At 39.0% G+C, this 60,948-nt stretch overlaps 3 protein-coding genes and 1 long non-coding RNA gene across 4 annotated transcripts in view; 2 read left to right on the forward strand and 2 right to left on the reverse strand.

The window, feature by feature from the left end:
• The window catches only part of LOC139728504 (spermine synthase-like), a 12,755-nt gene extending 11,764 nt beyond the window's left edge, over positions 1-991 (forward strand). The window contains exons 7-8 of the mRNA XM_071639441.1: positions 191-306; positions 892-991. Of these exons, the coding sequence (XP_071495542.1) occupies positions 191-306; positions 892-937 (162 nt within the window). The 3' untranslated portion in view covers positions 938-991. The remainder of the gene's footprint in view (positions 1-190; positions 307-891) is intronic.
• Positions 992-23,564: 22,573 nt separating this feature from the next.
• On the reverse strand, positions 23,565-26,581 carry LOC139728466 (dual specificity protein phosphatase 14-like). The gene is made up of 2 exons (XM_071639406.1): positions 26,555-26,581; positions 23,565-24,408 (listed from the first exon to the last, which is right to left on the reverse strand). Exon 2 carries the CDS (start codon positions 24,198-24,200, stop codon positions 23,646-23,648), a length of 555 nt encoding a protein of 184 aa, XP_071495507.1. The 5' UTR covers positions 24,201-24,408; positions 26,555-26,581; the 3' UTR covers positions 23,565-23,645.
• Positions 26,582-40,301: 13,720 nt separating this feature from the next.
• Positions 40,302-40,829, forward strand: LOC139728505 (uncharacterized). Its single transcript, XM_071639442.1, has one exon. The coding sequence runs from the start codon at positions 40,302-40,304 to the stop codon at positions 40,827-40,829; it is 528 nt and encodes a 175-aa protein (XP_071495543.1).
• A 5,367-nt stretch (positions 40,830-46,196) lies between these two features.
• Positions 46,197-48,425, reverse strand: LOC139728467 (uncharacterized). The gene is made up of 3 exons (XR_011710810.1): positions 48,262-48,425; positions 47,424-47,495; positions 46,197-46,297 (listed from the first exon to the last, which is right to left on the reverse strand). It is a non-coding gene; the product is annotated as an uncharacterized lncRNA (long non-coding RNA).
• Between the last annotated feature and the right edge of the window lie 12,523 nt (positions 48,426-60,948).

The following is a 60,948-nucleotide window of genomic DNA, read 5'->3' on the forward strand; positions in this document are numbered from 1 at the left end:
ATGCTCTTTCGTATTTCATAAGAGGTTTCTCATTATCTCACCAGATAATGTCAGAAACCTGAAATTTAGGTCTCAACCAAAATTATACGATCCCTTTAAAGTGACAAGCAGCCAGTTAGATTGATCTCATGTTTTGATTCTGTCGTCGTCGTAAACTGGACGCTCCTTCCCCATCCTGTCCTCTTCCCAGGGAAATGCAGCCAACAACAAGTCAGCTCTACAGATGTACGAAGAGCAGCTACGCACACTCAAATGCCCGGTGTCTTTCAGGAAGGAAAGCATATGTGTGCCGTCCTACCTGGAGATGTATCCTTTTTAGCCGACCACTAGGGTTCGGAGTGCGTATTCTGCATTCCGTACCCCATTCACTTCACCTTGATCAGTGTTTTACATGAATTCATGCCTTTTGTTTTGAGGGCATTAAAAAAAATAATATTGTATTTGCACACCTACAAATGGTAAGGATGCATAGTTTTGCAGAGTTTCTGTTGGATTGATTCTCAAATTTCCCAGACTGTGTAACATTATTCAGTATCACTGTCTTGTGTCCATTGATAACAGTACTGATTACTTACATACTTTTCATATGTTGTTTAATGCAATTTTATGTCATTGTCCAACTGTGACATCAAAAAATTTTAGTCTTCTTACCCTGCAACAGTGATACAAAAGCTTTGAAATTTCATAACTTTTGAACAGATTGTCCAATTTTCCCTCAAACTTCACTGATGTTTTCTATTGATACTTGTATTTCTGCAGTTGCTTTTGGAAATCCCTATTGTACTTGGGTTGCACCCTTTAATGTTGCTTAGAACTTGCACCTTTTACTTGTGATAGCAAGTTAAAAGCTTTCCTTCACTCTTACCAATGTTTTCCCCCATGGGACTACAGGTGGATATTCTATGAAGTCTGGAAGAACAATGGAAGCCCAAGTTGAGGCCAGCGTTGACCTGACAAGCGCAGTCGCATTATAATATGTTCTTTGTATCAGAGATTGCAGGGTATGATTACCTTCATTCCAACCATACTATTGGTTTGAGCGGGTACAGTCAAACCTGCCTTATATAGCAGCCACCTGTCTATAGTGGCCACCTGCTATTAACTGCCACTAAAAATAGCTCCCCCCCCCCCCTTTTCAAGAGGAAAAGCCATCTTTATGACCCTGTCTGCAGCGGCCACCTGTCAATAACGGTCACTTTATTTCTTTCCCTAGGATGGCTGCTATTGACAGGTTTGACAGTATTTTACTAGATTAACCTCATTGGAATTAGTACTATGTGACCCGTTACCATCAAATCCCAGACAGTGGAGGTGAGGAACCTGCAATGTTATACAAATATATCAGGCCTGAGAGGTTCTGGTTGAAACTATGTGCATGAGGTGACTTCAGTAGCACTATTTTCTGAGGGGCACAGCCCTTAGGAAAATAGTGCTACTGAAGTCACATGGTTTAACCAGAACCTCAAAAAATGGCCTGGTATATTTGTTTTGTATCCCTCTCAATGAATTTTAGGAGTAACAGCAAAGTAAACTGGGTGATTTGCTGATCTGAAGTCGTCTCTATTTTTGTTTTTCACTCACAAAATTACAATGTGAAATTGTATGCATCGACTGGGCGATGCCCTTTATCTCGCGAAGTGTAGACGTCGCGCGTTAAGGTGGAAAACCGTACTGTGAGTTAAAGGTACCGTTTACCATTGGGTGCAGTGTCTTAAAAATGTTTAAGTTATCACATTTGATGCATATTTGTAGGTCAGTTGTGCCACAAAACATCCTACCATTTAAGAATTTTGAGATAAAGCCTAAAATATAAAGAGATATCACATTTTTCTCAATAAACTGCACCTGTTGATGGTTTATTCTAGAAAAAATTTTATTAAAATTATTGTTCACATTTTGTATATTTTAACAATACTTAACATTAATTATACTGACTAACATTCTTACAGTGGTCATTTCTATCTCTAACTCACATTGTAGAACAATTTTGAAGAATTAAAGCTGAGTTTTTGTTTCATCTGCTAATGGTAAATAATGCCTTTGATATTGGTTAACAAGTCAACTCCAGTTGAGCTTCTGGCTGTGTGTATTTACATAGAGATCAGTGAGAAAGCTGTACACAATTCGATATGGGGATTTTCAAAAAATTGAGCAGGGACAGCCTTCCCACCCGGTTACAGCTTGTTATTCCGAAGCTTCGTTATTCTGAAGGTTCTTTGGCCCGAAGGTTCGTTATTCCGAAGGTTCGTTATTCCGAAGATTCGTTATTCCACAGGTTCGTTAATCAGAAAATGTGATGAGGTTTGTTATTCCGAAGGTTCATTAATCCGAAAATGAAATAAGGTTTGTCAGTCCGAAAATGAAACTAAGCTCATTATTCCTTCGTTACAGACCCTATATCATTTCGGATCAACGAACCTTCCGAATAACGAACCCCATTTCGTTTTCGGATCAATGAACCTTCGGAATAACAAACCTTATTTCATTTTCGCATAAACGAGCCTTCGGAATAGCGAACCCTATTTCATTTTCGGATTAACAAACCTTCGGAATAATGAACCTTCGAAATAACGCCACAGATGTTCGGATTAACGAACCCTTTTTCATTTTCGGATTAACAAACCTCTAGGTATAGGGAATTTGTGTGTTTCGGATTAACGAACCTTCGGAATAACAAACCCTCGGAATAATAAACAGCACCCTCCCACCTCATGATAATCCCATACTACTGGGTCTTTTTCATAAATTGGGTCTTCTCAACGATTTCATGAGTGATTAAATGAGCAATCATGGAGTACTGTACTGAAGGGAGAAATGTATACGCTTGTGTCACATTCATAACGGGATCAGGGTTGTTATTTTGGTGAGTCTTAAATTTCGCAAATAGCACCCGACTCGCGAAATTTGCAAAGATAAAGACTTAGCGAAATATTCGGCGTATACAGTAAGTCATTGCTCTTTCATGTGCTGGAAAAAATGAAGATACAAGTACAATGCATATTGAATCCTATTTACATGTTGTATATTTTTGATATTGTTGCTGTACTTTGATATCATAAATAGTAATATTCTTCTTTCCCAGTGATGAGGGCACATACGTTTTACCGGAATTTCATAAATTTATAACTTTTGAAGAGATTGTCTGATTTTCTCAAACTTCTTTGATGTGTGCTGCTAATATTTGTGCATTCACAGAAGCCACATGTACAGTTGGGCAAATCCCCCTTCAACAGGAAGGCTAGTACTCAAACTAGTGGCTCCCAAAACTGAGCTCCATGGCAACAATAATCAACAGCCAATCAAAATCAAGAATTCCATGGAAGTTACCATTGGATGGCAAAGTTACCATAATTGTAACTTTTATGCAACGGGCCCCTGAATTGACGAATGTTACTGTTATATGTGAATTGTTTTCTTTTTTTTTTATCATTGGATATGAAGGCACTCTAATGTGTGTAGGCAACCTAACACAAGCACAAGATGCTTTCAAGGCTGCCTGGCTCTCATTGGAAACGCCATTATTACATGTTATTGTGTTTTATTTTGCCGAATAAATGGCCTAAATTGGCCTCAATCAATCAATCAATCAATCACTCTCTAGTCTTTAGAAAATCAAAGCACAAATTTTTTTGTGTCATTTTTTTCTTTTAAGTGAGTATGAGTATTGCATTGTTAGCAAATTAAATTTGTACTACATATACATGGTATTGTTGCTATGGGGTAGTGGTTGAAGACTTCCTGAAATTTCTTTTTATATTTTTCTATGTATGAAATGTATTACCAGGGAACTCTTTATTGAGGGAGCCTTTAATAAGGACCTGGAAATTTTGTCCTTCATATCTGATATGCTGTTGTGCTAAGCAAAAACAAAGAAAGGACAGTCAATACAATAAAGCAATGTTTTTCATTATGACTGAAGAATAGCGAGTGTTATTTCTGGTACTCTTCATTGTCTCAGATCTCGTACTGCCGAGTTCCCACAATGGTAAATAAAGCAAGCTAAAAGCTGGAGGTTCAAATATGATTTAATGCAAGCTTCAGAGCTTTATCTATGCACAGGACACGTACAAGTAATATTTGTGTCTGTGGTAGCATGTCGCACCATACAGTTTAGGATTTTCAAACGTGGCACCTTGTATTTGTCTTGATTGAAATGGGTGTGATCAACGAAGTTGTGGAAAAGATGTGATTTCTGTGTGGAGATATAAAAAAAAAATCACTTAATGCATTTTTTGTTTCTTCCTTCAAACATTGAGTGCATCGTTATCATACAGCAGACTGTCTTTCAGCCTTCATGAATTCCATTTTTAGCTAACTGACAATGTAGTCCGGGAGCCAGCGGGGGTCAGCCTAGCTGAAAAGGTTACCAATTTTTATGTGTATAGCAATTTAGTACATATGCCCCTGAGTATGGAAATGCACGTCTGGCTGGTCATCGGTGGTGGGTGTGGCCAGGAGAGCCACAAAAAGGACCCCCCAAAATTAGGCTAGCCTAGCTGGAAAAGTAACCCCATGAAAACAACTGGAACTTGTTCGTTACACTTACAGGATAAATGAATGACCATTGCCAGACGTTTTAAGTGGTGGGGGGTAGCCGCCAGACGCTCTTAAAGGCCCAACTCCAGCTAGGCTAGCCTAGCTGAAAAAGTAACCTCATGAAAACCACTGGAACTTGTTCGTTACACTTACAGGATAAATGAATGACCATTGCCAGACGTTTTAAGTGGTGGGGGGTAGCCGCCAGACGCCCTTAAAGACCCAAATTTTTCCAGCTAGGCTAGCCTAGCTGAAAAAGTAACCTCATGAAACCCACTGGAACTTGCTCGTTACACTTACAGGATAAATGAATGACCATTGCCAGACGTTTTAAGTGGTGGGGGGTAGCCGCCAGACGCCTTTAAAGACCCAAATTTTTCCAGCTAGGCTAGCCTAGCTGAAAAAGTAACCTAATGAAACCCACTGGAACTTGTTCGTTACACTTACAGGATAAATGAATGACCATTGCCAGACGTTTTAAGTGGTGGGGGGTAGCCGCCAGACGCCCTTATAGACCAAACTTTTTCCAGCTAGGCTTGCCTAGCTGAACAAGTAACCTTGTGAAACCCACTGGAACTTGTTCTTTACACTTACAGGATATATGCATGACCGTTGCCAGACGTTTTAAATGGTGGTGGTGGGGGGGGGGGGGGGGGGGGGGTAGCCGCCAGACGCCCTCGAAGACCCAATTTTACCAGCTAGACTAGCCTATATATAGCTGGAAAAATAACCTCCTGAAACCCACTGGAACTTGTTCATGTGATACACTCAAAGGATAATTGAATGATTGTTGCCAGACAATAGCCGCCAGACGCCCCAAAGACCAAACTCTTACCAGCTAGGCTATAGCCTAGCTGAAAATTAGGAAAGTAACCCCATGAAACCCACTGGAACTTGTTCTTACACTTACAGAATAAATGCATGACCGTTGCCAGACGCTTTAAGTGGTGGGGCGTAGCCTCCAGACGCTCTCAAAGACCCAATTTTACCAGCTATAAGGTTCACATATTTCAGAAATGATAGCAGTGTAATTCCATAACAATACCGCTTGCTTGCAAGTTCACCTGTCTATAATCTATGCATGCCTTATTCTTTTGTTCTGCTTCCTTGAGCCCCAACTCATGCATTCTTATGGCGACTCTCCCATGTCATCATCCTTGTTCATTGCAATTTGTTCTATTTTTTGAACATATTCTTATTCTTCATCCCAATCATCACAAATTCTGAAACTCTGTCCTCAGTATAACTAATTCATAGTTGTACAAATGTAAAAATCTGAGAATCACCCGGAGGTCTCCTTTAATGGGGGAGTTTCTTGAGCGCAAAGGGAAACATGCTTTGAAATATCAATAGGGCAAGTGTTGAGACGAAATACTGTAGAAATATGAGAATATACAGTGCTGTGGTTTTTGTAGAAGAAATAGGGTGTCTGTATTTGTCCTCAGTGATAACCAAAAAACTTATTTGGGAAGGATAATAGACATCAAAAAAAGAATTGCCCAATCAAACATGTCAGGATTTTTCTCAAACATCAGTGTTCTCATTTTCTTTGCAGTGTAAAACAAAAATAAAAAACAAAAAACAAAAAAATCAGGGCCGGGTACAGTATCCGGATGGAAATTGGTGGGATGGGCATAAACCCGCGGGTATTATAACATACTGACGTGAAAAAAAAAAGACCAAAAACTACTTTCTTTCTGTGCCCTGGGGAGAAATATTCATCAATTGCATTTTGGAAATGTTGAAAATCACAACTTTTGATAAAATTGTGTCCTACAGTATCTCTTCTTATATGAAGGCTTTTTTTTTAAATTAAAGTTTCTTTCCTCTATGACCATGATAAAACAAACATCTGATGATTAAAACAAAAGACAATCAAAATTGGCAAATGAACTCTTTGGACATTAGCAAAACCCATTAACAGTTTTTGCAAACACTTTATACAATTGTCTAATACTCCATCAAGCTCATAAAAAATACAATTCTACTGCAACAAGAAATCCATTCAGTAAGACTCGTCCTCGGTGTACAAAGCTTAAAATGCCAACTTTTTTTAAAACAATGCCCCAGCTCTTAAATTTACTTTAAAAAGGGGAAGTAAAGCTCAACACCTTTGGCCTATGACTTTTTAGGTACCGTATCACCTTACGGTTGAGGAGATGGGTAAAGAAAAATTATTAACAAAATAAAACTTATAGGAACATGCTTCACATGACCTCATCGTTTTCTTCTCTTAAGAAAGAAACGAAATCTGAAAATTGTTCAAGAGTGTTTTTGAACATAGTACATTGCAAAAGCAGAAAAAATCAGTGTTTTTAAGAAACATAACTCACAACAACAAGGAATTCCTGTCGTGTCTAGTATTGCACGCTTGGTTTGGAGGGTTTTGGATGCTAATATTTCAAGACAAGTTTATGCTCCGGCACTTCAATGAACTTAAATGTAAAGTAATGATCAACCTCTCTTGCCAATAAACTCAACATTTGCTGTTCTTCAGTAAAGCATATGACAGAAACATATGAGAAACATGTCTAAAATTCATATGAATAAGCTCACAGCAACAACAAAAATATTATGTTATCTAAAAACTAATACTGCATGTACTTAGTTTCGAGGGATTAAGATGCAAAATGTTATGACAAAAGCCCCTACGTGGCTACCAGCAATTAAACATCCTTCAAATTCTTTAGCAAATGAGCTCATGTGTACCATCTTCTTGTTGAGAAGACGAAGATGGGTAATGATAAAATAACCAAACTATCAACTTTCCTTAACATGTTTTACCTGAAATCATTATTGCCTTCTCGTAACGAAATTGAAAAAACCAGAACATCTGAAATTGTTCAAAATCGCTTCGTGATAACGATGAAAGCAAAGGAAACTTAGTATTTGTAACCACTATGACACGTGTCTACAGATCTGTCATGCTCATAAGAAACGTAACTCACAGGAATATAATTTTATACAGTGAGTACTTGGTTTGGAGGACATTTAGATGCCAACTTTTCAAGAATAATACACCAGCACTGACATTAACTGGTGAAAAAAAAGGAATGCTCAGCTTCTTTATCCAATTAGCTCATAGGTAATTCCTTGTAGTTGAAAAAAAAAAAAACGAGTACACATAAAGATATAGACTTCCCGTAACATGTATCACAGGTCATGATCTCCACATTTGCTCCTCTTAACTTAAAAGAAATAAATATATATTTAAATTTGTTTTAAATGACCTTTAAACAATCTGAAGAAAAAAATTATGTGTCTGCAAAGGCTTGACACGTGTCTAATACTGGGTCACGCTCATATTAAACGTAGCTCACAGGAACGAGGAATTCACGTGTGTATAAAATAATACTGCAGAGAGGGTGCAAAGTTGAACCCTTTATTGAGGGTGCGAAAATGTTCCCTTGGGGACATCTTTCCACCCACACTAAGTGGTGCTAGATTGCACCTCTTCTTGAGGGTGCATCTTTCCACCCACACTAAGTGGTGCTAAGTTGCACCTTTCTTGAGGGTGCGATCTTGCACCCTTTACCTTTCGGCGCACCTTTGCACCCCGTGTAGCCTTTACATCTTGGTGCAACTTTACATCCTTTCGTGAGGGTGCAAAGAAACACCCAAAGTTCCAAGATTGTGCCTTGTTTTGAGGCTGCAATCTTGGAACTTTGGGTGGTACTTTGTACCCGCAAGAAAGGATGAAAGTTACACCCTCGGGAGCAACTTTGCCCCCTTGAAAAAGGCGCAACCTCGTACCTTTAGGTGCAACTTTATGCCCGAAGGATGCAAGAATGTACCCTCTCTTGAGGGTGCAATCTTGTGCCTTATTGGTATGATGTTGCACCTATGTGGTGCTTATTTGCTCCATGACTGCTGCAAAATTGCTCCTTTAAAGGAGCAAGTCAGTGTCACTGCCCGCTCCTTTATAGGGGCAATATTGCCCATCATCTCAAGGTGCAACTTAGCATCACATAATCGGGTACGATTTAGTTCCTTAACTACTCTAAACCTTGAATAGTGCGAACTGATGTAAGCCTATTTGCTCAGTATATAACTTATGTTGTTGTTGCACTCTGCAAAGTAAATAGGATTAGTGTTACTTGGATCTTGTGAATCATGAAATGTGTGTGCGTGTGGAATTTGTGAGTTGTGAAAATGTTAATGTAAAAGTTAACTTAGTTGTGTTTGAATAATATACTGAAACCAAAAATTTACCCAATTACCTTTTCAATAAGGTGAGCACTATATCTATCAAACAGTTAACCTTCTCGGCAAGAGTATACATCTGCATGAATTAAAAGGAAGAGGTGAAAATATGATATGCAGTTGTCTGGATACGTTTTATTCAAATCGTCCTTGAATGCGTACTTATTCACATAATCTATAAGAATAACATATGCTTCTTACCAGTACTCAAAGCCTCTAAAACAAGAGCATGCTTCTTACACTTCTAAAGTATACACCATATCTTAAAAACAAAATGTAAGAGGATTTAAGAAGCTGTTTGTATGCATTCAAACGAATCCATATTTCTATCTGAAATCTAAAACGTGTCTTGTAAAAGGGGAATTCGTTTTATAATGACGATGCCAATTGTCTTAAAGTCCTTATCACGACATGTCTTGGAGTTCACGCTTATTGAAAACATGAGATTCTTGGCACGTATCACTATGATTTAAAGAGTTAACTGAGATACGCATACCGTATACGGGCATTTCGATGAAAACATTTAAATGCAAGGTACTGTAAATAATATGAAAATCAAACTTGATACCAGCCCTTATCGGCAACCAATAGAGACTATGGAGGACTGCAGTTATAATTGTGTTCAGTTATTGTTTTGGGTGATACACGCATGCCGACTGATTTGGGATCAATCCGAGTCCCTCGAGCTTTAGATTCCGGAACTGCAATGAGCAAACCATCATTATGCATAACAAAGTGACTGAGAATAATGTTTGCACCAGTTTCTGTTTCGTTGTCCTATACACAGAAAGTTGTTTCGTTTTCCAATCCTGTGCAGGCACACAGATTTACAGAATTCAATCATATTTGGCTATAACGCCATGGTCGCGTGCAAAATTAATGCAGCTTATCTAACTTAACCTGTAGTTACTGAATAGGGGACTACTGTATATTCAATTTATACATTATTAATCGGATGATAGAACCTGTCAAAGAGTAAATTGCGGATATCATATATATACCATTGTCAAATTCACTTTCTGTTCTATACATAGTATCAATGGAATGTTATGAACCACTTCAGCATTACCAATCATTATAATTATTTCCCTGAAACGGCTGCATTAATTGTATGAGCGGGAAGAGTTTTGCATCATACATAGCAAGAGTCGTGACTACAAAACTAAATACATGTATTATACAAGGTTTTAGGACACTTTGAATCATGCCCCCCCCCCCAAAAAAAAAAAAACAACAACAACAACAACAACCAACAACTTAGTGAAATGTTGTACAATGTATGCCCTACTTCCATTAACCTATGATCTTTGACCTTTGAATACATGGCCCGCATTTTTTGAACGAATAGGCATTTGGATGCAACGTAGGTATTATATAAAAGAAAAAATGTTTTAGGAAAATACATTTAACCACTTCAGAATTAATTATGGAACAAATAGCAAAATATTGACACGTTCACTTCTTCCGTAATGACATCACAGAAAACTTTCCTCACCGAATCGTTCTGCCGTAATTCACGAGCAAGTCATGGATATATTAGTTCGATTAAAAGTATACATTGAGTCATTGCAAAAGCATCTAATGAAAAGTATGCTTCAGAACTACATCATTGTCATTTATTCTATAGCACTAATAATATAGAGCTATTGGTCCGCCATATTGCCTAACAGGTCGTTGTCCTCCTATCACTATACCACGTTTGTTTAGCAAATAAGGCACAGAATTTAATTTTGCACTTGTTGCCAAAGACTCTAATCTTCTTTACCGCTATTCTCAGACATGTATGCTGGTGCTGTATGAATTAGAAACGGAAGCTTACAAATATTCACCATCTAACAAGGCAAAAGCGAAGTGATGTCTCGTCCACGTATCGACTTTGTGATTACAGAGATTTTCAAATGGCATATGCCTAGTTCATTGACTTTTTGACTGTTGACGTAGTCAGACTTCACCAATATTAACACTTGACAGCAATCATTAGATGATCTGAGGAGTGAATTTGGTGGTCATAAGGATAGCTCAAAAGTGTGGAAAGTTATTGAAAGAACACCAGAATACTATGTCGACAGTGTTTATCAGGTGAGATACAAACATAGAACAAGTTCCAGTGGGTTTCAGGAGGTTACTTTTCCAGCCAGGGCTATAGTCTAGCTGGTAAAATTGGGTCTTTGAGGGCATCTGGCGGCTACCCCCCCCCCCCCCCCCCCCACTTCTTAACGTCTGGCAACGCGGCCATGCATATATCCTGTAAGTGTAAATAACAAGTTCCAGTGGGTTTCATTAGGTTACTTTTTCAGCTAGGCTAGCCTAGCTGGAAAAAGTTGGGTCTTTGAGGGCGTCTGGCGGCTACCCCCCACCACTTAAAACGTCTGGCAATGGTCATTCATTTATCCTGTAAGTGTAACGAACAAGTTCCAGTGGGTTTCATTAGGTTACTTTTTCAGCTAGGCTAGCCTAGCTGGAAAAAGTTGGGTCTTTAAGGGCGTCTGGCGGCTACCCCCCACCACTTAAAACGTCTGGCAATGGTCATTCATTTATCCTGTGAGTGTAACGAACAAGTTCCAGTGGGTTTCATGAGGTTACTTTTTCAGCTAGGCTAGCCTAGCTGGAAAAATTTGGGTCTTTAAGGGCGTCTGGCGGCTACCCCCCACCACTTAAAACGTCTGGCAATGGTCATTCATTTATCCTGTAAGTGTAACGAACAAGTTCCAGTGGTTTTCATGAGGTTACTTTTTCAGCTAGGCTAGCCTAGCTGGAGTTGGACCTTTAAGAGCGTCTGGCGGCTACCCCCCACCACTTAAAACGTCTGGCAATGGTCATTCATCTATCCTGTAAGTGTAACGAACAAGTTCCAGTTGTTTTCATGGGGTTACTTTTCCAGCTAGGCTAGCCTAATTTTGAGGGGTCCTTTTTTTGGCCCTCCTGGCCACACCCACCACCGATGACCAGCCAGACGTGCATTTCCATACTTAGGGGCATATGTACTAAATTGCTATATACATAAAAATTGGTAACCTTTTCAGCTAGGCTGACCCCCGCTGGCTCCCGGACTAATGGTTATGATGCTACATGTACTTGTAATTAATTTACTCAGTTTCAGTAAACTTTGGTTGTACATCACATGTCCTCTCTCAGTCCTAATTCAGGTATTGATGTATGAGATCAATAGTGTAGCGTATGTGTGGGTGTGTGTGTGTGTGTGTGTGTGTGTGTGTGTTTGTGTGTGTGTGTGTGTGTGTGTGTGTGTGTGTGTGTGTGTGTGTGTGTGTGTGTGTGTGTGTGTGTGTGTGTGTGTGTGTGTGTGTGTGTGTGTGTAATTGTCTCTATGGTATGGTGCAGTGGCTGAAGTCATGAATGTGAAAAAGTCAATGACATACAATACATGTAATACATATTCAACACTGCAGACCCAATTCAAAGTCAAAATATTTTGTCTTGATAGCCATTAGTACAATGGTGCACCTGAACTCAAATTAGGTATGGGTTGGGGATCCATTCAAACAAAGATAGCAACGTACATGAATACATATGCATTCCAAAATTTGCAATGCAATCATGTACTACTTCATGTAAAGGAGTCGAGCTACATGCTTTAAAAAAAAAAAAAGGCACTGCAAAAGGTAATGTGTATGCTGGAGTCATAAAATGCATGATTAGTCTCATTATTCCATGATCACTTCACCACACTTGGCAATAATCTTTGAGGATGAACTTCCTGCAGAATGACCTCGGTCTGCTTCTTGGAGAATATCCCTTGTGTGCCACTACAGTATTAGAATATGATGTTCATGTACTGTATACCCAGAAGCTAGAGTAGACAGAATGTTATAAAGATTTAGGTGTGTGTTCATGAGCTGTAGACAGAGGCCACTACCCTCATCAGGCATTTTGCCATATGATGATGGTCCCCTGCATTTCTGTTATATGTACAGTTGCTTAATTTATCCTCTGAACACCATGTATATGTTATTGTTAAGTTTGAATATGTATGAAATAGGACCAGCTCATCTTGAAAATTTTGTATTACAAATATCATGGAATAATGTACATTTTATTCAATCGCTTGTAATACCTGTTTCAACCGTGAGATCCAAACAAACTTTGGTCAAATTGACTCATTACATTGAAATCGTGTATGAAAAAGAAACCCAGAAATAAAATCAGTCAATAGGTAAGGGTTAAAAAAAACAACAAACAGAATGGTGCACTTCAAGCACAGTTTACATAATTTCAGGAATTTAAAAAAATGTTGAGCATTGTCTGATGCACTTGACAGGCTTCAGTTAACTTTCACATCTTTAATAGTTCAAAACAAATATGCCCTTAATTAATCATAAACATATTTTGTGGAAAATTATATTCAGATTTTTTTTTTTTTAAATCCGCAAAATAAAAAAAAGTGCAAATTTTCTAGGCTTCAATGTCTGTACTTTTGTGGAGTAAAGTGATGATGGAGTGGGTTTTGAGCAGGTGAGCTTGTCTGTATATGTGTGCTCAACAGGAATAATGGGCAAACAACAAAGCATTGGATTTTAAGATATTACCTCATAATATAAACCTCATAATATTACCTCATAATATTACCTTTTGATATATACCTCATAATATTACCTCATTATATATACTGTACCTCAAAATATTACCTCATTATATATACTGTACCTCATAATATTACCTCATAATACCTCATAAAATTACCATATGATATATACCTCATAACATATACCTCATAATATTACATCATAATAAATACTCCTGATATATACCTCATATACCTCATAATATATACCTCATAATATAAACCGCATAATATTCCCTCATAACATTACCTCATTAATATATACCTCATATTGTATACTGTACTTCCTATGATGGGCAAACTATTATTTATTCATACATATTTATTTCTGTATTCATATTTATATACATTTAAGTAGATACAACGTACATGTACATAGACTGGCAGATACGTACATACATAGTAGATATGACCATGGAGATGGGAGTTAGTCTCACCTCCCTGATATGACTAAACAGATATATAAATGTATATGACAGGAGTTGAATTACACCATTTTTTTTTTCTTTTTACCATCAAATTTTAGTCTTAACTTTGTTCAGCAATGCACTGCTTTCTTTTCTCAGGAAGTGTTCACCATGACTGATATACAATGTTACTTTACAACTGTGTGACATCAGCAGAGAAACATCCAATTTGCAAAAGCAAACAATTGCATTTTATGATGGCATAGCACTTTGTGATTCAATATTCTTGAAATTATATGATGTGGAAATAAAGGGAGGATATACACTCTGTAGTTGCTATGATCAAAAGTCAATAAACAAATGGTCAAAGTCAAATAAACAAATCACATATTTGGTGTGATTTTACCTATAAACCAAGAATTTCATCTGATTCTTTTGTCTCAGATATCAGACTATCTTATCTTCATATTGTTCATGGCATGCAGTGAATTGACCCTGTACCACATCCATGAGAGGACTGCATAGTTTCTCAGATTAATCTCACTTGAGTTTCAACCATGATTTGAAATTGAGAGAGAGAGAAAGAGAGAGAGAAAAAAAAAGATCTTGCGTATGATATACTTAATCAGGAAATGCCTGTGGTATTTAGTGAATTAAGCCTGACGTAAAGTCAGTACATGTAAGATTTAAATAGTGCAGCTGTGCGGGTGATCAAACCCAATTCTGGGCATCAATGCCAAGAGTGAGATACATGGAGAGCTTTGGGGGGGGGGGGGGAGGAGGGAGTATTGGCTATACGAGAAATATTATATGCAAGCAGAAAAAAAAAATGTTTCCTGCGCTCACTGAAAAATGTCATGGACTGGTATACCACCAGTGATTAGTTTGAGAACATGCAATACATGAATACCGAGTGTATGAAGCGTTTGAATGCATATCATGTCAAAAACGACATCAAAAAGATATGTAAAGTAAGGTCATAATTCAACAGAGAAAAATGAAATCTTTGTAACGACACTGCACACATTAAATAAAAAAGAAATATTTTTGAAGATATTAGAATCATTGCATATTTCCTTGCTTTTCAGCAGCTTCAATCTCAAATGCATCAAATTAATGATAATGGATTTATCAGTGCTGACACATAAACACTCCCTATGTGTGTATATTATATACAGTGCATACACACACACACACACACACATATCTATATCTATATATTATATATATATACATGTATATACAGTTGAACCTCTTGTATCCGGACAAGTCGGGACCGAGGCTCATCCGGATAAGGGATTTGGCCGGATACGGGAGACTCAATGCTTTATACATGTACATATACATACACATGTACTGATGTAGCCCATTGTAGTACCACATGCAGTAATGTGTATACTGCAACCTTTTTATTGTTAAACTCAGTAACAGACCCCAAAATAGAGGTTCGTGTTTGCAAGAATTAAATCATTTTCTTTTATAAATTCTTGGGATGATTTACCTAAATAATCATTAAGAAATGTATCAAGTATATGTAATCCATGTGTGTTTGTGTGGGAGTTCTCAAGGAGTTGGGAATCCCCCTTTCCTTCAGTAATTATTTAAAAAAAAAATCACCGCGAGATTGCGTCCGTATCATAGAGAGATCCGGATAAAGGGAGGCCGGATAAGAGAGGTTCAACTGTATATATATACATACTCTTGCACTATTCCGAAAAGGAGGAACGGTGAGAGGAATTGATTATGATGTCAAAGCTACGTACAGATTTTTACTTCCTTTCTCATCTCACTATAGATATATAGAGGTATACAATACATATAAATGTGTGTGTGTGGGTGTGTGTGTAAATATTATATCATGGTCTGAGTACAAGAGACAGAATGCATGGTATGTGAACAATCTCGCTGGGAAATCCTCCTACACAGTAAAACACTACGACGCGACGTGCTGCAGCTATATGGCGGTCACATGTTATCGCACATTATGACCGACTGACGGGGTCGCTTGAATGCCAGTGGACATCATCCAAGAGGCAATGGCGTATCAAGTCCGTCCCAGTCGCTGTGCCGAGTGGTGACCGAGCTTTACCAACAGCTGCTGTCTCAATACACATCTTGCCTTTTTTTGGCAAGGCCTCGTGGCTGAGGAATGAGACTAACTCGCCACACCGAGCACCGGGACCGAGTGGCTGCTGCACCACTCGACCTCGCGTTCTCTCATTCCCAGGCAGTTAGTCTGATTTTCAGCCTGGAGGCCTTAATTGTCAAAAGGCTACTGCACATCCGATGAAGTGTTGTCATTTGCCGCCTTGCCGAGCCCCCCTCCCAATCAACCTTCCCTTCAAAGGTCACCACAGCCAAATTGGATACGAGCACTGCATATATACACGTAGATCACATCACCTTGCTCAACTCGTGTTCACAGTAAAGACCTGGCACTCATTCAGTGTCAAATGTTCAATGCTGTTATCACAACTGCGATGACAAAGGCACCCATTTCATATTATAAATCAAGCAAATACAATCAATGTACTTCTCCTAAAAATTGGCACCCGTTTCATCTGGCATGAATTCCACATTCAATCTGCTTGTCTCTTTTCCCACGCTTGCAATATCTTCCTTGAATACAATCATGGAATTCCACCTCCCTGATACAATTTTGCCCCAAGCCACATCATGTATTTCATCATGTATTTCAACCCCTTATCCAAATAAATTCAAAGCAAGTATATGCCAAACCTCTGTGAAGCTATTGCTTACATCTGAACATGCACTGCATGTGCAATACCATAGAGAATGGATGAGAACTGGTGTGAAAGGGCATTAAAACCCCATAAAACTTTACATTCTTTAATAGTTGTTAGAAAGAAATCATATCTACAAATGAAGATAGAAACAACTTAGAACTGTACAGGTATCAGACAAGAGCACAACAAAGCACCACAGGAATACTCAACCACAACATAGCATAAAAGTTTGCAAAATTTTATTAGAGTAAACTTGTTTCTGAAAGGATGTCAGCATGCAGATCTGTAAATATCTTCACAAGACATACAAAATATGAAATGAAACCAAGTACATTATGTATTTGTTATGTTTCTTCTCAGTGGCTCAGGTACAAAATCATGTTGGTACACATGCATAATTTGTCTTTCCATTTCACTTGTTCGTAGCCACTCGCAGCATTGATGCATAGCTTATTTTATCATTAGTCCACTATTAAATAAAGAGACAATAGTTTTTTGTTTGTTTTTCAGAGAGGAAAATCATTGCAAAGAAAAATGTGAAACACAAACACAACATATTATGCCATGATTATTTTACTATAACGGGTACTTATACAACACCATCTATGCATCCTAATGGATGCACACTACAATGTATGCCTATGACACTTTTGTTATTGTATTTTTCCATAGATCCACAAAAGCTCACAAACAAAGTCTTTTTCTTCACCAGTCTGCTTCGTTTGATACGGAAGAGACACAAACGGCTTTTCAGCTTTCGGTTGAACTATGGGTACACAAATTGCACAATGCAATTATAACGCTTGATTTACCAATAAATGAATAAAATTTTCATTCATAAAATTTCTACAATACATTTGTATTGCATTCCTTTCCACTTGGTTTAAATAGAAGATTGGTACTGGAGCAGACTGCAAACTGCAGATACCGTAGAATTGCCATACTTTTTGTGCATTTTATTTGATACACAGCTTGTTCAAGTAGAATATATAACTATTTAAGTAATTTTCATGCATACAAAGGCAGTTGCTGTTTTATTTCATAGAATGTTAGAATTACCTTATTTGATTATTTGCATATTTATACACATAATGTATATATGAAGAAGAAAAAAAAACCAAAACCTGCAAACACACAGTATAGGGAGAAAAGTAATGTGCATGAGATTTATCACACTGTACTACCCAGACTGTACTTTTACTTGTTACTTGTGTCATCCAACACTGAACTCAAATATTGTGCATTGACTACGTACAAAAGTTGTGGCCTCTTTATTGGTCCATGCCCCATATGACTTTAGAGTGCCATTAAAGTGCATTTGTGGTGGCACATCAAATCTATCATTTTCTTCACATTGTCCCCCTTTCTTTTAAGATGCATAAATTTAAAAGTAAACTACAGCACAATAAAAATGAAAGCACACTGCAGATGGTGACAGGTAAAAAGCACTTGCACACTTTCATCTTGAAATGAGCACGCATGAATACGGTTAAAAACAGGTGTGGCAAGATATTTAGCTGAGACGCCAAGCTGAAACTCACTCTACTATGCACTGCCCTTTGGTTTGATAAAGCATGGCATAAGTATCTGGGCAATGGATGTATTATATCTCCTGAAGCCAATTCCACCCAACTGTGTGAATCACTTTGCGGTCATAGACGACCATATTATGCACATATTCCTTCTTTCAATGACCAATTCATAAGGCTGTCGAGATTGTACATTCACAATACATGCAGGCTTATGGTGAAGAATTTTATCGCGACTTGAATTTGCACTGAACGGTTGAGCACAATTTCCATATAAAGATGATGACACGTTCAGGGGAAATGCCAACAGCAGCAAACAGAAAAGATTATTACAGTAAAGCTGTAACTTAACATGACAAGAAATTCTCAGCACAAATATGAACTGAGTACAATAATCATGGCAGTGGTCTAGACTTTATTCAAGCCTTTCAGAAAAGTAAAACTGGATTTGTGACCATGCAGTGTGCACACACTGGAATACCCAAAGCCCAGCATAGAGGCATCCAGAGCTTAGTATTACGGTATACATAGAACTGTATTTTGTGTTTCATAACCTCCCTTAACTTCTTCTGTGCTATGGACTTTGGACAGTGTGTACAAAGCTATGGGGATTTTGTGCCAATTTGCACTCAGAGCATACACAGGGTTAACAGATTTCCAGATAGATACTGCATGAAATGTTTTCTATCGACCAAACCTTGAGAGCACATAAAAGACAGTGCAGGTGCACTGCATCACAAAAGAGCACACGATTGAATTCATCCCTAAAATAACTCCATCGCACTATTCAAGTTGGTCCATTTCCTGGCTGTTCAAATATTTCCGAAAAGACGCCATACACTGACACTACACAGCATCTTGCATGTACTTGTGCTCGGCAATTTCACATGGCAGGTTAACACAGCAATTATAGACACTGCTCTACAAGAATACTCAAATGTCATGCATGCACACATTCAAACTAAAGTGTTGTTCTCGACATGCAGACCGTTGCCATAGCAAATTCTGACAAAGCCACTTAACTGATGCATGCAAACTGGAGTCATAATTATTAAAATATGACATACAATGTAAATAGGACCATGGTCACTGAATGAATAGCTTGCCAATCTACTGATGGTAAAATTCATAAAAGGAATAGACGTGATACAGGTACCACATATCGGCACACCTTTCTCATTGGCAGAGTCACAAACTGATCACGGTAATGTTTTTCTTCTGTATTCACTCTGCTGAAAGCAACACTATGTACTGCTTCACTATGACTGGGCTGGCTTGCTGGCATGATATGCCACTATCAATTCTGAAATTGAATTCATGCAGTTTGTTTTTCAGGCATTAAAATAAAGTACCTTGTAAAAGTGGAAATTTTCGCGGTGTTCAAATTTTCGCGCATTTCACGCAACCAGAAACTAGCGCGAAAATAAAAGCTTGCGAATATTTTTGCTTGCCATATGTGCCTGTGCGTGATGTCTTGATTCCGCGGAATTAAAAACACGTGAAACTCTTCCGACCCGGCCAAGCGCGAAAAATTAGTCACGCGAAAATATCCACTTTTACAGTAATGCACACCTTTAGTGTCAAAGGAGGCAAAACTTACGACACACAATGTCCACTTTCATTTCAACCCTCCAAGCTTGGTGTTTCTCAACAAACAGCACATGATACCTGACTATGCTTATGTTGCATTTGCAATGTGTCTCTGTGTGAGCGTGCCTGCAAAATTAAAAGTGCAAAGTATAGTATACATAGATCAAGATATTAGAGAGATAAACCTCTGGTTTCACTGGTAATCTCAATCAAGTTAAGAAAAATAAAACAATAGTAATAATGATAATAAAATAACATTTCTATGGGGAAATCCTTGCTATTGTCCCCTTGACTTATCAAGCACTACTAGACACTCTATGAAATAAGCAATGCACAGCAAAAATTGCACTCACATCTAGTAGATCGAGCCAAACTAGACGATGATTCAGATGTTATCAATGAAGCATCACTCTATACTTGCAAGCTTAAACAGTTGCAACATAATCTTTCAACCCTCTACAAATTATACATCCTTCCTGTGTGAAAAAAAAAGAATAAATCAGCATGTCTTGAAGATGAAAAAAAAAAACTACTTTAAGGAATAAAACACTGTGTGTCAATCACTATACCACAGAATGAAGTAAGAACTAAGTGAAAAAATGAAGCTAGAAAATAATGTTATATGCACGACACCATATCAATGTACATAAGGTGCAGCTAAAACAGAAAAATTATATATTTCACACCAATGTTATATAGAAACTCAGAAAGGATGGCAGGTTTACATAACCGCTAATGGCAGATTTCACACTGACAAGTATTGCACATAAAGGCTTAAATACATTTCAAATTATGGTTTGCGTCACATGATAAAATATTATATTAATAGCGTAGATCTTGTGATCAACATCTTTTTCAAGAGCAAAAAAATTAAATATGAATATATCTCACTAAAATGTCTCTGTTTCACTCCTTTCACATCACAATGAAAGTTATGTACATGTAAGCTCTTACTGCAGAAATTCATACAATTAGACTCATGAATCATTGCAATGCACATTGGACACCAAACAAAAAGTAAACCCTCTTAATATACTTCCTACTCAGTATCCTCTGAAATTATACTGTGATCTATAGGTTTGTTGGTTCTTTCTTTCTTTCTTTTTCTATAACAATAATATCCTTTTCTTGAACAATTTTCAACACCAACAAACCTGGAAAATATGTGCTCTCTTGAGAATGAAACAAAGCAAAAAACCCATTCAGCTGAGCAAATGATAGATTGAATGACTAAAGATAGCATTCACACAAACACAAGAAAACCAAAAAAAAAACCCCCAAAAAACAAACAAAACAAAACACACACACACACCAGAAATGATTTTTTTTCTTTCTTTTGCTATGAGCTTCCTAAAAATAGTTGAAGTGAAGCAACATGCTGGCTGCAGTGAATTACAATTTTGTATGCATAGTGTGCAAATGGTGCTTGTTGTCATCCATGCACCTGAAGAAGAAATAGAAGTTTCAGTACATTGTTTCTAACATAGTAACCAGCTTAACAGGCAATAGAACACTGTTTGATTCATTGTTTCACACATACATACTAAAAAAAAAGAAAAAAAAAGACCTTTACTTTAATTTCATTCTAGATAAACATGAAAGAGAAGGCTGAATGGAAAAGTACAATACATGCTTTCTTGAATAAGCATAGATGACTGTATTTAAACAGTATCTGGTTTAAAATGGAGCGGTTAACTACTTCATGCAATTTTCAGATCTATGTAAATTTGAATCATGCATATTACACATACAGTAGGCCTACAGGTGTATACATGCAGATCAGGTACACATCAATGAAGTCTATGACTCCAGTATACAGTAGTGGGCTACAGTATTTGTTTGTATGTGACGTCAGTGGAATCATGAACCCACTCCACACTGGACTAAAAAAAAACCTGTACAGCCACTTCAGATTTCCACAGGCATGTGTTAAATTGGCACATCCCAAAGTGTTTGGGGGCCACTGCTCTCTTGCATGTCGTCCCTTCCCTCCATTTAAGTTATCAAGTTTGGTCCAGTGCAAATTGTTAGGCAGTGGGTAGCATCAAATTGCAATTTTGTGAGTTACTGGCTGACAACAATTAACATTTTGATTTTCAATGGTACACATCACATTGATTAGCAAAAATACAATGAAACAAATCCAATTTATCAAATATCTTGAATTTCTCTTTTTTTTCTCTCCCCTTTTTGGCCGATCAAAGAAATGCCAATAGAAGAAACAATGTAACTCATTTTTCTTCTTCTTGTTTTTTTTTTTTTTTTAAAACAGACAGAGTAAAGTGTGGCATAATACTGAATTACAGCTGCAAGTTTTCAGACTAAACACAAACTTTAAGATGACTTGCAGGGATTTGGAAAATTTCCATAGTTTTAAATAATGGAAGTTTCGTGAGAAGATTTTCAACAGGTTTTCAGGATGTTTGCGGCCACAGTGACAAACCTTGGAGAATTTTAACTCTGTGAGCTTAATCTTTGCAAGGTTTTGCCAGTGTCATAGTGGCCATTACACACCAAAACCTCGAACACCCATAACAACACATGCGGACTAAAGTTTCCATTGTGACAAATTTCATGGCAAGTGCAGTCAGGTATTGCAAAAAATTATTAAACCGTTGAGGACGAGTCCCGAGTATATTCGGGCAAGTGTCTAAGGTAAGAAATGCGTGTTGTAGCAGAATCGGCCTGTCCTCAACGGGTTACTGTAAAAGTGGTTTCTTTCACGTACAGATACTTTCGCTGTTTCCATCGGTGCCGACTTTTTCGCGTGTGTTTAGATTCGCGGTCGGCAAAGACTGTTTTATTTTGCACATGAAAACCCAAACTATAATCCAGTTATTCTTTTGCCCGAAATGTAGTGCGCCACGGGTAGGAGAGATCATCCCAGCGCGTTGCCTCATATCCTTTCCGTTTTGTCCACATGGCCTGAAACGTGACTGCTTTGGCCGCCGGAAACATGGTGTAAATTATGCAGCATTATCTATTACAACTGTGGCATAGCCCTGCAAAAATTAAATGTAACCTGACACCATAGCAGCTTAATGGCACTGGCAGAACATAAGCTGTCCAATATTAGACTCTTCCAGTTTACACTTGAAATTATACAAATTTATCTGAGAAGCCTGTCATGAAACTGGTGAGAAAGCTGGCCAGATATCTGCTTTTACAATCAGCTTTTACACTGGGTCAAATGTGCATGAAATTATCTATTAAAAAATGAGGTCAGTGTCAAATGCCACAGTGACATGATTTGTAAAGAGAAAGAAAAGAAATATCATTTTGTATTGCAATTTATCATACACTGACCTTAAAATTCAGCACAAGGTAGTTTTTTTTTTAATATTAAGATATCAAACTCCTTACTTTTTAAGACAAAAAGGAAATATTTATTCTTATCTCCTACCTTAATTACAATTTTTTTTTTCATTAATGGCTGGCTTATTTTTGTATCAGTATAGTGATGGGTCACAAGGATACATGTGTGCACATTACTGCAATCCCATTGAAGACTAGTCAAAGGTTCATTTGGGCAGGTGTCTATAGATGGGAAATGCATACTAGCATAATTAGCCCATCCTCAAATCCAGAAGAATCTTTGTTCCGTAATACAAATTTTGTAGCTTGTACATTGTATGTCTTTAATCAATGACCACTTCATTCTTCTGATACAATTGCACACAAACCGGTGTCTTAAATAGTTGAGCAGGAAGTCAGATGAAACCAGGAAACATATTGCTTGTAGGAAAAGGGTGTGCCACATACACTGTACATGTAATTATCCAACGAGAATTACAGCATCTTGGAGTCAAAGAATTAATTTTAGGAATGTGGATTCACTAGTATATCATTGCCTTTGTTTAATACTCACTTCTACAAAAGAAATATTGTTATACACTCACCTTATTTTACTATACCCGGGTAATTATGTGTAGGATAAAGGATCCAATAACAGAAATCTAAAATGCTCCTGTTAGATCCAAGCACTCGCATCAAAGTAGAGAGTATTAAAACAGACTCACAAAGCATTTTTTTTTACCACGGTAAGTGCTGTGATTCATAATGGCACAAAGTTTTTCATCTCGTGGGCGTAGATGTCTGGTATGGCACCTGCTGGGGTGTAAATCATCTTGACACTGTTTTTGCCATAGAGTCGATGCTCATACGTGATCAACTGCTTCCAGAAGCCAGGGTTAGGTCGGATCACCGCCCGGCGTGACCTGACGTGAGAGTGCGCCTGCTTGAGAGACATGTGCTCATACTTCATCAGGTATGCAATGACCGCCGACGCCGAGCGGCTGCGGCCGGCGTAGCAGTGCACCACGGTCTTGCCGCCGTTCTTCTTCACGGTGTGGATCTTGTCGGCGATGCGGTCAAAGTGGACGCCGAGCTGCGCCGTGGGGATGTCGTCCACCGCGATGCGGACGAACTCGATGTCGCGCATCTTGGGCGTGGGCGACTGGAAGGAGAGTGTGATGTTGATGATGCAGGTGATGCCCTTGGCTCGCAGGGCGGTGGGGCTGTTGACCCCGTAGGCGCTGGTGAGGAACAGGCTGCCTGTGATCTCGCTGATGTGGTGGAAGGTAGAGTGTTGGGAATGGAAAGTCGCCATGCTGGTTTACAATTTACTTCCTGGTGGCGTCGGTAAACTCACAGGGTGCGACAAGAGCTCCTCTGGTCATGCCAGATCATATCGCTGCAGTTAGCACAGAGATTTACCGCACAGTTGGTCCCCTGAACACAGGATTCAGAACCCAGGGCTCACAACACTGATATTGGCACAATATATTCCTGTCTTGAAAGGCCCACACCAATGGTAACTGAAAGAGATAAAACCAGAATAATCAATGATATCATTCCATAAGTCACATAGACTGCACTGACAGCATTAAGACTAATATCACAACAAAATTGGACTTTCTCAAGCTAAATATTCTTTCACATACAGTAGACGACAAAAGCCAGCCAGTCAATTATTGGTTGAAGCTTAATTTTGTTCTGAAAATATTCAATCTTTCTCTATTAAACCGATAAATACTTTCTGTATACCAGATTACAAAGTTGCTTGGAGACAACCTGTACTTCAACCTGCAGAATATCACCAACACAGTAAAAAACTGGCCTTTATACCCTTTTATGTGTGTGAGACTGCTGTTACACTGTTTACATAACAGAGCACTAAAGATCATGTGGCCTAGAATTACTAATCCACTTGAAATATCATTCAGCATTGCATGAAAGGACATGATCCTCGAGCTATATTTACAGTGTTAGTCACTTCTCACACATTGATGGTATGAATGATGCATGAATGGAATTTTAGAGAAAAGATCTATATTTGCAATTCAGTTACCATAATGGTTACAAGGATGCATTATCAGTGCATAACTGTGTAAACAGGCTATGCAATCCTATTTGTTTGCTTTCCTCCAACCCTTTCTTTGTACAGACCACTCGTACAAAAACTATTACTGCATTTTTAAGCTATTGAAACTCTTATTCAAAAAGGCTGGAACAAGTCTAATAGACAAATCATTGCACTACTTTTCAATTTCTCCCATAATAATTCATAAATCTTCTGAGCTGCTGTCTAATGTAATTAGTGTGCCTCTGCGACCACAATGCTCCTCAAAATGCAGATTTAGACAGTTAATGTATTTGAAGAGTACATGGATGGTAGCAGTTTTCAAAAGCACCCGTTTTGCATTGTACAACACTTGATCATTACTCTTGCATTAACTCGTCAACGGCGTTGAGGACAAGTCTTGAGTATATACTCGGGCGGGTGTCTATGGAAAATATGTGTCATAGCAAAATCAACCAGTCCTCATATGAAAGGTTAAAAACAGCTTGAGATTAGTTCACCAGCTGCTGGTGATTATTTGCATAATTGAGATTATGTACAATGATGTCATGGTACCAACTAACTGCGACAGCCGCCACACGCAGTGTGGCGGCTGTGCCGTGCTCCCATTTCAGATCTTCATGTTGAACAAACGGGTGCCTTTGCAGCGCTATATTTCCTTAAATTTTCAACAGAGACTACTAGGAATACTTACATGGGTCGATGAAACCTAAATGACTATCATCGGCGACTGTTTGAGGCATTTCATTGCTTGTGATGCACAAAATGATGTCTTATAAGCAGCTCACCGATGTTCACAGAATTCACAATCACTCGCACAAGCACACAGAATAGGGAAGCTCTCACATTAGCGAAACTGGGGGGAAGCCGCCAGGACCGCGCCTGGCGGCGCGGTCTCCGGGGCTAGGTACCAACTATCTAGTCTAGACACTAATGTTAAAGAGTACCGATATCTAGAATGGGCTAGGCCTACCCATTTTCTCATTGTAAAACAGGATTATGATGAATCAAGTCGCTGCTCATCTCAGTAGCTGCTCAGCCTAACAACATGCAGACTACCTAGCAGTAGTAGTACTTAGTACTGCCGTACAACCTACCATCTGAATTCTGACTGCGTACTACTACTAACGTTACTAGGGTAGACTCATGCATCACCTCCATTAGACAGAAAGATCCGTCTGTCGCCGAAGGTGTCTTCTATTTTTTTGACGTTATCACTCTCCTCCAAAAGGAGGGGATCCGTGAAATAAGCCAGACGTAGTCTCCGCGGAACATTTCCCCGACGACCAGTAGATACAGTCGACCGATCTTCCAGTCAACACCTCCATCTAAAACTTTAAAAAGGTTATAGACTAGAAAGAGGCCTAACCAGAATCTAGATCATGTATTGTAACGTTACACTGCTTCTGGTGCATGACGTGATGGCAATTGCAATTGAATTGACAACGTCGATATTCGTAGAACTACATAATCAACCCCGTCGCGGGGCGCTGTAACACAGTTTACGGTACGTATTTGTCCGTATGGGGTCGCTGCTGCGGTTACTACATAATGTACTATTACATGATTATAAGTGAATTCTAACGTTATGTTCTACCTACCATCTACTTGTTTTTACTTCTTCCAATGTGTTATAAAGTCCGACGCTAGCTGACCTGGATCCATCGACCGCTATGGTGTGGTCATCCTCATTGAATTGGTCAAGCCGATTAATGCGTCGGTAAACACGAATAGAAACCATACACCACACTTTCTCCGTCTACGGAATGAATGTGCGCCCCGCTGTCACTGTGATCCTTGCTTCTTTCCAAGTCAAGAAATCAATCGATAATGCGTTCGCCGAGAGCTATGTTGAGCGTATCCGACATAGTCCAGGCTAGGCTCCATAGAAAGTGCACCTAACCTTGTTTTTTGATATATACAATGTTTTTTGATGGTTTCTTGTCAATTCGAGGGTGCTGATTCCAAATCCGATTGATGCCACTCGCGTAACCTTGAGCATTTTCGGCAAAATGCAAAAATCCCAAATGGCCGCCAAATATGCTAATTTGGCCGTGATAATCACAATCATGTGCATTCTGTGACCAATCATTCCACCAAACTTTGTACATTTCTGTTCCGAGAGCTACTTTAAGTGCATTTACAAGAGAATTTTCATTTCATATAGTTTCATTTGGCATGTAAAGCTCATTTTCCATTCAAAATGGCCGCCATTCCTATGCTCATGTGAATGGCAAAAAGTATGCATGGAAATATATACCAAATTAACTGTATTTCCAGTTCCGTACCTATGCTGTTATGAAGTGTTGCATGTGCAATGCAAATCTGATGAGTGCCACTAGCAAAACAAGCAAGCAAACAAACAAACAAACAGAAAATATATTGTTTTTAGGCTTATATACTCTTCTATAAAAGAAAACTTCAAAATGGATGCCACTAATATTCCTCTGTACAATATGAACGGCAAAATGCACATGGCATTATAAACAATTTTTTTTTTTTTAGTTTTCTGTCACGCGGCTACACTTGTTATCAATTTGGGTGCTGATTGTAAATCAGAAGGTTGTTACTAACATAACAAAAAGCTGTTTTAGTTGTGATGCAAACATCCAAATTTGTTACATTGTATCTCAATCTGGTTTTTCCCCTTATAGGAATTGGGGAAAAACCCACCAAAACTTAAATTGACGCCAACATCAAGATCTTTTATCAGAAATTATTAGATATGAACATCTGATAATTATTTGCCTTGAGATGTTCAACATCATAATATTCACTGTGTTTATTGAATTAAAAGGCTAAATCTTAGATGATGACACAAATGAAATTTCGAAATAACTGTTCTGTTCTACATTATCTAAAAGCGATATTACACAAACTTTTCAACCCCCTTATCCGAGAAAGAACATGAGGCAGGGGAAAGTGGAACAAAGGGACCACCTCACTTCCTTTCGTCAAATCTCTGAAATAAAAGAAAAAGCGTCACATTTTGCCATGTTAACCCAGAATATGATTTGCTTGAAAACACAAATGACAAATGACCTTCTGTCTTATCTGTATATCGTAGATAAGATTTACCACTGGTTCTGTGCTTGCATGATTTTCCCTACTTGCTCAAGGCTGGTTAAAATGTAACAGCACGGACAAGTGTGTTTGGAGGATTACAAATAGTTTGGTAAAGTATTGCTAGTGGTACCACTATATATTTTTTTATATTTTATTATAGTAAACAGAAAGTCCATCACACCACAGTAGTCCTATTTTGAAATATCCAAGAATGATTTTGTATTTTCTTTAGGAGTGCAATCACTTAAGATTGTAATGGAATTGACGCATATGATGCTGCCACTGTAAAAGGGACTCATTTTCTGTCTGGAGATGAGTACTTTGCTCACACCTTTCCTTAAATGATGAGTTTTGGAATCATGGAATATTCACCAATGTTAATATAACGCAGAAGATTCATGATGAATATACGTGTAATGGGTCCATTTCAGTCAAGGGGCTTGTTTTACACATGCTTGCCCTCACCTCTGTTACTGCCCAACCCTCGGTTCCGCGACCCCTGCAATCCTGCAATTGCTTTACAAGGGGAAACGTTTTGTCTGACAAGTTCGTCTGACAAATTTGCTCTCAGTCAATCAGATACAAGGATTTTAGTAGCTTATAACAGCTTGTTTAAAAAAAAAACTGACAAAGCGCTTCATGGCATGCCCCCCGAACAACCTGCCATCAATGCGTTTGAAATCCCACAAGCCAACCTATAGATTTCTCTCCTTCGCTTCAAAGCTTTGACCCCAAAACAGGGTGGTGCAGATGCTGGGCTGATGTCATCTCTGATACCACCCAAATTACCTACAACACTGTCTCTTGCCTGGCGACAAAGCTAAAGGGCTTCACAGGTTGGTGAAGCAAGTCTTTGATGACTTCATCCTGTTTCTATGGCAAAAAAAAAAAAAAAAATCACCCTCTGACCCCTGAGGAAGTACTGAACATAATCAGATGTGGTTGCAATTAAGGCAATTGCAGGACTGATATGTATCTTTAACTTGAGAATCTTGCAAATTTGGGGCTGATGTCACCTGCTGCTGATCCAATTAAAGAGATCTTTAAAGACAATGAATATGAAGAAAATCAAGTTTGCTCGATAATATCAAGGCGTTACTCCTAAATCATATTATAACAAAGCGATGGAGGTTATTATCCATTCAAAACTTGCCTCAGGACTCCCCCTCCCCCAACTTCTAACTGAAAAAAAAAAAACTACATTGTGCGGGGCTGTTAGTTTTGTCATTAATGTTTTTGTCCGCAATCATGAATTTCTACAGTACTGTATATGATTTTTCTGTACCTTATTGATAATGGTTTTAGGGGAATGCATAGAAGCTTTGCTTTTTTAACACTTGATAAATGATATGCATCTAGGCTTCTTAATATGTTTTGTTAGTATTACACTTTTATAATCATATTCAAGCTGCTTGTAGAATATGATGGTACATTATTGAATTTTTGCGTGGTGTTTAGTGCACTTAGTATATATTCTTTGTTGAAACAAAATAAAAGATTTGAAATTATGTTAAACATCGCAAGGTTTATGATTGTTAAATGCTCGAAACTCCATCCGTAATTCTTAGTGAAAATCCTAATTTATGTGGTAAATTGGGACTTTTGCATCACAAAAGAAAAACTTTCTGTTAAGAACATCCTTCAGATAATGATCAGCACTAAATCTTAGACAAACTATGTAGCTGCATGTCAGAAAAAACAGCAAATTAGTTTTCTATTTCCACGTATATTTTTGCTATTCATATTGTACAGGAGAATAAGAGTGGCGACCATTTTGAATTTTTGCATGTAGAAGAATAAAAATGCATGTCGGCCCCCTATACTGTAAGTGGCACCCATCATATTAGTATTGCACATGCAACATTTTATAACAGCATAGGTACGGAACTGGAAATACAGTAAATTTGGTATATATTTCCATGCATACTTTTTGCCATTCATATTGTACATGAGCATAGGAATGGCGGGCATTTTGAATTGAAAATGATCTTTAAATACCAAATGAAACTATATGAAATGAAACTTTTCTTGCAAATGCACATGGAGTAACTCTAGGAACAGAAATGTACAAAGTTTGGTGGAATAATTGGTCACAGAATGCACATGATTGTGATTATCACGGCCAAATTAGCATATTTGGCGGCCATTTTGGATTTTTCCCTTTGCCGAAAATGCTCAAGGTTACGCGAGTGGCATCAATCGGATTTGGAGTCAGCACCCTCGAATTGACAGGAAACCATCAAAAAACATTGTATATATAAAAAAACAAGGTTAGGTGCCTTCTAGCCTGGACTAACAAGGACAAGAATTTAAACGTGAAAACCTTATTTCCTCATGACGACAAACCACAGGCCATCGATAGCGAAGAATCAAAGCAAGAGACAGTGAATCTAAAATAAAAAGAGCACGACACTGCACGTATTGCAATCTGACCTCATCTCAATCGACAACATTCGTTGATTGCGTAATGATGCGCGGTGTCTGCAGAAAGAAGAGCGAGCTGTTTACACTGCGCCCCCACCCACACTGTAGCCAGCCAGGCTGTGTGAAGATGCCATATCCCAGCAGGCAGGTGTATCGGTGGTCCTCACTCCAACTGAACAGATTCTCTAATCCAATCAAATAGCTCCATGATCCAATCAAGCGTGGCTAATACAGCGAAGGATGTGGTAGGTAGCGCGAGAACTCACGTGGAAGAGGGTATGGGGTATGCACAGAAACGAAAAGGATGGGACCTCCTGGGTTCTATATTAAAGGACAATTTGCGAGGACAATTACCCCAGACAATTCCCCTGATCTGCTCCTAGGCCTAACTTAACCCTCGTCCTAATCCTGAACCTAATCCTAATTAACCCTATCCTAGATTCTAAACAAAAAGCTAACCTAATCTTTGAATATTTACTGTAACCCTATTTTATTACTAACCGGTATATCGGTGTTTTATAAATTCATTGTCCTCGAGGGAAGAATAACGCGGACTTTGGTTCTGCCACTAGTGTTTCATGTTTTTATCCCCTAAAAATAATTAGAATTTCAGAATTAAAGGTTTGTTAGATGAAAATTGGTTTTATTTATCAGGACCACTTTGTTTCTGGATACGTCAGTCATTTCAAAAATGAATATTCATCGAATAAACTTTTAATTTCTCTTTAAATTGTATGCTCATTAATATTTCATATAAGTGGTTTCGAATTATCTCATCAAAAAAAAAAGAAGGAAAAAAAAAAGGAAGTTAAAACCTGAATCCCAATCTCAACCAGAAATATATCCTTTTAAACACGAGCAATCAAAGGAAGATTGGCGAGCAGGCTAGACAAGATATATACTAGTATTATAAGGCCTATTATATTGGCACATTTGTTGTTTTTTTTTAAGATTTATGGAGCTGTAATATGATGTTAATCGTCATCATCATCATCATCATTTAATAAATTTGCCAAACACACTCTCTGCACAATTTGGGCTGTAGAAGAGATGCAAGTTCTTGCATCGTCATCTTTTTGGTGGCATATGTGCCAGTAAAGCTGAAAGCACAGGCGTAACTATATTTACCAGGAAATTACTGTTAATTACGGTTTGCTGAGAGAGGGATAATATTATGAGGGGCGTGTTGTGAAAAAAATATATTGCTGTATAAAAGATAAATAAAATCGTATCCGTGTAACGCATTGACAACAAAAGAATGAAAGCAAAACAAAAGATATTCTTCTAAAACTATATGTTAATGATAAGCCAGTTCGGAGTTCTACTTTGCGCATGAGCAGAAAAAGGTCATTCGTACCACCAGGCACGTTGGTTTTTAAATTCACTGGGATAAGCATCTGTGATGTAATGATTATTCATGTAATCCTTATAAATGCTGCTTGTCAGCACATCCACCTGACAGTAAAAGTGGTATCTGGCAATATCAATGAAAGAGACTGTTAATGTATTCAATGCAAAATAATGAGATGGATGCTTTCCCATGTGTTAATTGACGGATCATTCTGGTCATCTGGTCTACGCAAGTTCATTCTTTGTTTGAACAGGATTGATGAATCTCATTAATTGTTACGTAAAAGCTTATGCATTATGTCACTCTGAAAACTAGTGAAGTACCCCTAGCCGACTGAGAAAGAAGAAAGGTCATTCGTACCAATGTGCCCATCAGCTGACTCCGAACTGGCTTATTATGTAGGCCTATAGTTCTGATCAACGATTCATCACGGATGTATTTCATCAATGGTTGTTTCTTGTCTCTTATTTTCTGTAACTTTCCGTACCATGTTTGTTTTGTTTGTTTGTTTGTTTTTTACCACGGTTTGCCGTTTTTGGAAAAGCAGGTGGATTGGGCGTTAATTTATCTTTAGGTGCTGATACTGATAGAAGGTATGAACTAAGTGGAAGAACAAGAGAAAATATCTGCGCTATACTCAGATAATAGGAAATTTTATTTTGACACGATATGTTTATTATATGAATTAAGGCCATAAAATCAATATGACACTATAGAACCTACAGCCACAAGCATGTTGCTGTAACCAGTGTCATTTTAATTTCTTAGGAAAATATCACTTTGAACGTACATTAAAAATCCATACATTCATTTGACAGGATTTTTTTTTTCTAAACGCAACAACATTTAGTTTTTCACTTTGACCTATATCCCTCGACCTGAGGAAAGAATATGATTACATGCATTCTTCCAGCTCTCTTTTCTTGTAAATCCATGTCAACTCCAATAGCACTCGCCACAGATAGATGAGATGCAAGAATTATATTCTACGACCTATTATGTCTAATGTCTTGAAAATATTGGACAAAAGTCAAAACCGCTGAAATTTCAGATTTGATCAATATAATGGGGTTAACCTCATTTGCAAAAACTCATTCCACTTCCCTAAGAAAACATTATAATGTGTAAAATTCCATAACATTCACATTCCTTTTCCGATGTCTATATTTTCACGGTTCAGCCTTTTTTATGTAACTCAGTTCATTGAAATCAGCTTGAAAAAGGCATGGATTTTCATTTCAAATCCTTTTGATTTCTTGAAAAATCTGCTGAAGATTCAAAAAGGGTATTTAGATTTCAAAACAGCTTCTGGTCATGTTCTTCTCTTTTTTTTTTCTAAGTGGTATTTCTTGATCAATTTTAGATTATACAGAAAAAGTATTTGATGGGCCTAATGTAACGACTCTGAGAAAGATGAGTGCTAATAACGACAAAACCTTCTTTCAAGAAATGTGCTACCTAGATACCCACGCCTAAACTCCTTGAAAATAGACCTTTTTAATGGTGTCTTATGGCAAATCATGCAAATTCGTATCCCTAAATGGCACTATACCAGGTGTATCTCTTACCCTAACTGGCATATTAAAATGGGCCTATATCCCCAAAATATGTTTCTTATGCTCCTACCATTTTAAGAAAAAAAAAACTACAACTACTAATAAAATACTTTCCTAAAATACAGTAAGGTATTCCTTAAAAAGATGTCCGATTTATAGGCCTACAGGTATTAAGTCACAACCAGTGGTACACACCTTTCCCAGTGAATAGTAGTATAAAAAAAAACTAGATTTTGAGAAATAGAACCCGATATGGTGATGAAAATTAAATTAAAAAAAATACAACACTTCTTTGTAAAATACCATGAAGACTCCTAAAAGGTGATATAGAAAAAAGAACCTACTTTTTTGTTTTCATAATGGGAGAATGTCCACAATGCCATATTATACCTATACCTAAAAATGTTGCTATGTGACTCGTTTGCCTTCACCATGTCGCATTACTCTGCCATAAGTCTTGACAGTGAGAGACTAGTTTCACATGATTGGTAGAAATTAAAATGACATGTTTGAAAGTTTGATGGTACAATCTCAAATGTGTTAAATAGTATGTGTATCGTATGTATGTACATAAACACACACACATATATCATAATATATATCCATTGAACCAGATTTTGTTTGGATGGCTAAATTGTTTCAGAGAGTTGGTCCTAAGTATTTGAGCATTTTCACTTGAACTCTGACCTTTGCTTTTGGACCATATGACCAATATTTTTCTTCAAATAATAATTTGTAAAATTTTAACCACTATACTTTGAGTTATTCAAACTATGATGGGAAAGAAGAAATGAGTTCATTGCAGAAACTTAAAAAACAGTGACATTTTTATAACATCATCACATACACTATATTTGACCTCATGGTTCAAATCTTTCCTTACAAAATCACTGTGCAGTAATAGATGTAGCATGTAGGCCCCTACTTTAATTACCCATAAGTGTATGCAATGAGTAATTTTCAAGGGATGAAGAAAAAGTGCATGTTATTTTCAACATTAAGAATCATTATTTTTCGTGTATGCACTGAGTACTTTTCAAGGTAATAACAAAAAGTACATGTAATTCTTAACATTAAATGACATTTTTTCACCTGAACATGACCCAATGACTCCAAAATTCTCAAGAAAATCATTGCCAGGCAGAACATGCATGTAGACTTAAAAGTTTCATACCATGGAGATAACTTGAGCCGCTTCCAAAATATGGAGACGAAGAAAAAATTAAATTTTAGTATTTCCACTTGACATTCAAACTAGAGAATCTTTTCCTGGCATGCCTGGCGAGCCCTAACAAATGCACAATGTACATATCAACGTTCATGAAATACCTTCAGGCATTGCAAATATATGGGAAAATAGTAAATTCCAAGAAATTTACATTGACCTTTTGTCCTTGAGTATATGCACTAAAAACTTATCCAAGAGAATCTGAACCCGGCAATATACATTAAGTTTTAAGAAACTACCGTCAAGCATTACTACAGAGACATGGGGGAAAGTGAAATTTAAGAATTTGACCTTGAAATTTGATGTTTGTACTTGAGCATCTACTGTGCACAGAATTAATTATGGACAGAAGAATGGACAGATGGTAGACGATCCAAAAACATTATGCTTCCGGTGACACTTAATGGCACAGGCATAAGAACAGATCCTTTGATAATGCTTTTTTCAGATGCAGGATCTAGGCAAGGTCGATAAATCAATTTTCATTCTAAATGAAATGTGGCAAATCCTATTGTGTCATTGATAACTTTGCTAATTGTAGCAAAGTAGTAAGAATGGGAATTTTATATATATTTAAAATCATTTCGCTTTATATATGTAAGGAAGCATTTTTGTGGTTGTATTTGTAGTATAGTAATAGACAGTTTTGTTATGATTTGAGTATGCATGTTCTTTGATCACAAGTGGTGGCAATTCAGCATGAACAAACACGCAAAATCATAATATGAAGAGTTTGTTCGCAAAAGCGATAAGTCCATTTTTGAAGATTTTGAAGTACGGTCTCTGTCATAAAGTACAAAATAATACCTTTTAAATGCCATATTGGTCACTACATATTAAGGTACATTTTTGAAGTTATGGTCAAAAGAAGCTAATATTTTCTTATTATTCTCTTTATTTTTCTTGACCTTTTATCGTAAATATCTCCATTTGGCAAATATGGACTTATCGGTTTTTGCCAACAAACTCTTCATATGTTTGAACGCACACACGCTAAATGCACACACACATAACCATACACACTTTATACATACACAAGTTTAAAGACACATCCCTCTTGCACCTCAGCATGGTGTTTGAAATGCACCAAGAGGCATTTACTCGTAGCAAAGTATCGGAATTATACATATATTTTTATGCATTATCTGCATGTATAAAGAATTTTATGATTATAATATGAAGTTATATTTGCAGTACAGGTATCAGACAGTTTTGTTATATCTATATGTATGCATCATGACTTTTATGTACAATTGTGAGCAATCACATTGCTGCGAGTCACGATTTCAATAAACCATGAATAATAATAATAATAATATAATTGGGAGTTAAATGATTCATGCTTTTCTTGTGGGAATTTTGTAGTCATATGAATACAATACAATTACACACAACACAAGCTCACATACATTCTCAAAAGAGAAAAGTCAGTGCACAAAACCTTCATACATACAATACAAAGCAGCTATGACCATAATGACTTGCTCAATGCATTTTGTAAATGGTTGACGGAGCACCATTCATTGGTGTTTATCTATTTTCATGCATGGCCATGCACCCAGCCTCAAATTCTTGTGGTTTGGGGAATCCCACATTATATGAATAGACCCAAGTGCAAGTCAATGTCAATCACAACACATTTTACTGACTGTAGATAAAAAAAAAAAAAAAATGGTGCATGGTCTGTCAAACATTGTTTCAGACAATTATGCATTCAAAATGGGACTAGTCTTCAATGAGTCAACAGCCTTCACACATTTCATATCTCATTCATCCCGACCTTTGACCTTGGTGAATTTAAACTGCACTTGGACTGGACAAGTCATTGTCCTTATCCAATCTTGCATAGAACAAGAAAGATGGTGCCTTTATCAAGTTCATGATCATGGATCAATATAAAGTCAAGGATACCTCAGTGGCCACCTGTCTATAATGGCCACCTGCCACATACAGCCACACTAAAAACAATTTCACTGAGAGAAAAGCCAAGTACAATAATGACCCTGTCTATAGTGGCCACGTCTATGGAGGCCACTATTTCTATCTCCCTGTGATAGCCACTATAGAAAAGGTTTGACTATATGTATAGCTTTCTTTTTCTAACGTGAAGTACAAAAAGTGAAAGTATTCATGATCATGTTATACTGAGTATACAAAAATATGTACGCATCACACATACAACACATAATAATCGGTTCTGTGTTCTTTTTCTCTGACTATTGCAAAGTATCATCATTGACATACATTCATGGCTTATGATTGTCTTATACAGATATCTGCATGCTTCTAGCACGTGATCATAACATTGTGATATCATCAGGAAAATAAAATGATAATTTCATAACATGGCTGGCTTCATGCAAAACTGAAAAATGTATCACCAATGAGCTGTGATTGCAAAATCAGTGGGAGATGACGTATTACTACCAATCAAACTAAAATTTAGCACAGGCACATGATGGAACAAGGAGTAACTTTTGCCACAATTAAGTCAGAACACTATCCTCACTATTCTACAGTAAGCTTCCACTGGTCTAGGAAGGACGTATCACAACAAAAAGTTAAGCTTCAAGTAACCTTCATATTTTGTAGATCTAGCCAGCTGTAGCGGCAGAATGTATAAAGCCTATGATCGTCCAATATAATAGAAGTGGCACCCCTTCCTGAGTAATTATAGGATAGGCACCCCTGGGGCCCTTACCTACCCCACAGTGGTCACTTTGCAAGATAAGCATTCTGCTAGGCCACACTCCACTCCTTCTCCCTGGCCATATAATACAAACACCTACGTGGTAAAGCTCAGATGCTGACCACGACCATCATTTATGAAGACAAAGAGAGCATCCCAAGTCAAGTTGTGAAAAGTTTATTGAAAGTATGGAGTATCAAACAATTGTGAACCGCAATCACAAATGTATGAGGCCACTCACACTATCGCAAATGTACGAAGTACACATGCTTGTACATAACCATACGAAGTTGCGTACACCATACATCTCCACATGAAAGTTTTTTCTGCACACTGACGAAATAAATGAACAGTTTGCTCAGCAGAATTAAAGTACTGTGGATTTGGATTCATGATTATTTGCGTGTTCCAATGACGATACCCCCTAATGTAGACCGTTTGTTGGAGAAGCTACATTAAAGTTCACAATTCTGTATCTCAACGAAGTTACTGCTTGAAACAAAGGATTTATGACGGATCCACCACCGAATGAATCAACAACGAAGGGCGGCGAGACGCCGGAAGCGGATATCTCACCGTCAAATGATGTAACAACAAAGAGTGATAATGATGACGTGGAAATCCAAGTGGAAATCCAAGACGGTTCCTCAATGGGTGAGGTAATTGCCCCCAGTGTTAAGAGTAGGAGTAACGAGATAGAGGAGCTAAATCCTAAAGCTCCAGTATGGCAAGGTAGCGTAGTACCTAATGTTGTTCTAAGCATTAGTTATAATGCCAATGTTGAAACAAAATGAAATGATGTTGTCCATGCCGTAGACGTAGCCTTAAATATGTCCCAAACCAGAATTGACTACATTTAGTGGTAGTCCTCCAGAATACTGGAGTTTTACTCATCAATTTGAAGCCACTGTAGCCAGCCGACCAATTGATGACAAGGTAAAGTTAATGTATCTCATACAGTTCTGTTTAGGCAAGTAGGCCAAAAGTAGTATAGAAAATTGTATCTTTTTGAGTGGCAGAGAGGGATATGCTAAGGCCAAACAGATCCTGTCTGAACAGTTCGGACAGTCTTACGTAGTGACCACTGCCCACATGAAGAAGATGTTAAGTCGCGCTCCGCTCAGACCCAATGACGGAGACGCCCTGTGGGCTCTAGCGTGGGATATGAGGAAATGCGAAACAGTGTAATATCTCTGTGTGATGCAAGCCTAATAGAGGAACTTGATGTAAAAGGGGGAAAAAAAGGCAGTTCGAACTAACAACCGTAAATGGCGTTAGCTCCAAAAAGGATGGCCTCGAGGTGAGTCTGACAGTGCAGAATCTCAATGGAAGGGAAGAAATCGAGATACCACATGTCAGGACAGTAGAGATATTAGACGCTCTTATTCCTAACAAGGAAGACGTCAAACAATGTGACCACCTCCAAGGAATAACATTCCCATCAATAGATCGAAGAGAGGTCAAATTTCTGATTGGCGTAGACACCCCAGAAGCATTCTGGGTCCTTGAACAAAGAAAGGGAAAGAGAAAAGAACCCTATGCCATACGTTCTCCACTCGGCTGGACGCTGATGGGACCTATGTCAACGCGACAAGGGCCTTCCTCCATCAATGTTCACTTCACATGTCATGATGATCCACTTCAGCAGCAGCTAAAGCAGTTCTGGGAGTCGGACTATGGAGGTTACCTAACGGATGAGAAAATCGGCAACTCAGTCGAAGACCTCCGCGCAGAAGATCATGGAAGAAAGTGCTTCCATGGTCGGAGTACGAAGTAGGCTTACCATGGCGCCACTGGCCTCTGAACCTACCAAACAATCGTTATCTCGCAGAAGCAAGACTGCGGTACTTGAAGAAGAAGGAACTGGAGAAAGATGACACCCTCCAAGAAAAGTACACAAAAAATGTTGAAGACTATATAACAAAGGGTTATGCAGAAAGGGTACCAATACACACACGAGAAGCAGGACATCAAGAAGAGAAAGATGAGAAGCCTACTTCAAATACATGGTACCTACTGCACCATGCTGTCGTTCACCCTCGGAAACCAGACAAGGTCAGAGTCGTTTTCGACTGCGCCGCGAAGTACCAGGGTACCTCTTTGAACAACGAGCTACTTCAAGGACCTGATCACACTAACAACCTGGTGGGTGTACTTTTGAGATTCAGACAGGAACCAGTCGCCGTGGAAGCCATGTTCCATCAAGTAAAGATCCCCGATAGAGATTTCGATGCACTTCGATTCCTCTGGTGGGAAAAGGGAGAACTTGCATTAGAGCCAAAGGAGTATAGGATGAACGTTCATCTGCTTGATGCAACCTCTTCTCCAAGTTGTGCAGGCTTTGCATTGTGGAAGACCACAGAAGACCAGCAGAGCGAGTATGACGGAGATGCAGACGACACGGTACGGAAGAATTTCCATGTCGACGACTGCTTGAAGTCTGTGAAACCAAAGAAGCAGCCATAAAGCTGACTGAAGACCTGAGATGGTTACTGAAAGAGGGCGGTTTCCGGCTCACAAAGTGGATGAGTAATGAGCGTGACGTCCTGGCTACCGTACTTGAGGCTGACAGGGCAGCATCCATGTCGAGTCTTGACATTGAAGAGTATACCAGAAGAACGAATGCTTGGAATCGTTTTGGATGTACAAATGGATGCCTTTGAGTTCAAGGTCAACGTAAGGAACAAACCAGCAACAAGACGCAGCATTTTGTCTGCAGCTAGCTCCCTATACGACCCACTAGGGTTTGTAGCACCATTTGTACTTCCAGCAAAGGCACTGATTCAATGGACGAGGTCTAATAAGCTGGGATGAGCCAGTCTCTGCAGAGGAAGAGAAAGAATGGAGAAACTGGTTGGAAGATCTTCCCAAATTGACAGACCTAAAGATCAACAGATGTATCAAACAAGATGGTTTCAAGGAAGTAGCCTCAGCTCAAATCCATCACTTCTGTGATGTATTCGAAATAGGATACGCATCAGTGGCGTATCTGCGCTTAACAGACGTCACAGGTAAAGTGCACTGTTCCTTCATCATGGGGAAATCCAGACTAGCACCTGTGAAGGCCGTATCCATACCAAGGCTTCAGTTGATGGCAGCTGTCCTGGCAGTGACGTTGGACCAATTCATCAAGGACGAACTTCAGATCAAGGTCACAGACACCAAATACTGTATTGACTCCACATCAGTACTACAGTACATAAGAAACGAAAGCAGGCATTTCAAGAACTTTGTTTCAAATCGTGTCGCTAAGATTCACAACACCTCCACACTATCTCAGTGGTGTCATGTTGATACAACATCCAACCCCACAGACGATGGATCTCACGGCACGAAAGCGACAGAATTAACCAACAACCCACGCTGGCTGAAGGGTCCCACATTCCTATGGCAAGAAGAAGAAAAATGGCCATCACCTCCAGAAGTGCTCCAGGGACTGCCACAAGAAGATGTAGAAGTAAAGAAAGCCAATGTCAATTCAGTGGTTTCCACTGACAGCCTATGGGAGCTGTTAACCAGGTTCTCTTCATGGAACAAACTCAAGAGGGCTCAAGAGTTTTGAGTGATCTCCACGAATTTTGTATGCAACGAGGAGCGGATTTTCCCCCGTCTCAGGCTTTTCTCGCGGACTTTTTGTGTCATATCGCTTGTTCTTCAAAGAAGCCTCGTTCCAAACAGCGCAATGCGACGGCGGCAATTCTGCACTTATACACTAGTCTTGGTGTTCCAGACCTCACGAAAGCTCATGCTATTTCCTTGCTCGTAACGTCTCTAATCAAGTCTGGCACATGTGAACCTATGCGATCTACTTTGATCATGCCTATGGGAAAATTTGTTGACATATTTTCTTCTGGGCCCCCAAATGAGCTTCTGACAATCAAAATGCTTCGATTGAAGGTGATTACGTTGTTACGTGTAGTATTATGTCTCATGTTGAGACCATCGGTTATTGCCCCCAGAGCGGTTTTTTGACCTCCTCGGTCTTCAGATGCTGAATCCCTGTCGTTTTGTATGGAACATGTTAAATTTGTGGATGATGGGTCGGCGGTGCTCACGTTCTTCGGTACTAAAAATGACACCCAGCGTACAGGATTTGAGTGCCATCTTCCCCCACACAGTGACCCCCTTCTTGATCCCGTACATGCTCTCCGTGCGTATATTGATCGTACCAGTCGTGAGCGGGCAACTACGTGACACTCCCCGGTTTTCTTAACATTGCGTCGACCCTTCAGACATTTGGATGTCTCGAGTATCGCAAAAATTATGAATGACGCGATTGCCACCGCGGGTCTTGACCCTCGCGAGTTCACGGCCAAGTCATTCCGACCTACGTGTAAGGGTGCAACAAACGCGGTGGACGTGGCCGTGGAGCCGGACATGGTGAGACGGCTCAGCCGATGGAAGACTCAAGAAGTGTTCTATTATCACTATGTAAGAAACAAAATGAACAATGACTTCACAGACAATCTTTTGAAGGCGTGAAGTGATATTTGCCTCTGACTGTTTTGAACTTATGAACCTTTTGTACTTTCAACATTCTATCTTTTCATTGATTCTATGTACAATTATGCCGTGCATTTTCATCTATTTTGGTTGTGGTTTGCTCACTGCCCCCCTTTAATTGGTGGTGGTCTATGTTATTACACCTTCTTCGTTTACGAAATTTGCCCCTATGTGTCCCCATCAAGGTTTTTGGCCATACCAGTTCCATTTCCCATGATTGATGTACCTTCCTCGCTTTTATTCTCCTTCCTCCACCCGTTCTCTCCTCTTTATGAATCATGTTTCTCATGATAGTTTCATACGGCTCATTAATAAGGCTTGTAAATAAATGTAACGTTTATTTATATTACTGGTGTGGCTGTGTCTCCCTTTGACGCAAGTTTCTCCTAAACTGTCACTTGATGGAGCTTCTGCTTGCGCATGCCCTCGATCTCGAGCCAAGGCGGTTTGGCCTTGGCTCGGCACTCTTGTTCTGTGCAAAAACTGACTTCTGCCTGCAAGCTCACACCTGGTTTTAATGCATATACTTCAGTTGTACGGTGCTCTGAACTGTTTGCTGTACATGGACATGAGTATTAAAGGCTTGTAAATAAATGTAATGTTTATTTATATTACTGGTGTGGCTGGGTCTCCATTTAACGTAAGTTTCTCCTAAACATTTGTTAGCTAATCGTTTTGGTAATGATTTTGTCATCAGTGTCGTTGAGGGTCCAGTCATACAGAGTAACAGCAGACAGCATAGAGACTTTGTCGATCAACTAAAGACCTGTGCCGACACACTGAGGGCACTTGGAATGTTGCAAGAGATAAGCAACCATAGAGAGTTGGTCAAGATAACCGAGAAGCTACCATACCATCTTCGTAGTCATTGGTTAAAGCAGGTGAACACTATCCAAGACAGAGGTGGATCCCCACACACCATTGACACCATTGACACCAACACCTACAAGTCATCGTCTTCCTAATAGAGGTACCTATTTAACATCTGTCATTCAACTTCCAGCTGCCTTCACCAGATCAGAAACTCCTGTCACTAGGTCTCAAATCCCTAAGGCAGACGTAGCCAAAAGAGTCTCATCTGGTGGGCATAACAGACGAAATGATGCCGGATGATGAAAGGGTTTAAATTTTTCTCCTCATCGGGAATGACTGTCTCAGCGCTATATTTTAGTAAAGAAGAAATCAAGGAGTGACCGGATGGGTACTCTGAAATGACACTTCCTCTCAAAAGCAAACATTCTATATTGTTGCCCATGAATCATCATGTTGCTGAACGATACTTTGGAGACAACAGACAACTGGAATCAAGAAAACCCAACGAGAAGATATGTATATCAGGAAATAGTGGCGTTGCGTCAAGCACCTTGTCAATGAGCTCTGGGCAAGATGGAGGCTTCAAACTGCAGTCACGGCAGAAGTGGGCTTGTCCACAGACAAATCTCGAAGCCAGCGACACTGTCATCTGCAAAGAAGCAATGGTTCAGCGGCCACTGGGGAGAGTATTGCAGGTGCATCCCAGTTCGACCGTCTCGTGCACAAGGTCCCACTCATGATGGCAGATCCATCACTGGACAGTCGAGGCAAATGCCAGAAGCAGCCCATCAGGATGGAAAGGCCAGTTCACAAACTGGTCCTTCCCCTGTCGCCAGAAAAGACCAAGTAACATGGAAGACCGCAGGAATCCTCATCGAAGAGCCAGTATAGTGAACATTGATTTGATTGAATGAAATCATTCATTTTGCTTTATTTCTTTTCTTTTCACTTCTCTCTATCCTCAAGAATCATTTCCTTGTATCTTTATTTCAATCTTTTCTCCCTCCATATTTCTTATCTTTGCTCAAATCATATATTATGTAAATAGTTAATGTGGATTGTTGTTACCAATGTATTGATGTAGTTTATATTCCAGGACAGGTTTTACACCCTTATTCCACTATAATTAATGTCATATCAGTTGCCTAAATTGCGTTGAATTATTGTTATCAAATATACACATTGAGGTATAATAGATTGAGGTATACTTTGACTAGGTAACTGCTCATAAACAGTTAAAGAAGCCATCTCACTGCAGCAGTATGCAATGAAGAGATATAAAAGAGCATTTTACTGCAGTTTCTTGAGTATATATTGATCAGAATTCTTCATATAACATGTGTATACATGTATGCCCCTACTGTACTTTAAATCAGGGTGGCAATTTTGTACATAGGCAGGTTTGCTCTACATACATTATGCATGCATTTTACACATGCACCTGTACCTGCAAGTCAGTGTTTGTTATACAGCTTTAAACAGCACTGCCCCTAGAGCCCTCATCTCTATTATGTGTAGGAGTTGGCCACTTGGGCAATATCATAAGTCCAAACTTAACCCCAAAGCACACTACAAATACTCCTTTTAAATTGTGTAGTACTAGTCCCACACAGTTAGAATCCAACTTCTGCTGGTAGCCTTGGCGTGGGAACTATGTTAGCTTTTGCACTAAACCTTGGCTTGGAAAGCTAGCCAGAATGCCAAGCTGGTCAGAACAGTAGGCTATATTCCTCAAATGCCAGTGTTGTAGGATCAAAACACTCAAACCTTTACCAATACTTTAAAAAACTTGCCATAACCAGTTTTTAACAGCTCAAAGCCTCCAATTTTATTTTATGTGCTATTCTTCTACTATTCTTCTGCTGCTCTGCTGTTCTTCCACTGTTCTATGACTGTTGTTCAACCACTTCTGGAGTGATGATCAAAATGAATAATTTGTTTTGTGAACTTTGCTCAATGAATAGTTGAATTTATTTCTTTTGGAGTGTTTTATCATAGTCTAACTAGACCCAAACTCCTCACTTAGTAAATCATGTTAGGTGACGCAGCCACAATACATCATATGCCCATACATCCAGCCAAAAGAAACATTTTCTTACGGAACAAGGCTGCTGTGGAGGGTGTCAAGCAGTCACTTCATGAATTTGCCAAATATTATCACCAAAAAAAAAGAAGAATGCCTTGACTATGATGTCAACAACAAATGGGAAGAGATCAAGTCATAATATCTTTTAAATGATGGAACGTTATGTGCCACATAAATTTTCTTCTTGTTTTAACATACCCTGGCTTGATAGATCCCCATGTCGCATGATCAAGAAAAAAACAACGCCTTTACAATAAAGCTACAAAATCTGGTAAACCAACTGACTGGGAAGAACTCAGATCCCTTAGGAAGTATATTAACTCACCAAGAAATCTTGGTCTTCCCACATCAGAAATACTCTAGGGACTGACTTGCTGGAGGAATCCAAAAGTTTTTGGTCATTTATTAAACGTCTTTATACAAAAGAAAGTTCTGGGGTTCTGGGGTGACTAATCCCTACTTGGGTGTTCATCTATCCAACACCCTAAATTGGAACCCCCATATGTTCAGCAAGTTCTCAAGAAGGCCCAAAATGTGCAGAATATCATCTGCAGAAATTTATGGAATTGTGACGTGAAGGTGAACTCTACTCCATACTTGGCTTTAGTGAGACCTATTCTAGAATATGCATCTTCTGCCTGGGATCCTACAACTAAACTATCCACAAAATCCCTCGAGAGAATTCAACGGCAGGCTGCCAGATTCTGCATGAACACCAACAATATGGAAGAGGGTTCTGTCAAGAAGGCATTATCTGAGCTGGGTTGGGGATCACTTCAGACACGGAGAAAACACCAGAGGCTCTGCATGCTGTACAAACTGAAAATGGACTAGTCAATGTCCCTCTGCATGATTATGCTCAACTCAGCACATGTGACATCAGAAGAAATAACCAGAAATTCATCCAGCAATGGCATAGAGCTGGAGCTTTCCAGGATTCTTTCTTCATAACAACTGTTAAGGACTGGAACCAAGTCCCTAGTGCAGTAGTCCAGTGTCCATCATTATCTTAGTCTACACAAAATTTGAAGTAATTCCAGTTATGGTATTTTCTGGTTGCACTCTGTCCACACATGGTGCTCCTCGAGAAGTTAGCGTGGATGTGTCTTCTTGGACATTTTGCTGACTAAACCACACAGATACAGATACAGAACTATCTTTAGTAGCCCACTATGAACTTCAATGTGAATTCACGCGAGATGAGTGGATGACTATGATCACGCTTTGATGCAACCATATTTTTTTTTTCCCAATACAGGGTGACTGCATGCTGACCATTTAGGCTGGAATCCTTACATCTAGTCCATGGCTTATGCAAATTTTGATTGCAAAAAGGCACTCAACATATCACACACGCCTGACTACTATGTCCAATAATGAACTATTGTATACTGTTGTATGCATGTGCTAGTTACACATCTTCCAAGTTTGTTATAGTCCAGGGATTTGATGAGAACTAACTTTTGCGACTTTACGCCGCATCGTCTCTCAGGACTTCAGTGCACTAACAGCTGTTCCCTGATATTCCTGTAAATCCCTGTAAGTTCCTCTGCTATTCCAAGTGCCTCATTCTCATGAAAGCCCAGCGTCACTTGGTCCTGGATCACTTGAAGTTGTGCTTGATGAGTCTGTGGTGAGGGGAAAAAAAAACAATTATATATTACTGGTTCATAGACTCCACTTATTGTTCAACATGAATTAAAAGATTGGAGTCACGCAACTGCAACAGAGAAAGTATCATGAAACTCAGATTAAAATTATATCTATTACAAATTTATCACACATCAATATCAGATCACTTTCTTTTTCTGAAATGATTTCTGTTTTAGAGTCAAGTTTCTCTTAACAGGGTCCAGCGCTGCTAAAGATGACAGAAGTCTTTTCCAACCTTTATTAGATACTTGGTCACTGAATGATATGGTGCATCTCAGCCACTTACATGACTGCAAAGTATTTTTTTTTCACACTACCTGTGACCTTCTGCCACTGAACTCTTGAGTTACCAATACAATATAATGTACTTGTGTGGCTTTGTATCTGTTAAAAAAAAGAAAAAATCCTTCAGTCAAGACTTCGCCTGGACTGACTGAATGTCATCAAGAGATTCTGACACCATTCAGTTGTAGACAGCACAGCATTCACCACAGGTCTACCTGGGTATTGGTCTAATAAAGATGTGTGTTCAAGTGCCCACTTGAACCAGATTAAAATTAGCTTCTTCAAATGTTTGTTGAGAAGCCAAAATCAAAATGATATTTCAGACTTTAATCTTATCTGTGATATAAACTACCTCAAATTCCATATTTACCACAAATTACAACACTAAATCTCAAGCCTTGTGGCTTCCGGATCTTCCAGTTTATATTTGTATGCCCACATATAAATGTAATAACTTTATGTTTCATGTTGCCAATGGTAACAACAAAATATATGACACATGGACGGAAGTGGCAACAGACTGCATGACAGACAACTTTGAAACACATTGCCTCTGGTGAGAGGGACATATAATACTCTGGTAATCAAACTTCAAAATGTCATTGTCATATAAAATCTGATTTCAATCCATCATACGGCCAAGATTATATCAATAGTATATGTAATCATTATGAGTCGGTTGACATAAATGTGTTTCAACAAACATTACGTCAAACCTCAAAAAATTTACAGTGTTGTACACTTGTATGCTTTAGACTCTATCAAGTCACAATTACTATTCAAATTAAGGTCATCGTGATGTTTGACTTAATTTACCTCAATGCTTTTCAGCTCTCTGTTAAGTGTCTCTATGTCTAGTGTCAGGGGGCTCTGGATCAGCTCACAGTTCTGTAAGGTAAACAAAAAAAAATAATATCATGATAAAGAATTACCTCATGAAAATGATATTGAAAATACGTACCCTTAAAATTGGTTACAGTAAAACCAAATTCAAATTCATGGTAATAAAAGTAGATTCTTTAATATAACTGGAATCAAAACATTTACTAGGTGTTAATAATAAATTTTGCCTGCATTTCATTTCGTGTTGGAGTACACATATACCTGGTATTACACATAGTTAAGGAGTTTGAACACAAACCAAATAAAATATTGTGAGCTAAACTTCTGTATTTTCTGTAAAACATTATCTGCATGGTACTATACTGTTGCTCCCTTTTATCAATTTTTTTTTTTTTTTTAACATTTCTTTTTATGGCAATCAAGTTCTTGATGCATGAAATATTTTTACATTTTCCTTGAATATTTGTTTTTCTTTGTTCAGATTAAATATGCACAATGATGATACCGTGATAATTCAGACATATATCTCACTATGTTACATGCAAGGTTTAAATCAGTTGCTAGTCTCAAGTGAAAGGCCATTTTTATCTAAGGAATGTCATGAAAGAATTTAAAGCCTACACGTAGTCGTATGCCAATGCTCAGGTAATCATTAGTGAAGGATTTATGTCACCTTTGTGTGATGTTAATATTTCATCCTCTCCTTTCAATCTTATGCTCTTCAAATGAAACATGTTTTTTATTGCTGAGCTTGGCATATCTACCCAGAAAAAATAAATAAATAAACAAACAAACAAACAAACAAACATACCTTCAGCCTTCTATGGACTGCCTCAGCCAGCCGTTTTGTCACTGAAGAATCTGAGGAGGTTATCTTCAGCAACACTACTCCAGGAGAACTTGAATTCACAGCCTGAAAGGAGACTAGGCATCCATCTGGTGTCTCAGCTTCAAAGCAGTGACCCTTGACCTGAATCTGTGTGTTGCTTGGCAACAGGAGGAGGAGCAATTGCTCCAGTGGACTCTTGTCACCTGTGATGTGCAAAAGCATATTAGGCCTATGTTTGATTTTTGCGTCAGAAACAACATTTTCCTCATAAATTTCACATTGCTTTTATTTTCTTGATGTGATGGCAGGGTTACCTCAAGCTAATAATTCAGAAGTATTAGACAAGGAAAAAAAGAAGAAGAAATATTCATACAACTGTAATGATGTTTATTTGGGTCTGGGATGTTTACCACACAATAACAGAGTACTTAAGATAGCAATACATGTATTGGGCATGCAAACAATTGTTGACCAATGACAGAAGAATACATGACACACACACAAAAAAAAAGAGAAGAAGAAATTTATAAACTGATGACTGGTTAAACAGCATCCTCTTTGATCGATTTGTATCTGATTACATACTATTAGTCATTTCCTACCCATAGTTGCTCTTAGACAAGTTTGATAAAAGCCATCAGAGATTATGGAGGACTAAGTACAATATCCATTTGATGTTTCATATTACAGCATCAGCACATTGGTGTTGTTTATCGTCACAATCCTGGCATGCTACCACGATAATATAACAGCTTTATGCACAACACCACACACCGTGGAGTACATGATAGCATGATTCAATCAAATGATAAAGAACTAGGTCTTTTTCAATTCTTTTCCAACAGGTCACCTGTCAGACATATATTATCTCAATAAGAAAAGAAAAGTGTCTACAACTTGAAAGAAACAGTTTAACCACATATAACCATGAAATATAAAGTGAACCCGTGAAAGGTGAAGTGAAACAAAGTCAGACAATCCTTACATCAAAAGAAAATAACATTTGAATTTCTACAATAAAAGTACACATTCCCTCAACTTTGTCAATACCGTCTTGGATGTGCTAAAGATTTTGTGACACTCAACTTAATGATTTTCTTCAGTCATAATCTACTATTGTAAAATCATGAATTCTGGTAGAATTCCCATTTGCATGGGGTAGCACATTCACCAAAATGAAAAATTCATAAACCTTTGAAATCATCCACTCGATATCCTAAAACCATCCATGAGTTTCTTTCATTACACTTTCCCTGAATCAATGAAACTTCTTGAATCAGTGTCATACCTTTGGTCAATGTTTTCAAGAGAGACGCATCAAGGCTGATGTCCACTGAATCACTCAACACAGGTGATGGTGGAACTTGATTCTCATTTGACACAGAAAAGGGCAAGAACTTTCTTGAAATTCCTCGGACGAATCCACTGTCTGCATTGTGTTTGCTGCCCCCTAGCTGTGGCTTGTAACCAGGATTAGTCCTATCATGGACGGATTGTTGCACAGGTTGCAGTGCATCAAGGTGGTCAATGGTTGAGGTTCCTATGGCAAACACAGTCCCAAAGTGTTGGCCATCCAGGTGAAAGAAACTACCGCTCTTTTCGTTAAGCGTTCTGCGTTGAATGCTACTGGGCAATGCTGCTCCATCCAAGAGCAAAGAAAAGCGCACCGAAATGGGAAAAAAGACGGCAGTTCTGCGCTCACCCACGCCATAGGTGATCGCCAGGGAACTCCCTGGTGCAAAGTCAATCAAGGGAATGTATTGTGAGGTGTCGCATCGACCACGACCGACGCATCCTCCAGTTTGCAGTCCACGGCTGGCAAGAGTAGCGACAAGTGTCCACCCCCGCGAGAGCACCCACTCCGTGTTGTTCTTCACAGTGCACTCGACCCTGACCGTTCTCTGTCCGTTTTCCTGGATGCAAATCACGCGCGCCCTGCAGTCAAAAGCCCAGGATGATTTCCCGTCTCCGACCAGACTGACAATGTGGTGTGCCTTGCTCAGCTCCTCCAAGACCGCACTCTGCTCGTGGTCAGACTTTGCGAGGGCGGCCATCTTTGACGTTATCTCCTTGATGCTGTGGAGGAGCTCCTTGATGCGCTGGCCAGCATCCACAGGACTGATGGAGGAGTCCTTGGAAGAGGTTTCCTCACCCGAGGGCACAGACAGATGGCGGACTGTCCCATTCTTCTTCAAGGCAAGAAGCTTGTAAGAACTGCTGCTCTCTGAAAAGATATAACAAACATCAAACAAACAAGAAAACACAATGTAATGAGTCATTCTCTGGGTTTTGTAAAATAAGGCTGCTAAAGGCCGTGTCACACCAGCCTGGCGTGCGACTTGCAAAGAACAATTTTGACTACCCGGAGGTCCCCGTAGATGATCCACACATGACAGTACCTAGCATGTATCTCAAAAGTAGTCGCCCGGAGGTGCGAACGCATATTTGTTTACCCGCAACCGTGTTTAGGCCCTGTCACACCTTTCCGGACAAGCTACTCGGGCTTGTTACGTGTAGGGATTTTCTAGCATACCGGACATTCCTGAGGGCGGAAAAGGATTTGTGCGAGTCAGCGCATGTGTCTTACTTGCTGGACGCGTTATATTTGCGAGTATACTGTGTGACCTTTGTACCAGTCGCATGGGGGCTGACAACTCATTGAAGGAATTCCGCTAATGGAATGGCTGAAATCTCACAGAATTTCATTATCTTGGCTGCATACGGGACTGCGAAGTACCTGCGTGGGAATTGCCTGGGAAGTACTGCCACTAAGGGTCTCCTACTGGCATTCTGCGTGGACCTCTATGGGCATTCCCGCGACTCACCCAGAAAAAGTTTTGGTCATGCTCAAAACTTGGCTGCGGTTAAATCGGACTTGCGTGAGCACCTCCGGGCAACTATGCGCTAGATACTGTCATTTGCAGACCAACTGCGGAGAGCTCCGGGGAGTAAATTTGTTTCCCCGCAAGTCAAGCCACAGAAGTTCCCCCGTACGGTATGACAAGGCATGAATGAAAATTGCAAACATTCTTGTTTGCCCGCTGAAAATCTTCTACGTGCTGGAAACTACCTCCTCGCCACAAGCCTGCGTAGCTTGCCCGGAATGGTGTGAAACGGCCTTTACATTTACACATCAATTTCAGAAGGTTCTAAAAAGCTATCAGAAATATTCCTATGTGTTTCATAACAGGGAAATGTTCATCTTATGACATAATGCTCGAACTTTATAATAAACACATATTCAGTTATGACAAAATTTTGTTACAATGAAATAAAAATTGAGGTCTCAATATCATTATATCATGCATGTACCATTACATACTTAATTGTTCAGCTTTAATCAAATTTTGACGTAACGAAACAAAACTGCTGGTCCTGAGAACTTTGTTTTCACAGGGGTTGCTTGTTATTCCCCAATTTGATAAGATGTTACATTTCTTTATCACAGCATGAACAGCCAGTTAATATTTCAGGGAGACTATCCTGCAGAATCTGGGAGACCAGACAGCTCTAGGCCCAAGTATTATCATTGATTTTTCGGGACATGGTATTCAATTATAAGTTTTGATAAAATGTGACCCCGGTATCCTATGATTATTGTCATCCATTTTCCAACTCGACATTAGAGACAGATTGTCTGTATTATCTGATGTTTATCATGTCAGACTATTATTACAGTGTGAAGATGTAAATTACCTTTGAGAGCACAGACGGCTTCTAATCCTGACACATTGTGATATTGAGAGGTCATATCCAGGGTATTCCCCTGTGGACTGAGGTTGAAGGTCAAGATAGCAAGGTCACAGCTGGTGGCACACAAGATTGCATTCCTCGTCGCAGAGGCAGCTGTTACCCCGCCCCCAGTGTAGTGCGTGGTTTCCGTGGCGATCTCTGAATCAGCGGAAGAAACATGGAAGGTGATTATCTGTCCATCTCCGCAAACCATAGCCAGGTAGTCAGAATTGGACTGGGTCAGAGTGCCGGTGCATGTCAGAGCGAAAATGCATTCCACTGGCTGTGTAGAGTGGTGAAGAAGTCTCACACGATGTGTATGGCAGGCTGTGCAGAAGAGCATAAATTCATGGTCAAGAATTAGTTGCACTGGGCAAAGAGTACACACAAAAAAAAAACCCAGCTTCATAATCATGAGTGGCAGCTGTTACATACACGTAGACAGCCACATTTTAACTAGCTTCATTCTGCTTCTCACTGTCATTTGCTGAGTAAATACTTGTAGAGAAAAAAAATGACCTTGAGAATTTTGCTTTCATCGTCACCAAACCAATTTACGTCACATGATCTGACTGCAGGGCCTGATGTGACTGTATGATTGACGTAAACAAGACTGTCAAGAACAATAATTATTCTCTCTATACTGTTCATATTAATGACATTTTCTTGCTTCTACAACAAGATTGTTGCATTTTAGTTTGTACTAATCATTGCTTTACATTCATTCACTTTTTATTTTGTAAATTTAATTCATTTTGATAATTAGCCCATTGAGGATGAGCTGATTTTGTTGTAACATACATTTCCCACAGACACCTGCCCGACTAATGTTGGGACTAGTCTTCAGGGATCAAAGAATTAAACATTGACTGCAGTAGACCTCGTTGTTGGCTCGTAGAACTGAGTTCGCCAAAGTGTCCAGTCAGGAACTGGTTAAATTTTAAGGATGTGGACATTGGTCGAATAAGATTCACCTGCCAGGAGGAGAGAAAAGACACGGCCATCCGGCAAGGAGATAAGAACCACTGGCGACTCGAGCAGATTGACCTCTGACCCAAACAGAGCATCAAAGAGGGCATCTGACATTGAGAGAACACTGGATGACTGCATCAGAAGGTGGCTTGTGTGATCTCGTGTGGAGGCTGACATCACCACGTATAGTGATGGGGATGATGGGGGTTCCTCGGTCGTCTCCTCTCTGGTCTCCTGCGGGCGATGGTCACTCAGGGGAGACGGATGCTGGAAATAAGAACCAGGGGTATGGTCTTCCGCACCATCCCAGGCATCGAGCCACAGGGTGGAGTAAGCGGGAGTTCCCTCACAGCGGAACAGACCCTTGTGGCCGAGGTCCGGCCGGCACTCGTGAAGGAACACCCGCCATCCCTGGCCCTCCCTGCAACAAGCGGCAAGGTGGTCATTCACCAGGGTGAAGCTTTCCAATCCATCCCTTCTAAGCACCTCACAGTCCTCCCCTACCTCCTGATTGGGACAAAGAATGATAGTTGTTAATCCTACAAAGGAGGTACTAGGGGAGCTCGCCTAGTACCTCCTTGGTCTCACAAACTGCTATGTGCCAATATAGAACATTGTGAAAGATGTGAAACCTATTCACTGCATCGACATTCAATACACCATTTGTTTTTGTGGTGATTATAATACAAATTGTACATTGTTTCAAAAAAGTTATAAAGACATTCATATCAATTAATAAATCCTGTAATTGTTATGATTATTATCATCATCACAATCATCAATTTCATTATTATAATATTATCATTACTTTCATATTATAATCGTTGATCATGCTGTAGTCATATTGACTGAGGAGTGCATGTTTGGGATCGTCATTTCTGACGATAATCTGTTAACTCCCTTTACTGGAATGTACATTATACATGTAGTTTGAACTGACCAGAATAATTCACTTTTAAAGTTCAGTTAGATTTGAATTTCTTAAAATATTGGTACACAAATTTTCATACTGGAATCACTTTGGCATAAAGTTATTGGTAGTCATCAATTGCTGCTAAATCTCCCAAGTTGTATCAATCTACCCTCCACAAGCACAGGCCTACCTGGATGACATCACCTAGAGCCTGGTAGAACTCCTCCATCTCATTGGAGAACATCTTGTCTCCATCCCAACCACCAGCTTCTTGGAGTGTGGCCTCATCTTCTGCTAGCAGGTCTCCAAATATATCATCATCTATTCCACCTCCTCCTCCTCCTCCTCCTCCATTATGAATTTTCCTCTTGTCCTTTCCAGTTGTCACCTCTGCCTCTGCTCCATTGTTTTCTTCATCTTGTCCTCTGCATTTTACAATATATGTATATTCATATATAGAAAGATACAATGTAGAAAGACAGAAAAATAGATAGATTATGTAATAGATAAATACAGTGTAGATTAACAGACAGACAGATATACATGCATGAAAACATTTTCTGTGACCATGAGGCAGAGTTGGTGAATCTAACATTGCCATTCATACTCTTTTATCCCCCCATGCCATTACTCCCCCCCCCCCCCCCCCTCCCCACCACCTCCCTGAATGACAGATTGGTTTATGGGTGTACAAATGTAAAACATATCGCTGGCTGAGAATGAGAAGAGCATTAAGTTGCCTCGAACACTCTGGCTTTGTGGCAACTTAATGCCCTCATCATTCTCAACACCAGCTCAGAAAGCTGAAGAGTACTTTTGGGCATTTATTCTTCTTGCCATTCTACCAAGTAAGTCTTTAACCCATTGAGGACGGTTTGATTTTGCTACAACACACATTTTCCACAGACGCTTGCCTGAGTATACTCGGGACTTGTCGATCCTCAATGGGTTAAAGGGTTTTTGGGTTGCTGTATGTTTTTGAAATAAGAATTTAGTGCAATGGACATGAATATTATATTGCATAAAATGGTTGACTCTTTCAAAATTCCTGTACTCTCTGCTTTGTAAGCATTGCCTACACAAGCTTTTCTAATGCTTGCTGGAGAGAACATCCTCAACTTTCTACAACTGGCATACAATGTGATAGTAAAAAAAGAAAGTACTGTTTTGAGAAAAGACACAAAATCATCAGAATTTTGTATTTTTTTCCCATTATTTGTCTGAATCTATTCCAGACAATTTAACATTTTTCTTTTTTATTACTCCTCTTTATCAGTGCCAAGTTGAACAATGGGTGCTGATTCCCTAAAATGTCACTGTTGGTGACAATACAATAACACATGCAGTCTTGAAGTATAAGACTACCAAAAGTTCTCAATCATATGAAATGTGTCATCTTCTGACTCAGCAGTTCTGATGCAGCTGTAATCTATGTCCAAAGAGATTTTTCTCCTCTCCACCACTAGAGGGCGAACTATACATTGGTGTCAGTGATTTCATGGGGGCTGCCATTACCTACTTAGTATTATGGCGGACTTTGCTTACTAAAGTAACATTTTTACAGCACGTATTACGCAAACTTTTGAACTTTTACGCGAGTACGCACTTCTAGATTTGGCTGCTCCTCGGTTGCTCGTTTGCTAGCGTGTTAGCGTGAGGGGTGAGCCCACCGCCTTGTCATCTTCCAAGTGCTCCCCGTGCACTCACAAAACAATAGTACAGGGCATATGCATACTCCCCACTCTAGCAGTGTACTGGGGAAAAGATCTTTGTCTACGTCGCACAAATTGGTCATGTGATCTGCTCTACACCAACCTTTTACGTTTCTTTTTTTTCTGCTGCTGACACCATGGCTGCAGGCTACAGCTGAGGATACGACCGTCTCGGAGACCGCACAACAAACAGCATTGTCCTTGAACGAAGGCTATGTCGAAGCACAGGCAAGCATCTGGCAGTTTCAGGGTGACCTTAGAGTAAAGGAATAAGACATGCCACTAATAAACAAAAATGAGACTTCTTCAAACAGCCTTGGGAAAGGCATTATTTCATTGCATGCTTTAAATTTCAGCTGTTGCTATACATCTGCATGGCTTATTGGGGCTAAATGCAGAGCGTAGTTGAAGATTTAAGAAGTTTTCCATACAATTACTAGACAGGAGCAAAGTCAATATCCTTTGAACCTGCAGTAAGAATAAAGATGTTGCAAAGCGTGACATCAATTTCATGTTATTTTACGGCAGATTAAGAGATTCTCTTTAGACCCTTTGACTGTTTAAAGTCAGCCGTATGACAACCCTTGGCACGTACACAGTGAAAGTGACCACGTTCCAATTCCTTGTGTTTTCTACTCCAGCTTTGAATTCAAAACTTGACCAAAATGCATCCTACAGCTTACAGCCAGCATGTGTTTAATATTACAGTTTATAAAATGGGTTCAAGAATGTAGCCAATTGGAAGCGCTGAAATGAGTCACGTGTGTGTGCATTATTTTCTTCAGGTATGCACTAAGAAGAGTCTCTCTTCCACCTCCCTGGCCTGACGTACGTCACAATGTTCACACTAGCAGTGCGCACTCAATCAGTTGTTACAAGTGCGTCACGCGCTACTATACGCGCTGTCAATCCTGTAAACAACTTCTAGTTCGGGCCGCGGGCTGCCACAACAGCCGGCGGCCTTTCTTGTGCATAACAGTACGTGGCGTACGTATACTCTATGTACAGTACTTATGTGCGGGATTTCCGAGTGCGACGTGCGTAAATGTTTGGGACGAACATCTTCGGACATCTTGACTTTTGAGCGAGTGCTACATGTTGCTGACTGGTATTGACCCACAAAGGTATGTGAATAATGCTGTTAGTTTTCGACCCATTTTATAAAACAAATGATGCACAGGATTATTTCGTGCTGTGCATCATTTGTATACTAACAGAGTTTTGTCATGGCGGCTAACTCTGTGTTGATTATTTCTTGCTATGACACATAGGCCCAGGGCTATATTTTGTTTTGGGTTACAAGTGTAGTTTGTTTTCCTTTTCTTTTCTTTTTGAATAAAGGTGTAATTTTGAGTGAAAGTGAATGGGTGCACTGTGTCCCTGTATGCAGCCATATGTATGTGACATGGCTGTCATGCACTGTCACCAAGGGCACGCATAGTACAGAGCCTAGAAGTCTACTCAGCTCAGCACGGATCGAAACTAGTCGTACTCTAGATCTATACGCCACTCTAAGTATCTTCACTGGACTGGATGAGATACTGTAACTTACAATACTGACGTCAGCACACAGCGGAATGTTATTGCTTAACTCTTAGTCGGCCAGAATGAGCTGATCAAGGGATTATCAGCTGATTATGAAGGATTCTGGTAGCTTTAGGAAAGAAAAAAATCTTGCCAAGTTGCAAATATGTAACTCAAGAACTTTTAAGTAACAATGCTTATAATCCCTGATATATGCTTGGTTTTTGGTTATGAATAAATTGCACTGAATTTAATTTAACAGGTCTAACATTTTACTTAGAGTTCTACAATTTTACTTACGACTCGTCTGCGACAAGATTTGTCGTAGACATAGACCCGGTCCGTGCCATTGTTCAACACGTGGATTCCTCCATCCCTGACTGACACAATTCTGCTTTTTGCCTGGAAAAGACTGTCACCTGCTCTGATGTTTTCCAGTATATGACACCCGAGAGACATTTCGTGTTTTTTGGACTCAGCAAGAAGCTGACAGCAAGCGCTGATCGCTGTCCGTGTCCCGCGCCGACAATCTCGGGTTCCACACGGGGTACCAACACCCAAGCGCCGGCCCAACGAACGGATCGGTGGCTGTGATCGACGCGGCTGGAGCAGGGCTGGTAGCTGTAGTGGCACCCGTTCGGCAGTCCAAACCCAGTCACTGTACCAGTTTCAACTCACCACTCGACAAAGATTCACACCGGGACTCTTCACCTCGTGAGGAAACCGCTAAGTTTGTACATATTATGCGGGAGTTCGCCGCGAAAAAAGAGTCTGAGTAGAGCCTAGAGGGGTAAACGCCGCGGAGAAGATGTCATCTTACCTATAAAAGTGTAAATGGCGTTCTAATCCAGAAATCGCGGTTGGCGCGGCGCACTCGAGTTGATCTTCGAGCTTCGTGTTGGCAATGAATTTGAGCAAAAGCTGAAGAGCGCCCTCGTCCCCTCATACGCTGGTGTGTTGATCACGTGTGGAAAGGGAAATCCCCACTTTTATTTCATTCTGCTCTGTGACATACATGTAATTCAGTGTTCTAATTTGCAAGTGAATCTGCTCTACACTTTGTATGGTCTACCGGTGGCGGTATCCTGTTTGGAAAGTGTCAAACTAGGAGAACTCTATGAAACCCGGATGAGATACAACGTGAGTACAGTAATTGTATTTACTGTCGGGTACATCATTTCAAACGCGCTATAATTCGGTCAGCTCATGACAATGTACCTACACCATCTTTCTTGTTAAAACACAACTTTATTGCATCTACTATTAGAGTGAAGAACTCAATGGAAAGTTAAAGTTTTGACTCCATCTTGAACGTTAAAGCGAAATAAAATGGACTTCTAGAGTTATTTTTCTTGTATTTGGTTGTTGGGCTGTTGTGTTTTTATTTTTCTGAAGAGCTTTATAGGCCTAATCACGGTATTTATTGGTAAACAAACGGATGCCTAAAATCATATAGGAATTGCAATACCCTAAACAAAACAAACAAAAAACCACACTCACAAACAAGTAAAAGTTATAAATCTCCCGTTGCTTTAGATTTGTGTTTGTCTTGTTGTTTAGTTGTTGTTGTTTTGTTGTTGTTTTGTTTTTGTTTTTTTGGGGTGGTTTTTGTTGTTGTTGTTGGTTTTTTTTTTTTTTTTTTTGGGGGGGGGGGGGGGGTGTTGTTGGTTTTTTTTTTTTGGTCGCAAAGCTCTGCAAACTTCTAATACGTCTTAATTGCTCTGGCAAAATGCTATGGTATCGATTTCCAGCCTCGCGTAATACCCGCCCCCTGATGATCGCCCATGATATGATATTGCATATTAAAAGGACATTTTCCCAAACATTTTTGTTTTATATAATGTATATAGTATATATAACTATATATAAACTTGAATATTCACTGTATAACTATATATATAACAAATACATGTGTGTGTGTGTGTGTGTGTGTGTGTACGCGGTTGTCATATTATAAAGACGAGTTCTATCAGAATCAGGAACACTTGAGAAAGGGCGATCACTTGAAAATTTGCGTGTCAAAATGAAACGTTGGTAATGACAGAATGGACTTATATATTATATACATGACAAATACTATATAATATATATCTTTATACATATATATATATATATACATAGACGTGTGTATGTGTCGAAAATTTGGTTTGAATAAATCGACTTTTGGACTATACAGAATGTCCCCCCCCCAAAAAAAAAAGAAAAAAAGAAAAAAAAAAGAAGATACAATCGGATTTTCGCATTGATAACACTCGATATTGTCCTAATGCTATTCCAGGGTCTCAAAATATAACATCTTAGCTGTGTTCTGCAGAAAACCCTATTCAATTTGGTTGAGCGGTCACAAAGAAATAATAATTCATATGGACTATTGTAAGGCATGTCATAAGCCTGATTCTTCCAAGTTTAGCACTTCAATGATCTTGGAACTGCATATTAATGTGTGAACACAATAGACAGAACTTGGGGGGGGGGGGGAGATTCCTGACATGCTCTACAAAACTCCTCATTTCCTTTTGACCACTGAAGCAAATTGCATGGGGTTTTGAGTAAGATGTGGGCAATGGGTTGAAGTTTCATACCGTAGAATTGTGATTGGATTGATTCACAAGTTATCATTGCGGAGGGTCCCGTTGTATTTTTTGTTTGTTTGTTGTTGTTGTTGTTTTTTTTTGGGGGGGGGGGCATAAGGTTTATATATATACATATATATATATATATATATATATATATATATATATATAGGCATACACATACGTCAGTAAAGTACATCTAGCGCAAGTGAAAAATCAAGCCAGTAACATAAACCATGCGAGAACTCACAGGAGGCTGCATTTGTCTAGTATGGGATAGAACAGCCTCCTTGTGAAATGTGGATTGTTGATATAGGAAACGGAGACACAATGGACATGATGGATAGAGCGAGATACAGATAAATCGCAATTGTATACTTACATGAACAATGACAAAAATGTCACCATGGATACAACAGGGCATATCGTTGTAGTTGTTCTTGAATATGAAGAACGCTGCGTTTATTTTTCAAGCATTGATCACGATGGTTCTTAGGGTGCCCTCACTAGTGTACGCCTTTGATGCTGACTACCGGTAAACAGTTTTATGCTATTTTTGACAATTGCATTTTCTTGACACAAATTCTAGAAACACACGCACATGTATACACTTTAAAAAAATTTCTTCAGAAAAATGGGAAGAGATTTAAGTACATTTAACTTCAAACTTTCGTGGAATATATACTACACATACAGCATTCAACTGGCTTATACAGGTTTTCAAGCTTTGAGCCTTCATGCACCCTATACCATAAACTACACTTGACTAAACGTCCATCCATTGAAGTTATGCACTGTGTAGTTCTGTTTACACACGGTATATAGATATCCATAACAACCAAATACACCAAGAAAGCAATTTGTATAACATGACTTTCAAATTTAACTAATTTAACTAATAAGATACAAAATACAGTAAACATTCATGTCTTCAAACCAGTAATACCTAAAAAAAATGAATGGTAATTACATGCATGGTACATGTACATAGAACTACTATGATACTACTAAATTGACTGTGTGATATAAGCAATCATTTGCAGTAATATGAACTTACTGATCAATTGGAAACGTCGTGGTATCTTTTCTCAAAATGTACAATGTTTTTTACTTTCTAGTTGATGGTATACCAAGTATCTTGGTGTTAGTTTGTCGAAGTGAAGAATCATAAGCTCAAATAGTTGTTGATATGTTTATTTACAAAATCAATATGTATGTCATTAATTGGTAAATTTGTGATCAA

The sequence above is a fragment of the Diadema antillarum genome, unplaced genomic scaffold (genome assembly GCF_040938485.1).
Source record: "Diadema antillarum isolate AM-2024a unplaced genomic scaffold, OU_Dant_1.0 seq00000182_RagTag, whole genome shotgun sequence".
NCBI lineage: Eukaryota > Metazoa > Echinodermata > Echinoidea > Diadematoida > Diadematidae > Diadema > Diadema antillarum.

What these genes read in the sequence shown, in the direction of transcription:
- LOC139728505 (XM_071639442.1), top strand. Translation starts at nt 40,302, where the DNA reads ATGGGGAAATCCAGACTAGCACCTGTGAAGGCCGTATCCATACCAAGG.
- LOC139728466 (XM_071639406.1), bottom strand. Translation starts at nt 24,200, where the DNA reads ATGGCGACTTTCCATTCCCAACACTCTACCTTCCACCACATCAGCGAG.